Here is a 53889-nt window from a genome sequence, read left to right as displayed (position 1 = left end):
GAATGCAAGGGCATCATCTACTAGAGACCTTTATGCCTACAAATGGCAGGCATTTGAAAAGTGGTGCCAGGACCAAAATATTCTCTCATTTCAGTGTTCCATTGTGAATGTGTTCACATTCCTTTAGGAACTATTGGATAAGGGTATTTCCTTTTCTACAATTAAGGACTATTTGGCAGTAATTTCTGCCTGTCATGTCGGGTTTAATAGGGGTCATGCCAGGTGCTTACCCTCTGACCATGTGATTCTTAAAGGGAGTCCACAGGTTAAGACCTGTAATTAAGCCCAGTGTTCCCTCATGGGATTTGCCATTGGTGCTGGAGGCTCTTTGTGGTTCCCCTTTTGAGCCTGTTGAGTCTGTTGATATGAAATTTCTTTTTCTGAACTTCTGCACAAGACTGCACTTCTTCTTGCTCTGACTTCGGCAAAGTGAGTGGGCAATCTTCATGCTTTGTCCGTTCATCCGTCATGTAGCCAGTTCACTCCAGATGGTTCTAAGGTTATACTGCATCCCAATGCAGCTTATATACCTAAAGTTATCTCATCTAATAATTCTACGTAGTTCAAACTTTTGAGTTTCTCTCCTCAGCTCATTGCTTCTGAGGAGCAGAGGAGGTTGCGCTCCTTATGCCCTGTGTGTACTTTACGCATATATATGGAACGCACCCAAGCGCCTGTTACAATCAAAATTGTTTCTATGCGGTTTACAGAATCCCAGGGCCTGACCCCCAAGAAGCAACAGTGTTTGATATGCTAATCCGGCTAAGGGCAAAGCACTGTCAAACAGAGGCTTTCCCGCTGGATTGTGGAGGCTATCTCCCTGATGTACAACAGCAAAGGTCTTCCTTTGCCTCCTGATGTCAGAGCTAATTCAACCAGAAGCATGGCGGCCTCATGGGCTTTGTTTAAAGGAGTATCTTTGAGTGACATCTGCTCTGCGGTCAGTTGGTCATCACCACACACTTTTGTATGGTTTTATCGTTTGGATGTGACAACCCCTTCGGTGGCTCACACTGTCCTCTCTGCTGGGTCAACAACACACTAATGTGTTGAGGTTTTGACTCTTGTTTGGTAGCTGCTCTCTGGGCGTGTATACATGTCCCATACAAATGTGTTGTACCGAGTGAATTGACTGAAAGGGAACAAAATGTTATGGCTATAACTTCTGTTCCCTGAAGGAGAGGAACGAGGTACAACACTTGGTTGCCCCACTGTGCAGCCGGGCTCGGTGAAGAGCGGCTATCAAACTGAAAAATGACCATAGAAATGGGAATTTATATGTGAGGGTGGACCTCACATACATTACCACAAGTCATTTGCCTTAAAAGGCGTGAATAGAGGTTTCTTCAGCAGACCACACAAAGGCGTGATATTCCATACAAATGTGTTGTACCTTGTTCCTCTTCTTCAGGGAACAGAAGTTATAGCCATAACATTTCATTTTTCCTTGCCACTGTTGCTTGTTGGGGGTCAGGCCCTGGGACTCTATAAAGCACCTAGAAACCATTTTGATTGTAACAGACACTATATAAATAAAGTTTGATTTGATTCAAAATTATGACAGAGACCTGTAATTTTCATCATAGATACATTTAAACTGTGAGATAGAGAATGTGGAAAACAAATCCTAGAAATTGCATTGAAAGAATTTTAAATTATTTCTAAATTCCTGCATAAAATAAGTATTTGGTCAGTAACAAAAGTTAATCTCAATACTTTATAATATGACTTTTGTTGACAATGAGGGAGGTCAAACATTTCATGTAAGTCTTCACCAGGTTTGCAAACACTGTAGCTGGTATTTTGGTCCATTCTTTTATGCAAATCTCCTTTAGATCACTGATGTTTTGGGGCTATCACTGGGTAACAGGGGCTTTCCACTCTCTGCAGATTTTCTATTCGGTTGAGGTCTGGAGGCTGGTTAGAGCACTCCAAGACCTTGAAATGCTTTTTACAGAGCACTCCTTCATTGACTGGGTGGTGCGTTTGGGATCATCATCATGCTGGAATAACTTCTCATTGTCAATGCTTTGGCTGATGGAAGGAAGGTTTTGGTCAAAATCACACGATACATGGCCCCATTCATCCATCCCTTAACATGGATCAGTCGTCCTGTCGCCTTTGCAGAAAAACAGCCCCAAAGCATGATGTTTCCACCCCCACGCTTCACAGTGGGTATGTTGTTCTTGGGATGCAACTTGGCATTCTTCTTCCTCCAAACACAAGTTGGGCTTTCAGCAACAATTTTTATTTTGGTCTCATCTGACCACATGACATTCCCCAATCCTCCTTTAGACCATCCACAAGGTCACGGGCAAACTTAAGACGTTTCTAGACACGTCTGGGACTGCAGGATTTGATTCCCTGTGTTACTGATGGTAACCTTTGTTTCTTTGTCCCAGCTCTCTACAGGTCATTCCTTAGTACCCCTTGTGTAGTCCTGGGATTTTTCCTCACAGTTCTCATATGTTTGACCCCATGGGATGAGATCTTGTGTGGAGCCCCAAATCAAGGGAGATTATCAATGACCTTGTATGTCTTCCATTTTCTAAAAATTTCTCCCAGTTAATTTATTCACACCATTCTGCTTGCTTATTGTAGATTCACTCTTCCCAGCTATGAGCAGGTCTACAATTTTGTTCCTGTGTCCTTCTACCAGCCAGAAATCTTGCCTGTTTGTAGGTGAGAAAATATTAATTTTATGCAGGAATATACAAATTCTTTAAAAATCCTACATTGTGATTTCCTGGATTCTTTTTCCACAATCTGAAGAGTACCTATGATGAAAATTGCAGACCTGTGTCATTTAAAGTGGGAGAACTTGCACAATTGGTGGCTGACTAAATACTTTATCCACCCCATTGTGTTGGAAGAATGGCAAAGATCAAAATTGCCAGGCAGTAGATGTATAAGATACATAACCAGATATGTTTAAGATGCTGAAAATGTGGTCAAATGGAGAATCATTTGCTGTGGCAGCCCCCGAAGGGAAAAGCTGAGTTTACAGCATTGGATTCAGTTTTGGTAGCAAGACTGACACCATCCTGCAAAAGGTTTACATATATTAAGCATGCAGAGGTTATGTGAATGGGGGCTCCCAAGTCAGTGAACTCAAATCTCAGCTTTGAATGGTACTTCTCAAGCATGTTGTAGTTTCAAGATTTGCAGAGCACCTTACAGAGGCTGAAAGCAAGCAACAGTGGAGAGGAGTGGAAAGCTCAGGTTGCCACCTTCCTTCTGAAGATGGAATCAAAAGACTACTCAACTGGATGTACAGCCCTCATTTGCAGTGAATGAGTCAAGTTTAAACTAGGACTTGTATTCAGTCATTTTGCGGAGTTGATCTCAATTCAATAAGCTAGCACAACATTCTTAGAGCCCATTTATTTATCAACCATGAATACCAAAACATTCAAGAAACCACCATTACATTGCAACTATAAGCCTCCTTTCTTTGAAGGATCAGCAGGAGCAGTTTCTCCCCCACTCCTTTGGCTATAATGGTAGATGAGTGGCATGGATGGGTAGACAGGATCTCCTGGGATGTAGCGTGTTCGCGCGTATACAGCTCTTCCCCTTTGGTAACGTGAACGAGAGCTGGAAGCGTAGACTGGTGTCAGAGCAGACACGTCTGTGAAGACTGGCGCTTGAGCGTCATTATTGCCAGGTGCATGTGGATACTTGACACCATATTCTGGATTTCCAACAAAACTCTGACCCCAATAAGCAGACTGTGGGCTTTTATAGTGATCAGCTCTGGAGGCTGCATTTTGAGCCAAACGTTCAGCAGATTCATAGTTTGGCTTCAGGACACTTTGATGGTGTGGCTCACTGCCTTGGGAACTTGCCAGATTTCCTGAACTCCAGTAAGGTAGAACACCTGTAAACAAACAGTTTAATCTCATGGCAAAATTTGAAAAACACAAACCAACATCCCCTACCTTTCTGCACAGGAATGCTGCCAACACATCCAATCAGTAGAAATGAAAGCCATAGGACCCTGCAAACATTCTCTTTTAGTTGTAGGCTCAACAAAGCAGAAATGCATCAGTATCTACTTACATCATTTTGGCTCAAGCAGATAACAGACAGGTTCAGACTGAAGCGAGAAACTGGAGAGGACAATCAGAAAACAAAACTTCACAATAAATGAAAAATATGTGCAAGAAACACAACACTCACTTGCTACAGCACCAAGTCCAGAAGAACCTTCTTTTTTTCAACTCCAGCAAGTTCTCGAGCTTCTTTTAAGGGCTTCTCAGGCCATGCTGATTAATAGCTAATAAAGAGCAGGTGTGAGCAGGCCATTATTAGGAAAACACAGAAAACTCGTTTTTCATATGCAGGTGGCAAAGTGAGGAAAGACAATTATTGATGAATGGTCTGAGGAAATTGGGAATGGTGGGTAGGGATGAAAGAACATTTTGAGCTATGCATAGAGTTCAGGCAGGACAAAAGAAACATTTCTATTTTTGACTTGATAAATGAGAAAGAGGGCCAGAGGGTGGCAGTAATGCAACTACATGGCAACAGCTGCTGTTAAAAGAAGAAGCAGAAACAGAAGAAGAAGGGGGGAAGGAGGAGGAGGAACAGGTCTTCATTTACTCTGTTCATAGTCAAATGGTTTCTGCCACCAGTAAACAGGAAGATCTCTGCTTGATAACCTTGAAATTCTAAGCACAGTATTTTTCTGAAGTGAACAAACCTAAAATAGTAATTTTTGTGTCATTAAAGGGGCTGTGCAGGATTAGTCTAAAAATATATATTAGTATTAGGAAAAAATATTGTGTGATCACATTTTAGTCATGCTGATTGTAGTACATTCAATGACTACCATAGTTTAATCATGTAACATATAGTGTAGTATATTCCCTGACTAACAAAGTTTAATCATGTAATCATTAAACTACATTCATAATGTAGTAAATATATAGTTTCATTTTTTTGTTCACATCATTCTAGAATCGTATGATGCAATTAATTGTCACTTGTCTTAGTCTATGAGAAACTAGGAAATGTTGGGAAATTTGGACAGTTCAGCTTGACTTTTAGTTTTAGTTTCAAATTGAGATGATTGACCAATAGAGCTCCTTCTGTCCAAATTAACGATTTTGAAGAAGAAAACTTGGACATTCTCTCCTTTGTAGAAATGTATCTGAAACTGAGCATTTAAATTCACAAAAATAGAATTAAGACTTCACAATACAAGAATGTTTTCTTGTTTGTTTTATAAATGTCAGACATTTTTTTATTTAACTCTGTGACAGCCCCTAGGCTGTGGCATTGTCTTGCTGTGTGCTGTCTTTGGTTCGCAGGTTTCCAGCAGGGTGGTGCTAACCTAATTGGAGCACCTTGACAGTGATCTGCTGGTTATAAAGCACTGCCTGACACAGCATTCTGGTGGGATTTCGATATGAAGCCTCATGAGGCATCGAACCTCTTGAGCCGATTGGTTTGAGAAAGGATTAATTTCTCGAAGCTCCATGTGCACACAAAACCACCACCAAGTGTACAATCTTTACAAGCAGCTGTATCTGAACTACATAATTTTTGATGCTTTGATTTTTTTCATCTGTTATGTCTGTTGTAATTGACTATGAATTATAAAAAAATGTATGACTAAATACTTTTTATACATAAATGCTTACATTCTTTTGAATGTATTCTGCGTGTAATTTTTCCTCAAAATGATTAAATAAAAAGACTAGTGCAGGTGAATGTAGCCTGAGGGTTTTATATATCTGTAAAACCTCACTGCAAAATCTGAACCACTTCCCGAAGCAATCACGTGGTACAGCCAGGCAGCGAGGCTTCAGACGTCATTATTTTTGGCTCCTCCCCTCAATGAAGCAAGCCTTGATCTCTACTTTGCGGATTGTGTTGCATGTGCATACAGGGATGGAGCACATTCTGTTTTGTTTGTCTATTTTTGAATTGTGAATTGTCTATTTTTTAATTTTTGTACAGTGTGTAAAATGAATGAGTGGGTAAAAAAAAATTATTGGTGCCAGAAATTGTGAGTGAGAAATTTGCTGCATCGGAGCAGCTAACTAAGTTAGCTGAGCATTTTAAGGTCATTGTTAGTGACAAAAAGTCAAAGGATTCATAAAAAGCTAACGTGTTTAATCAGAGAAGGTTATGGCTATTGGAAAAAATGCGGTTGGAGCAGGCCAAGCTAGATTTAAAGAGGCAGAAGTTAGATTTAATTAAAGATGGTTAACTTCCTGGCAAAATGTTGCGTCCTCTTGGTTCCAACGGGGTTTTGGGAGCACAGAGTGATTTAGGTGATTTTAAAGCTCATTCCAAAATTTCATGAAAAAGATCCAACGTTTTTTCTCTGTATTTGAGCATTTAGTTGATGCTCGAGGGTGCCTTGAGTCCACTCCCTCTTTGATGCTACAGTGTGTACTAACTAGTAAAGCACAAGATGTCTATTTTCCTTTGTGTGCTACAGATTATTTATTATTTCTATGGTGAAGTCTGCTGTCCTTAAGGCCTATGAGTTAGTTCCTGAGACTTACAGGCAAGACCTTCGAACATGGAAACGGGGAGACAAGTCACACCTTGAGTTTGCCCATTCATAATCTACTCATTTTGATCGTTGGTACACAGTGGCTGATGTGGATTCTGAGAGCACGTGCAATTTAATAATTTTAGAGCAGTTCAAAAGTTCTGTGCCATATTGTGCCAAAGGATGCCTTGCTTAAAGGAGGAGGTGGTGAGGTAAGGTGAAAATCCTAAAACTTCTCCTGCCAGAGTGTTTTAAGGAGCAGATTCTTTACCAGCTTCATAAAAACCATGGGCACCAGGGCATGTAAGTGACTTCCGAACTGGTGAGGGAGTGGTGTAACTGGCCACTCAGAACATACAGCCTCAGGCCTGTGCTCCTATGGGCCACTCATTACCTGCAGAGCCCATTCAGATTCTTGCTACTGACTTCATTTTCCCGAAACTGGCCCAGGATGGACCAGAACTTGACATGGTGATGACCGATGTGTTTTCAAATTGCACCCAGGCTGTGCCAACCTGATACCAGAAGGCCTCTACTGTGGATGAGATACTGGTAAATGAGTGTTTTTTATCGCTGTGGTGTTTCAGCGAGCCTTCACTCTGACCACGAAAGAAGCTTTGAAAGTGCTCTAGTTCAACAGCAGTGCAAATTCTATAGGGACTATGCCTTACCATCCCCTAGGCAACAGGCAATATGAGAGCTTCAGTGGGACCCTGCATAAGCTACTGCGCACCCTTACACTGAGTAAAAATGGTATCGACCCAACCATCTCTCACAGTTGGGCAAGTCAAGGACCTCACTTACCTGTTGATTTCCCGCTGGACCAACAGCTGTCATTGGGGAAGGTGTGAGACTGGGTGATGGAGCACCAATGTTGGCTCCAACTGGCTTTTGACTATGCCAGGGAATGGCTTGAAACTGCAGCAAGGAGGAAGGAGCGGCATGAATGGGGAGCACACCCAAGTGGGACATTATAGGTATTCGAAACAAGGATTTTGGGCAATTTTGAGTACTTATGGCCAACTGTCCAGAGCAATGGTGATTGTGAAAAGAGGCTCAGAAGCATGCACAAACTGGTAATAGAAGAGAAGAAGCCATATGTTGATTGTCCTCAGGGCTAAACCAGTTGCCCTTTTTGGGACTGGTGTGGCGATCTTCAGCTCTGGAGGCTGAATTCTGAGAAGAATGTTTAGACCTTTCAATGTTCAGCTTCAGCACACGTTGTGGGCAAGACCAACTGCCTCGAGTTCTTGCCATATTCCCTGGATTCCAGTAAGGCAGAGGATCTTCAAACAAAAAAATAAAAACAAGCAAGCAGCATCTTACCTATTTGCATAAGAATCAATCAATCATATAGCATCTGTTACAATCAAAATTGTTTCTAGGTGCTTTCCAGAATCCCAGGGCCTGACCCCCAACAAGCAACAGTGGCAAGGAGAAACTCCCCTTTAACAGGAAGAAACCTTGAGCAGGACCAGGCTCATATAGGGGGGCCCTCCTGCTGATGGCCGGCTGGGTAGGGAGAGAGAGAGAGAGAGAGAGAGAGAGAGAGAGAGAGAGGAGAGGAGAGGAGAGGAGAGGAGAGGAGAGGTAGAGATCAGGGAAATACATTAATAGTACAAGCTGCCGGTATAAGAGTAGAGTGGGTCAGCAGGGTCAGAGGTCGGCAGGCCAGCATACAGCTATAAAGGCAGCTAGACCTGTTGATGGATACATCAATGATCTACTCAAAGAGGAGAGGAGAGGAGAGGAGAGGAGAGGAGGGGAGGGGAGGGGAGGGGAGGGGATGCTACTAACATCCAATTAAAAGAAATAAAAACAACAGGAGCCTGCAAACATGTAATCTTAGTTTAAGCTGTATGCCAAAGACAAGCAAAACTGAGCCAATCATCTATTTACAATTTTGGTATACATAGACATTCAAAATCAGGTTCACTCTGTTATAGGTAGTGATTTATCAGCCTTTTTTGTATTTGTACATTTTGCTGTCTAAAGAATTAGCTCAAAGTGTTATACAGATGCTACAATTTCACTGGACTTGAGCACTAAATTATTTAAAAAGACAAACAACAAAACAAAACAAAACAAAGAATTTAGCACTAAGCAATAAAGATTTCATCTGCAAAAAAATCCCCAAAAGAAGCAGAATCTGAAGCAGAAAATGAAGTTATATATAAAGAATTTTATCCATTTTATTGAAAACAGATTATCACATAACATCTCACAACTCATTGAGGGACGTATAAAGAGAGAGTAAAAAGAAACCACACTCAACAGCTGCTTGTAGAACACCATTTTTTGTAGTACACCTTTATGAGAAAAAATAATTTTAAGGTTAATATTTTATATGATATTCGGATATTAAATGTAACACAAAACACTGGGAATTGTTTTGACAGGCACTGGAGCCCTACTAGGATTTAGTCAAAGAACTTTTTGAAAGCAGCAAAACATGCTGAAATTAGCACCACTCTGCAGCATTTTGGTGTAACAGAAAACATCCACGACCTGTCTGAGTTTGTGACCCCAGGGAACAATGTTGCCATTGGACTCCGATTCATTGGATAGTGCTAGAGCAAGTTAGCTGTCAGAATGTTTGACCACACTGTATTTTCACTTCAGTCAATCCCAACACAAAAAAATTAAAATTAAACAAACACTGCCCTTATGATATCCCCTCATCTCAAAAGATCGCACAAACAAAACTATTTTTTTTGTTTCAATTTTCAATTCAATTTAAAAAATGTTTTAATATTTTTTTTAGTTTCAAAACAAAAGAGTGAAATGAAAGAATGAACCATACACAGACTCAAATCCTGTGTGCTGCATTTAACTGAGCAGTCCCTGCCTCTGTGCACTTGTAGGGAGTCTTTATTGGGCATATGGGCCACCAACTCATAGAGGTCCATTCCTATAATCTTGTAACTGCCTCTGTGGTGTCTGGACTCTTGTACTTCCCGGCACTCTGAGCTCTCTACCGTGGTTTCTATTGAATAACAGAGCAGTTATCACTCAATGTCCATGCAGGATTTCTGTCTTCTATTACTAAACATTTCTGTGATGAATGCAAAAAATGGACAGAACAATTATAGGCAACAATTAAATATACAGTGATCCCTCGCTATATCGCGTTTCATCTTTCACGGCTTCGCTGCTTCACAGATTTTTTTTGTGAGTCGTTCATTGCAGTTCTCAAATATAATCGAAGGTGGCATATCCGTTTATAAAAATCTTCTTGCTCAGAAAAAGAAAGAGCGCCAACAACTACCCATAACAATGTTCTTCTCTCGGAGAAAGACTCCTGCGCCTTCAGTAGAAACAGACGCTACAGCGGAGCGGAGTCAGGACGAAGAGGCACAGCTGGGACTGGAAACACGCGAGTGACAATGTTTCCAACCTTGTATTACTATATTAAAATTATTGTTTTAAACAAATTTTGGGCTTTAAAACAGGTTTTGATTTTTGGTTTCATTCTATAGTTCAGTATTGCATTGTAAAATAATAAAAAAAAAATAAAGCTGACTACTTCACGGATTTCACTTTTCGCGTGTTATTTTTGGAACGCAACTCCCGCGATGAACGAGGGATCACTGTATAGCTAGAAATTCAACTTTTCATTGCACTACTGTATAGTGAATAATCACCTCCTTGTTAGTTGTGCCAGAGTGATGTATCTGTAATTTGGTGGTTCCAGGCTCCTCATTAGGCCGTAGTAAAGGTCTTGACTTCTTTCTATGGATGTTCTTGTCATGGAAAGCTTGTACTTCAACAGTTCAATGACGGCCATCCCAGGTATCCCTGAAGAACAGGCATCATACAAACAATAAACAAAGAATGAGACCATATAATATTTGTTGCTTTACATCATCTTACATTTATCTGAGATCATTTTTATTTCATATTCCTTTGACGGAACTTCCATAAACATCACAACTGCAATACTAAGCCCTGCTAATTATTTGCAGCCTATTGCAACTGCAATGGAGAAGCAAAATACATTTTTGAATAATAATGGTCCCCTAATTGGGACAACAGTGAATGTAATTATATATACTTGCATTCAGCTATTGACACTTGTTTTGCCCAATTCAGTCTCCATTATGTTAATGTCTTCTGGGAGGAGTTTCTACTGATTTTTCTGCCATTCGGTGCAGATGAAAACACATGTGACCCCTGGAGCTGGGTCTGGGTAGGCCATGATCCCCACTGACTCTAAACCAGAAACATTTATGCCAACTGCATGTCTTCAGTGGAAGACACTAAAAACCAAATCAGAAAGTAATTCACTGCATTATCACATACTCTACATCAGGCCAGTATAGTCTACATTTGTTCTTAGTATTGCAGGGATATTTAATCCCTCTAATCAAATAAACATTTACAACTACAATGAAACATCTTTCCTTCTTCCCAGACAAAAATAGGTAAGGTTGAATACCTGATGTGTTATGTCGAAATGAGTAATGAATATACTAACCATCATTATGGGTGTCAGCAAGACAGTAAGGCTGAGTCTGAACCGCTGCTTCTTTTAAAATCTTTTCTAATACACTGGGTCTCCTGGAGGTACAACTGCTCTGTGACCTGCAGGGGGAGGTGCTTCTGCTGTTTGTTGGACATGTGTGATTGACGGTAGCGGAGGAAACGCTGTAGCAGTCATCTGAGAAATGTCTGGAGTAATTAGCATCATCTTTGCCCTCTGTTAAATCCTCTTTGTGTCCTTGTTGTTGGAGCTGCTCTGATATCTGACTGCTGTCTTGCTCCATGGTGCTTGCTTCCACAAAGTCACTTTGATAATTTGACCACTCCTCCTCCTCCTCCTCCTCCTCCGATGCTGCCTTCTTCACCACCTCCTTCGGGGTTGCAGGAATTTCTCTCTGAATAAAAAAAAAAAAATATAATCTGCATTTCAGAAATAAGAGGAATTGATTTTGGTTGTTAATGTTTGATTGTTTAGTTAATGGTGGCCAAAGATCACAGCAAACTACTGATCATGTACAAAGGTTGTATCTGATTTTTTTGCAAAAGAAAAATCACTTACAGGAGATTTTCCTCACAAATTGTTAGCAGCACAATGAAAAACTGTGGTCAAGGCAGGCCACCTACTGCCCATAATTAACTGTTGCTAACCCACCTGCTTCGCTGCAGCAAAACAATCAAAGGGCAGGATCGGGGTTCACACTCACACCAGTTACCAAGCTGGTGAATGCAATGAGTGAGGCACCTCTGATCTCTTTAAAGAATTTTGTGCTTTTGCTGAGAACTGCTGATACAATGTTTAATATTGTTTTCATACACACAGATGCCAACTGCATGTTGAGACTGTTGCTGCCAGGTGAATGAGGTTTTTTCAACAACCTTCTCTCTCCTCCCTGTTACACTGACAAAAATGGCATATTTGAGAGACACTTGTTGTTTGGACTAAACATTAAAAGGAATGTGTGCAATGGTCCATACGTGTAAGTAGGAGAGTACGTTAAATACGTGTCTTTCCATTGTGGTTAGCATATACAGTATATACACACACCGGTATTTACCTCTGAAGAAGTCCCCACCGCTGTCTGGGGCTTCATGGCAGCATCGGTATTTGTTCGCTCACCACCAGAGCTGACAGAGGAAAGGTCATCCAAACCATCGAGTTCGGCATCAAGACGAGCTTGTATAGGAATCTAAACAAACCAAAACCAAAATACACCTTGTAATTGTTTAAAAAATGCACAAGTATCACTTAAGTTGTAACTTACTGAATGTGGCCAAGTTTTGGAGCTGTTGGTTTGATTCTTGTAAGAAGTCAGCAGTGACTCAGCTCGTTCCAAAGCAGAGCTACGACTGCTTCTTTCCCACATCGTCAGCCCCGTTGTAGCTGATAACCTGCAATAAGGAGTTAGACAGGATCTGGTCAAATATCATCAAATATGTTATATTGTTGAAGCAAAACAAAAAAATAAAAATCTCTTCCTCGCCCTCCTGGGCGGTGCCTCCTTCCTTCAGACTCGGGTCCTCTACCAGAGGCCTGGGAGTCTGAGGGTTCTGCGCAGGATCTTAGCTGTTCCTAGGACTGCGCTCTTCTGGACAGAGATCTCTGATGTGGTTCCTGGTATCTGTTGGAGCCATCTACTCAGGTTGGGTGTTACTGCCCCTAGTGTCCCAATTATTACTGGGACCACTGTTGCCTTCATACCCCACATTCTCTCCATCTCCTCATTCAGCCCTTGATACTTCTCCAGCTTCTCGTGTTCCTTCTTCCTGATGTTGCTATCACGTGGGATTGCTACATCTATCACCACCACCACTGTCTTCTGGTGTTTATCAATCACCACTAAGTCAGGCTAGTTGGCCACCACCATCTTGTCAACCTGGATCTGGAAGTCCCACAGGATCTTGGCCTGCTTGTTTTATATCACTGTCGGGGGTGTCTTCCACCTGGACCCAGTCCATACTGAGTGCAGATGTTCCTGTACACTATGTCAGCCACCTGGCCAGATTAAGGGTCCTTTTTTATGAGGACTGTCCAGCCCTGGGTTAGCCACTCTGGGTTGTTTCTCCATGAACGCTGCCAGTCAGGTTCTTAAACCCAGAGGTGAGAATCCTGTGAGGCCCTGGTGCTGTCCAGCTCTTCATTTTGGACACTATTGTTTGGATGTCTGCTAAGGTTTCACTCCTTCCCCACATTAGCAAACTCGTGCTCCCCACATATTCCACACCTCTTTTTCCCTCTTGCAAAATTTGGCTATGTGCCCAAACTCCTGGCAGTTAAAGCCCGTCATCGGTTTTCCACCCATCACCATAAACCAAAAACAAACCTTTATAGTTTCAGTATCTTTTTTCTCAAACACTTTTGTCATTCTTCTAGCATTTTGATTCCTTTATTTCTCACTCTCACACATCAGTTCTGTAATGCTTACCCCTCGAGCCATCATCCTCACTAAAATCTACACAATAACAGTCCGTCTCTCCCCCTTTTCTTTCTGATCACAAGTCCAAATTTTAAAATCTATGTTATTGATAGTTACCCACCTAGCGTTCTCCTCCGTCTTACGTTACTCTTCTTCTTCTTCGGGTTTAACGGTAGTTTGCATCCATGTTGCTGCATTACTGCCCCCTCTGCTCGCCTGTCTCATTTAACCGTCCCTCATCCATTCAGAATTGATTGTTGTCAATTTCTTCTAGAGGAACCGAACTGTGCAACGAACGTGTAAATGAAAAGAGTTTCCTCAACAATTTGGTGACCAGAAAGAAGAAAATTGGAAACAAAGATAAAAACATCCACCAGTGGTTTCAGATAAGAGGTGAGCAGAATAATTTCAATAAAATTCTGCATATTGGACTTCAAAAGCCTTTTGTATTAATGTCAAATGATGGAACAAAGTTGAATAAATCTGATTCAAATGAATCACATAACTTGAATACTAAAATACTTAAATTAACGGTTAAAGTTTGTCAAAATGTGGTTAGAGTCCAATTAAAGCGATGGTTAGTTTGTCCATCAGTAACAGTGGTCAGACTCCACTGGAAATTAAGGGTTAAAGGCCCACCGTTTTCTGAGAAAACATATTGTCTAAATAAATACTTTGTGGGGCTGGTTCCCAATCAGCAGATATTAAAGAGGGGAACAATTGTCTCCTTGCCTGAGTGGTTCTGTGGGAATATTGGAGTTGTCCAGTTTTGGCATTGAGGTTATTGGACTAGTTTAAAAATTAGTTTTGTGTTGGGGAGGACCCTCAATGTATTGGTGCAGTACACATGGAGTGTCCTTTAGAATATTCCAAAAAACAACACTGGCTTGGGCATTGCGTTCACTCCAGTTCAAACCCTATGCCTGTATAATTAACTGTAAGAATGCTGAGTTTTGTTGAGAAATGAACATGGATCACGACTTAAAAATTGAAAAAGGAAACATCTTAAAGTGGAATATTTCCACCCGACAGAACCACTGCCCTCATAATGACCACATATAAAAGGAGTCTGAACATCTGGAATGTGAATACAAATTTAAATTTCACAGGAAAATGATGGAATAAACAAGATAAAATGATTCTCTGGTTAAAAATAATGGCCGGTGCAAAGGAATTACAGAAAACACGACACCAAGGGGAAGAGCGTGACATAATGATAAACACACAAGAGGAGGAACCTGATTTGATGCATCCTTCTCCATATGATGGAATGCCATCGGCACCCCAGACCCTTCTCAGTGTCCAATAGTGGAACTATCAGGATTAGTTGACATAAATACTGTTCAGCCAGCTGATGCTGAAGGAGCTAAATCCAAGTTACTGGTAAAAGCTGCTGATAATGTGTTAGAGTGAAAGACAGAATTGGAAACTCAGCTGAAATATTTAGAAGAAAAGCATTAATAGGACATACGACACACAACTGGGTGAGTCCACCTCGCGATTAGAGGACACATTAAGAAAAAGAAAAAGACACGAAGGAAGACATGAAAAGAAAGAAAACTAGAAATGAGACAGCAGACACAACTGACTGAACAAGAGGGAGTGAAACACACTCACAATCGTACTCCAGTTTCAACACCACAGATATAGGTGCAGAAAGTGTAGTTTATTAATGGCTCTGGAGGCGAGACTTAGCGAACTTGAGACAATTTTTCTGCAGCTTGGAGTTGTCTGGAGTTGCGTCAGTTAGCCAGACGGTAACTGCTGCAGAGTTGCCTAGCGTAGCTACAGCTAGCGGTCCCCCGGCAGAAGCCGAGCAGCCGGCTAGCCAGGGCGGCTGTTTGACGGTTCGCAGGAAGCATAGCCCAAACCAAAGGCCCACGGTGCACCACCAACCACTTCCCGTGGCTAACCGCTTTTCCCCACTCAGCGACACACCCGCTGAGAAACCGACCCTGGTAATTGGCAACTCTGTTTTGCGCTACGTGAAGCCGACTCCAGCAACCACAGTCAAGTGCATTCCGGGGGCCAGAGCGGGCGACATAGAAGCCAATTTATGGCTGCTGGTGAAACGTGAACGTAAATTCGGTAAAGTTATCATCCACGTCGGAGCAAACGACACCCGGCTTCGTCAGTCGGAGGTCACCAAAATTAACATAGAGTCGGTGTGCAGCTACGCAAAAACGATGTCGGACTCTGTAGCATTCTCTGGTCCCCTCCCCAATCTGGCCAGCGATGAGATGTTTAGCCGCATGTCATCGCTTCGTCGCTGGCTGTCACGGTGGTGCCCCGAAAACCAGGTGGCCTTTATAGAGAATTGGAGCACTTTTTGGGGAAAACCTGGTCTGATTAGGAGAGACGGTGCCCATCCCACACGGGAGCCTCTCTCATTTCTAGTAACTTGGCTAATTTTATTAGACCCAAAGTAACCTGACAATCCAGGGTCCAGACCAGCATGCAGAGTTGTAGTCTTACACACCTCTCTGCTGCTTCCACAGAACCCTCATCCACCAACAATAACATATTTAACACTATAGAGGTAGTCTCTGTTCCACGGTTAAAAGTTCACCAAGCACAGAGCAGGGGAGCGGTCAATCACCATAATCTTATTAAAATTAATACCAAAGCACAACTTGGAGAAACTAATATCACAATTAAATGTGGACTGTTAAATATTAGATCTCTTTTGTGTAAATCCCTGTTAGTGCACGACTTGATAGCGGATCATCACATTGATTTATTCTATCTTACTGAGACCTGGCTTCAGGAGGAGGAGTATGTTAGCTTAAATGAATCTACTCCTCCTACCCATCTTAATTATCATATTCCACGTGTTACTGGTCGAGGAGGGGGAGTGGCAGCAATCTATCACTCCAAGTTATTAATTAATCCTAGACCAAAATATGGTTCGAGTTCATTTAAAAGCCTGACTCTTGGCATCACCCATCTGAACTGGAGGACAGAAAAGCCACTTTTGTTTGGAGTTGTATATCGGCCCCCTGCTGGACCACATTCGGAGTTCCTATCTGAGTTCTCTGATTTCTTATCTGACTTGGTCCTTGGTCCCAAATGTGCCACAAAATGCAAAATGTTACGCGTAAATGTTGACTTTAACTGCAAATGTTAAATCTAATCTTAATGATAAACTGAAATGTCTGAAGTATACTGAGAAGTCAATAATATCTGGCTGGATAATTATCAGTAGCATCAGCGGCCTCTGCTGGCCCCGTGCAAAAAGCTTACTGCACCTGGTATTCCCAGGCGGTCTCCCATCCAAGTACTAACCAGGCCCGCTCCTGCTTAGCTTCCGAGATGAGACGAGATCGGGCTTTCTCAAGGTGGTATGGCCGTAAGTGAGGGAGGAACCTATTTGAGGCCTCTTCATATGCAACAGTCACCATTAAACACTGTCAAAAGTTCCAGCATAGACATTCTGCTGAGTTGCATTGATTCAACACTGTTCTTTTTGTGTGACACTCATTTCTTTGCTCATATTGAAGCACAAGCCTGTTTCAGAAAATGTCCTCACCACTGTCCTATGGACTACCTATAGAGCAGTGCAGCCTGGACAGCAAATATAAGTCAGCCGCGCTCTTTGTCTTGTTTTAAAATGATTCAATTGAGACAGAGGGTAAAAGGAAGTTTGAGTAGATTATCTTCAAAAGGCCATTTTCTTGGTCTCGCTCTCGCTTACGGCCATACCACCCTGAGAACACCTGATCTCGGATGCTAAGCAGGATTGCGCCTGGTTAGTACTTGGATGGGAGACTGCCTTGGAATACCAGGTGCTGTAAGGTTTTTGCACTTCTCCACTGGGCCAGCAGAGGCCACTGGTGCCACTTAAATCCAGACAACGTGTATAAGTGTCCACTCCAATCTGCATTGATGTCCAGTTGGCAACGTGTTCAATTCAATCAAATCCAAACACTGCGCTGTTGTGTAGTACCACACGTACTGTAAGGGAAAAGTGCTCGAGGCAGAACCCAGTGAGACCACTGAAGCAGAAACCATCATGTCCTTGAAGGGAAAATTCACAAAATCCAAAAAAGGAAATAGACTGTGAGCCCTCATAAAAAGAAATGATTGGGACCTTACCAGAAATAGACATTAATTTCTCAGAGGGGCTTCTGTAGTAAGGCCAAACATACAGAGTCCCAAGTAAGTTCTCACAGAAGGTAATCAGTGTGTTTTCACAAAAATATTTAAGTGATTTCTCAGAAGATAAATAACACAACACAAATGAAGAAAAGACACGCCCATTACAGATACTTCTTATGTAGATACCTCAGTTGAAAATGCTACCTCATTATCTGAGGAAGAAACAGTCTCCAGTAATGGAACATCTGAGGGTACATCCTCTGAAGCTGACAGCCAATCATCAGAGGGTGTCTCCAGTAGTGACTACTCTGATGACACCACTTCTGAAAACAGCAGCAAATTATCTTCTGAAAAGACAAGCCTGTTGTCTCTAAATGGTTTGACAAAGTCTGCAGGCGTATAAACTCGCAGTTCATGTTTAGCTTATGAGAACAATCATCCAGATGTATGTGTTGCTCTCACCAGTGTTTTCAGTGTAAATCACCATCGTAATTATACAGAAAATAATCAGCCACCTTCTCTCAGTGTTTCTTTTTTCGTCTGCTACTATAAACTAAAATCTGTACATTTTCCATCTCTGTGAGACAAGTTCCTATCACAAGAAATTTGCCATCAATCTTTATTTATATAGCCTCTCTTACAATCAAAATTGTTTCTAGCTGCTTTCCAGAATCCCAGGGCCTGACCCCCAACAAGCAACAATGGCCAGGAAAAACTCCCCTTTAACAGGAAGAAACTTTGAGCAGGACCAGGCGCATGTAGGGGGACCCTCCTGCTGATGGCCAGCGGGGTAGAGAGAGAGGAGAAGGGGGAAGACAAGTAGAGGAGAGAATAGGCAGAGATCAGGGAAATACATTAATAGCACAAGCTGCTGCTATACGATTAGAGTGGGTCAGCAGGATCGGAGGTCGGGTGCAGTTAGGACCCAAATGCAGCACTCTGAAAAGCTGGACCGTAGTAAAGACTTTTATTAACCCACGGGCAAACAGGAACTCAGGCAGACCAGGAAACACAGGAAAGAGTCCGTTCCTCCGGCTCTGGGCCCGCACAAAGTCTAGGAGTTGCAGGCTCGGGGAGTGGGGCAAGCAGCAGCGAAGTCGGGGCCGGGCGGAGAAGTCTAAACCAGGTGAGCAGACAGGAACCAGAGACGCTGAGGCAGAAGTCGTAGTCAGGGGCAGAAAGCAGGTAGGTTGTCCGGGGAACAGGCAAGGCAGGCAGAACGAAGACAGGCAGGGTCGGCAACGGGCAATCCGGCAGGGAAACAACGCTGGAAAGTCTTGCATGAACGCAGAGGAACAATCTGGCACTGAGTGAGTGTGAGGCTGGAGAATATATAAACTGGTAGGTGAGCTGATTGATGAGTGAGGGCAGGTGTGTGATCAGTGAGTGAGAGCAGGTGTGTGATCAGAGGGTGTGGTGTGACCAGGGCAGTGGAAAAGTACTGGGACAGGAGGGAACTGGAGAAAAGGGGCTGTGACAGAACCCCCTCTCAAGGGACGGCCCCTGACGTCCCAAAAACAAAGACCAAGCTGAGCCGGGTGGGTGGAGGGGCCCTGGAGGAGGGCTAAAATTCTTCCGAGGCCTCCGTCTCAGCTTCCTCCTCGTCGCTGGAAGCCTCGGATGACAGGGAGGACAGAGTCTCTAAATTGGCACCGCCACCAGCATTGGGGATCTTGGAGGGCTGGTCAGGGTGACAGTGATGGAACTCGCGGATGAGCTGCGCGGATGAGCTGCGCCCAGGATGTGACGGGCCGGGACCCACGACCTCTCCTCTGGGCCATATCCCTCCCAGTTGACGAGATACTGTAGACCCCTTCCACGGTGGTGGGAGCGCAGCAGGCGGCGAACTGTGAAGGCAGGACCCCCACCAATAATCCGTGGAGGTGGTGGCGGCTGAGAAGCCGGCATCAACGGACTCTCTCGAACCGGCTTGATCCTGGAGACATGGAAGGTTGGGTGGATCCGCATGGCCCGGGGCAGCTTGAGCCTGACAGCCGCAGGGTTGATGACCTTCTCGATAATAAACGGCCCGATGAATTTAGGAGCCAGCTTCTTTGACTCCACCCTTAAGGGAAGGTCTCGGGTCGAGAGCCATACCTTCTGCCCCACCAGGTAAGTGGGAGCCCGGGAGCGACGGCGGTTGGCTGCCGTCGAGTAACGGTCAGCTGCTCGTAGGAGAGCAGCCCTGGCCTGGGTCCAGGTCTGGCGGCAACGGCGGCGGGATGAAAGCCTCGACGGACGGACAGGAAGCTTCCCTCTCCAGGGCTGGGAACAGCGGCGGCTGGAAGCCATAGGCGCACTGGAAGGGAGACAGTCCAGTGGCGGAGCTGGTTAGGGTGTTGTGGGCATATTCCACCCACAGTAGCTGCTTGGACCAAGTGGAGGGGTGTCTGGACGCCATGCAGCGAAGCGGCGTCTCCATCTCCTGATTCACCCTCTCCGATTGGCCGTTGGATTGAGGATGGAACCCAGAGGACAGGCTTATGGTGGCCCCGATGAGGCTGCAGAACTCCCGCCAGAATACGGACGTGAACTGGGGACCCCGATCAGAGACTACGTCCGACGGAAGGCCGTGGAGCCGAAATATGTGCTGTAGCACCAGTTCAGCAGTCTCCTTGGCCGACGGAAGCTTGGGTAGGGGCACGAAGTGGGCCATCTTGCTGAAACCGGTCTACCACAGTCAGGATAGTGGTGAATCCACTCGACAGTGGCAGACCGGTAACAAAGTCCAGAGAATATGGGACCAGGGTCGATGTGGCACAGGCAGAGGTTGCAGGTAACCGGCAGGGGCCTGGCGGGAGGACTTGTGCAGACTGCAGATCGGGCAGGCGTTGACAAACTCTCTGGTGTCCGCCTCTAAAGTGGGCCACCAGAACCGCCGCTGCAGGACCTCTTTAGTGCGCTGAATCCCTGGGTGGCAAGTGAGCCGGGAGCCGTGGGCCCATTGTAGGACGTCAGACCTCAGACTGTCCGGGACAAACAGGCGGTCAGGAGCTGGGACCAGGTTGGTTCTCCAGGGCAGCCTTTACACGCTCCTCCACCTCCCAGGTGAGAGAACCCACAGGCAGGGAGCAGGAAGAATGGTGTCTGGGTTGAGGGCAGTGTCTGCTGTTCCCAGGAACTGGCGAGATAGCGCGTCAGGCTTGACGTTGCGGGAGCCCGGCCGATAGGAGAGGGAAAAGTTGAACCTGGTAAAGAACAGGGACCACCTGGCCTGACGGGAGTTCAGTCTCTTAGCCGACCGGATGTACTCCAGGTTCTGTGGTCCGTCCAAACCAGGAAGGGCAATTTAGTCCCCTCTAACCAGTGACGCCATTCCTCCAACACCAGTTTCACCACCAACAGTTCTCGGTTCCCAATGTCATAATTCCGTTCTGCCGGAGACAGACGTCAGGAGAAGAAGGCACAGGGGTGCATCTTCTGGTCATCAGCAGAGCGTTGAGAGAGAACGGCGCCGACCCCCACATCAGAAGCATCGACCTCTACTATGAAGTGCCTTTCAGGGTCAGGAACCAGGAGAATGGGAGTGAGGTGAAACGGGCCTTGAGGTTCTGGAATGCCTCCTCGGCAGCCTGCGACCAACGGAAGGGTACCTTGGAGGAGGTGAGAGAAGTGAGCGGAGCGGCCACGGTGCTGTATCCCCGGATGAACCTTCGGTAGAAGTTGGCGAATCCCAGGAACTGTTGCAGCTGTCTCCGGGACTCTGGGACGGGCCAGGAGGTGACGGCAGAGACCTTGGAGGGGTCCATCTCCACACTGCCTTGACCGATAATGTATCCCAGGAAAGAGACGGAGGTAGCATGGAACTCACACTTCTCGGCCTTGACAAACAGCGAGTTCTCCAGCAGGCGTTGGAGGATGGCCTGGACATGATGCACGTGTTCCTCCTTGGAACGGGAGAAGATCAGGATGTCGTCCAGGTAGACAAACACAGTCTTGTTGAGCATGTCTCTCAAAACGTCATTAATGAGTGCCTGGAATACGGCCGGGGCATTAGTAAGGCCGAAAGGCATGACCAGGTACTCATAGTGTCCAGTGGGTGTGTTGAAGGCGGTCTTCCACTCGTCCCCCTCCCGGATCCGGACTAGGTGGTAGGCGTTGCGGAGATCCAACTTGGTGAAGACCACGGCCCCCTGAAGCAGCTCAAAGGCTGAAGCGATGAGTGGGAGAGGGTATCGATTCTTGACCGTGATCTCATTGAGGCCCCTGTAGTCGATGCAGGGCCTCAGGGACCCGTCCTTCTCCACAAAGAAGAACCCTGCCCCAGCAGGCGATGAGGAGGGACGGATAATCCCGGCAGCCAGAGCATCATTAATGTAGACCTCCATGGCCTCTCTTTCTGGCGCAGACAGTGAGTAGAGACGACCCTTGGGAGGCGTGGTGCCGGGCTGAAGGTTTATGGCGCAGTCGTAGGGTCGATGAGGGGGCAGAGAGAGGTAGCCTTAGCCTTGCTGAACACCTCCCGGAAGTCATGGTACTCGGAGGGTACCGCAGACAGGTCGGGGGCCGGAATGGATTTGACTGATAATAGAGGCGCGGCAGCTTGAGGCAGACCTGGTGACAGGAGGAACTCCACCCCAGAATGGAACCCGTCGCCTAGTCAATGTGGGGGTTGTGACGACGACGGAGCCAGGGGTAACCAAGGATGAGTGGGAGGTGAGGTGACTTCAGGACGTGGAATTGTATGGTCTCGTGGTGGTTGCCCAACAGAAGCATGTGGATGGGCGTGGTCTGGTGAGTGACAGTCCCTAGGAGATGGCATCCAGGGCGCTGGCAGGAACTGAATGTGGTAACGGAACCCGGTCGATACCCAGCTGGACGGCGAGCTCCTCATCGATCAGGCTGACATCAGCCCCGGAGTCTATGAAGGTGGCGAGGGGTGTGAGCCCCCCGCCAACAGAAGCTGGACGTGAAACAATGGCCGTGGGCAGGGGGCCGAGTCTTGAGTCGGCTCAGCAGTCCACCCTGTCTACTGCTGAGCCCTCCCCTTTTACTGGGCAACGAGAGACAAAGTGCCCAGCCTGTCCGCAGTAGAGACAGAGGTTCCCCTGTCGTCGTCGCTCTCGCTCCGCCGGAGTCAGGCTGGTGTGTCCCACCTGCATGGGTTCGGCCCCCCCGGATGCGGGCCCTGTGAGAAGGTTGGAGGCGGCTGGAGATCCTTGCAGGCGGGCAGACGGCCGGTGCTCCGCCTCTCCCTGGCGTAGCTCTCTTCTCCTTGCCTGGACGCGCCTGTCCAGCCTTGAAGTCAGGTTGATGAGTCCATCAAGGGAGGGCGGAAGATCAAAAGGAACCAACGCATCCTTTATATATGGCGCTAGCCCATTGAGGAAGGCGTCGCACTGGGCTGCTGGGTTCCAGTCACTGAGCCGGGCCCGGGTACGGAAGTCGATAGCTTAGTCAGCAATGGACCGACTTCCCTGCTTCATGCTCATGAGTCCCCCGGTGGCATCCGGACCCAGAGAAAACAGGCCCAAAAACCTTCCGAAGCTCCGCAGAGAAGGCCTGGAAAGAGGAGCAGGAGCGGGTGTGCCCCTCTCCCACTCTGCCGTTCCCCACAGGCGTGCCCTGCCAGTCAGGTGATTGATGGTAAAGGCGACCTTCGCCGCCTCCAAGGCAAAGGTGTAGGGCTGCAGAGCGAACAGGATTGAACAGTTCGTGATGAACGGGTTGCAGCCCTCTGGGTCCCCAGAATAACGCTCTGGGGTTCCCACCCGGGGCTCTGGAGCAGTGCCTGGTGGGGGAGCAGGAACCGGAGGAGGAGGAGCTGGAGCAGGAACCGGAGCGGCCGGTTGCGACACAGAGACCACCAGCTGTTGGACCTGGGTGGCTACTGACCTTAATGCCTGCTCCAGGGCCGACGCTGTCTCCCGAGCCTCTGCAGCATTGGAGGCTAGCTGGGCCTCAAATTGTTGGAGCCTTCCCTCCACTTGGCCCAAACGAGACTGAGGTGGTGACGAGTGTGCTGGGTCCATGTTTGGCCAGATTGTACTGTGACGGGTGCAGTTAGGACCCAAATGCAGCACTCTGAAAAGCTGGACCGTAGTAAAGACTTTTATTAACCCACGGGCAAACAGGAACTCAGGCAGACCAAGAAACACAGGAAATAGTCCGTTCCTCTGGCTCTGGGCCCGCACAAAGTCTAGGAGTTGCAGGCTCGGGGAGTGGGGTGAGCAGCAGCGAAGTCGGGGCCGAGCGGAGAAGTCTAAACCAGGTGAGCAGACAGGAACCAGAGACGCTGAGGCAGAAGTCGTAGTCAGGGGCAGAAAGCAGGTAGGTTGTCCGGGGAACAGGCAAGGCAGGCAGAACGAAGACAGGCAGGGTCAGCAACGGGCAATCCGGCAGGGAAACAACGCTGGAAAGTCTTGCATGAACGCAGAGGAACAATCTGGCACTGAGTGAGTGTGAGGCTGGAGAATATATAAACTGGTAGGTGAGCTGATTGATGAGTGAGGGCAGGTGTGTGATCAGTGAGTGAGAGCAGGTGTGTGATCAGAGGGTGTGGTGTGACCAGGGCAGTGGAAAAGTACTGGGACAGGAGGGAACTGGAGAAAAGGGGCTGTGACAACAGCTATATAGTTGGCCAGACCTGTTGATGAATACAGAAAGATGGGGGAGGGGGAGAAGCAGAGAAACTATACAAGAAAAAACAACATAATCAATGATGGGTTAGGGTTAGAGGAGAGGAAGCCAAGACCCAGTGGGGTGACAGAGGCCTGTCAGGTGATCAAGTTTCTGGACCCCGCCAGCCTTTTTTCTGTTCCGTGTCTCCTGGAGGACTGCTCCTGCTCCCCTTGCAGTCTAGGAGGACTGCCTCTGCCTTCAGTGTCTCGGGGCATGTTCGTGTGGTGAGCGTGTCGCGCCGGACTCCCGAGTCCTCGCGGTCCTGGGGGACTGCTGCGGGTTGAGGACTCACCGGTGTTCCCGGTTCCCAGCAGTCCAGGGGGACTGCGTCTGGTGTGGGGACTCGCCGATGGATGCTGCCTCCCGATCCCCCTGCGGTCCAGGAGGACTGTTTCTGTCATCAATGTGTGCTCCCCTTCCCTGTAAATAAAGCTTTTGACCACTCCACCACTGTGTCCTGGCCTGCGTTCGGGTAATGTATTACAACCCGTTTCGTAACACCTAGAGACTCTGGGTACCACAGGTAAACCAGCATTCTGAGAATGGAGCGGTCTATTGGAATGATAAGGTGTCATTAGCTCATCCAGGTAGGATGGAACTAGGCCTCTGAGGAACTTATGGGTCAGAAGAAGAATTTTAAATATTATAATAAAATTTAATGGGCATAGGTCAAAAGATCAAAGTCCCAATTTAAATACAGGGTTTTTTCATTGTAGTAAACATGAAAGACCTCACAGAAAAGACCTGATTTCCCATATTGCTGCATCCCACTGAAGGTTTCTAAAACCTGATCCAAAAAAAGTACCTGCTAAAATATTACCAGTTAATGTTAATCCTAACATTTAAAAAGGAACAACCAGCAAAACTCTGGTCAGAATACTGACTTTCTACTGCAAGTAAGTGAACTCTCCCCTTTCGCGTAATCTTGGCATTACGGTAATCAATGGCGAGAAGGTGGAGACGCCAGCATAAAGAACTGATCCAAAGCAGAAAGATGACAAAAGCTTTTAGACGTAAACATTGCAGGTGGACCGAGCTTGAAAACGTTCTGGAATACTGGGTCAACACACAGAGAGCAGGCGGCCACGGTGTTTCCGCTGTACAAATCAGACGGAAGGCAAAAGCAATCGCCACCGCGATGAAGATTTTAGAGGTGGGCCATAGGGGAGTTTTAGCTTGTTCATTGTTTTAGTAAAAAAGCATAAACAATGTAATTTATGTGTAGCTGATACAAACGTATATTTCAAGGTAGCTGCATTACAGACACCGTTAGAGAAAAAAAGCATTTACCGATAGAATATATTTGTTTATGTTGCTAAACGGATTAAATTAAAAGAAAAGTTAAAAAATCCTGAGGTGATAAAAATTGGATTTAGGATCTCTGTATAAACATACAAGTGAAAAGAGTGGCTATTGTTTCTTACCTGTCTGTTTGTCACTTGTCAGTGACTCATCTCTTATGGTAATAAAAACATATACTGGTACTGAATGTTTTTGATCTAATTTTTCATATTACTACGTGGGATACCTGCGGCTTATAATCCGGTGCGGCTTGTATAAGTACAAAATTGATTTTCTTTCTAAAATTAGATTATGCGTCTTATAATCAGGTGCGCTCTATAGTCCGGAAATTACGGTAAATGTAACCTTAACAGTGTTTCACCTAAATAAATACATGCAAATCTGCCCTCAAAGGAAGGCGATCGGCAACAGTTAAAGGTGGACCTGGAGCAGACCTGACACAAGGCCCGTGTGTTTGGTGGGAACCGTGAGATTTATCAGTAAGGTTTTTAAGCTGAAAATGATCTCGGAGGCCATAATAAACATGTGCGTGGTTAAACTCCTCAAGGACGAGTCCGAGGAGTCTCTCGGGTGTCTGTGCAAGCTCCTGACCACAGTGGGGAAAGACTTGACACCAAGACTGAAATCGTAAGTAGAGCTGTGTGCAACACACACACACACACCACACACACACACTGTCTACGCATAAACTGAATGAGTGGACTCTTTTCTTCCTTTTATTTTCTTCCTTTTAGCCAAAACTCAACAGCTACTGTGGCCTCATATGCAACCTAATGAAGAAGAAGTTGTCATCAAGAATCAAATTCATGTTGCAGGATGTTTTGGCCCTAAGAGAGGTGAGACTCTTTGAAAGTTAAATCATGAATATATCATGAATATATCTGCAATTTGAATTCTCATCACATCTCATGTGTGGCCTTCAGAACGATTGGGTTCCCCGAAGGACAGATGAAGGACCCAAAACCATTCAGCAGCTTCACCAAGAGGTGAAGCAGGCTGAAGAGAGGGAGCAGCTCCAATTGAAGAAAGCAATTCCAGGGAAGTTCAACCAGGACTTCAGACACAACTGTGATGGAGACCGGAAGCTGCGGTACCATAGGGGCAGCAGCTCAACTTTTGGGTCACCAGAAAAATATGAATGCAGGAGCATGAGAAACACCTGGGGACCGAAACAAAGAGAAACTGTTGTGTACCTGGATGAACAGCTAAACAGAGGAGCACAGATTAAAGATGTCAACAAAATTCCAGGCAAATAACTGAAAAAGCCAAAAGATCGGGTGCATTTTTAAAGCAAGACATCTGGATGGGGTTTTTCATTACTTGTTGCTCTTTGCAGTTGAGCACAAGACCACCCCAAAAGGTGGATCATCAAAGCCCTTATCAGAGTTGATTGCAAAGGAGGTGGAACAAGTGCAGGACCGTGATGAAGAAGAAGTGTATCAAGCACTGAGAAGACTCCTGCAGAACAACTCTGTCAATGATAAAATAGAAGAGTGGATCCAGGTAACTCCTGATGAGAATGACTTTTAAACTGGATTTTTCTAGAGATTGTGATTGTAGGCATGAAACTAACAAATGTTCCTCTCCCCCCTCCCAGAACACCCTCAACAACAGGCAGCGTTCATCAGACGGGTTTCTGAGGGTATGGATGAGAGCAGTGTGCCAGTCAGTCATTGTTGACTGTAAGTGTTCTATAGTGTCATATAGAGGCAGAAAGCTCAGCCTGTTTCTGTCCAAAAACATGATTCATTAGTTTTACTCCACATAGATGTCTGTTTTACATTATGTGAGCACATACACAAAACCAGTCTGTGACACTTTATGGTCCATCATTAGATGTGTTCAGTTCCTTTACAGTGGTGTGAAGAGAGTGTTTGTGTTGTCAGGTGGGGCTTATACGCTGAACACATATGAGCTGCTCCAGAGAGTGAGCCTCTTAAAGAAGTTCATCAAGGATGACCAGAAGCAGCTGGTGGTCCTGAACGTTCTGCAGCAGCTGGTGGTCCACATAGACCAACCTGATGGTAAGTGTCCATCCATCCACCTCAACGGTCATGGCTTTGTTCATTTGAAATTTGAACTACAAATTCAGAAGCCAGTGGTGTTTTTCTATTGACTTATTCCTGTGATTTCTGCTGGTGTGTGTCTGTGTAGGTTTGCTGCGGATGTTTTTTGATGTGCTGTTGGATGAAGAAGTCATCCAGGATGAGACATTTAAGTCCTTTAAGTGGAGGTCATCCACAGTTAATATGACATCCGTGAGCAACTTCTTCACCTGGCTCCAAGAGGCTAACAGACTGTTCAACTGAAGTTGGGGAGCAAAAAAATAATCTTTTTTTTTTTTCAATCTGCATTATTTCATTATCAGTAATATCATCTGTCTGAATAAAATTCAATTCATTTCCAAATACAAGTCCTTAAATATCATTTATGTTTTAGTGAAGTTGGGTAATATAGTCCCGACTGGCACCATTTATCCTAATGTGATAATCATGTTTTACTTTCTAAAGGAGTTTTGGTTTACTGAGGTTGAATGTTCAAGAGAGTTATAAAGATTTACACTAAAACTACCTAAAGAGCACAATCTCTAACAAGTAATAATCATTTATAATGGTTAATGATGATCAAAAGAAAGGCGGAGGGAGACGGAGATAATGAGACAAACAAAAGTCTCCCGAAAGCTAAGACGAGGAAATATGATGAAGCATATATAGCGCTTGGCTTCACTGTGACTACGGTGGGAGACGAGGAAAGACCGGTGTGTTTACGGTGTCTAAAAATGTTGGCAGCGGACAGCATGAAGCCAAATAAATTAAGGCATCACTTAAAGACATTACACCCCAGTCACGTTGATAACCCTAACCCTGGTTAACCTTAACCCTCACTTAAAGACATTACACCCCAGTCACGCTGATAAGCCGCTTGAGTTTTTTCAGCGAAAACGTGTTGAATATTGGCAACAATCATCCCGCTTTGTGAATGCTACTTCAGTAAACCAGCGAGCACAGTTGGCATCATATAGCGTAATTGATGCACTTTAAATCTTTTCTGTTACAGACTAAAAAACAATGTTAATAAAGCTATTCTTTGTTGTACGTTGGTCTATATTTCTTTCTTTTTCTTTGTTTTCCTTAATGTTAATAAGGATACAATGTTATGCAGAGGTGTACTTATAACAATTTCATAGACAAATTATACTAATTATAGTCACGGTGGAGAGTGGGGGCGCGCAAAATGTTTTCTTCTTCCTAGGGGGGGCGTAACAGAAAATAATTGAGAAGCACTGATCTAAGGGCTGTATGACTACTGTAATTACACAGTAAGCTAGTTTAAGGAGGCTATGCAATTACACGCGTTACATATTACACAGGGGGTCAAATTCAATAAGTCAACTAGACAATTCAGCAGAAATTGTGTGGGTTTGCCTCACCCTCTGGCCGCTCCCTGCCCTCCTGTTGCCCCCCCAAGCCAATTAAGTGCATTTTGTGCAGTGCCATGTTGTGCAGAGCCTGCCCAATGTCTGCTCGCAGCCCCTCCCATACCCACTGCCTGTGAGCTGCTCCACCCCTCCCCACCACACGCAGATTCGCGGTCAGAACCACCTGTTTTCAAACGCCGATTTGGAACGTTTAACGCCATCCAATTCTATCGAGGTAGGTTTCGTTAGAACCACAAGACTTTGAAATACATGTGATGTTTATACCGTGTGAAGTTTATACCGTGTGAAGTTTCATAATTTTAGCTAAACCGGTGACTAAGAAACGACGAGTTAAACTCGAAACCTTCGTCAGTTCTGAGCCCTTTTCTCCCGCTCAGTTCTGCATAAAGTTAAGAGGAGATTTGAGCGGACCAGTCGGCGCTTTAGGTCATTTTAAGGGGCGCTGGTTAATTTAACGTTCTCAAACCAACGATTGTGAATTAGTCGATGATTATATCTACAAAATGGTGTTTTATTTAATCAATCTTTGAGCTTTCGGGACAGTGTTATGGCGAATTGTTAGGAAGACTATCGATCTGAATTGTTCTGCTCCGCTCTAGGAGCCCCTCCTATACCCACTGCGGACTCCTCTCTCCCATACACAGCCTTCCGGACCGGTCAAAACCACCCGTATTCAAACGCCGATTTGGACCGCTTCATCCAGTTCTATCGAGGTAGGTCTCGTCAGAACCACAAGACTTTACATACATTCGAGCGACGTTTCATTTTACCCGCTCACGGAGAAAATAGTTAAACACGAAGTTCTGAGCCGCTTTTCCCGCTCAATGTTCTGCATCGAGTTAATTGGAGATTTGAGCGTACCAGTCGGCGCTTTAGCTCGTTTTACGGGGCGCTGGTTAATTTATGGTCGTTGAAGTGACATTTGCGAGTTAGACGAACTTTGTGTCTACAAAATGATGTATTTTCTATGCTAATATGAGCGTCCGGGAGAAAGTTCTAGCTATTTGTTTGGGAGATTTTCAATCTTAAATTTTCTGCTGCTCCGCTCTCGGTCACATCGTCTCCCGCTCTAACAACGGTCGCGAGGACATTTCCAGGGCTTTGATATTTTATATCAGGGCTAATAAATTAATTCGGACTTGGGGCCGGCAAAATAAAGGGCCAGAGAATGACTAAGCACGTTAATAAAGCATTTGTTATCAACCATATGATGCCAAGAAAGCAATCTTTGATGGAAGTTAACTTGATTTAACCTCTTAAGGCCCAAGCTCTTGTTTTGATATGCAATTTTTATTTCTCTTTGCTATTTGGACTTATTGGAACCCAATAAGTATAAAAACTAAGCATCATCTTTTTACATGATGTAGTTTTAGAGAATGAACCTCAAATGATGGCCACATATGTGGACACTCGGTCTGAATTACCATAAAGCACAATAAAATCAATAATACAGTTTTTGTGTAATAGATTGAAAAACTCTTTATTTACATAGTTTTGAACATGTTTTGAACAAGTTATACTGTAATTACAATAATAACACATTATTAATAACACATACAAACATAGTTTTGAACATTTTTTGAACAGGTTAGACTATAATGACAGTAATAATACATTATTAATAACACATACAAACATTGTTTTGAACAAGTTATACTGTAATTACAATAATAACACATTATTAATAACACATACAAACATAGTTTTGAACATTTTTTGAACAGGGTAAACTACAGTGATCCCTCGTTTATCGCGGGAGTTGCGTTCCAAAAATAACACGCGAAAAGTGAAATCCGTGAAGTAGTCAGCTTAATTTTTTTTTTATTATTTTACAATGCAATACTGAACTATAGAATGAAACCAAAAATCAAAACTGTTTTAAAGCCCAAAATTTGTTTAAAACAATAATTTTAATATAGTAATACAAGGTTGGAAACATTGTCACTCGCGTATTTCCCAGTCCCAGCTGTGCCTCTTCGTCCTGACTCCGCTCCGCTGTAGCGTCTGTTTCTACTGAAGGCGCAGGAGTCTTTCTCCGAGAGAAGAACATTGTTATGGGTAGTTGTTGGTGCTCGTTCTTTTTCTGAGCAAGAAGATTTTTATAAACGGATATGCCACCTTCGATTATATTTGAGAACTGCAACGAACGACTCGCAAAAAAAAATCTGTGAAGCAGCGAAGCCGTGAAAGATGAAACGCGATATAGCGAGGGATCACTGTATAATGACAATAATAACACATTATTAATAACACATACAAACATAGCTACTTATGAAATTCTAAGAAACAGTTGCGCTCAGTTTGTACGCACAAGAACACCTTGCAGGTCACGCAACGCACTCGGGTTCTCCCTGTGCAGCCTGCTGCTCTGCATCGTGCGGCATTCTTCATATTTACCATCTCTAGGAGATGTGCATTAGCCCTCCTGCGGAGAGATACATGGGGCACTGCCATCACTGGACGTTTTTTACTTTCTAAAGAGTCATCATCTCCCTCTGACAGCTCTGGAAAGTCTGCATCATCTTCTTGCTACTGGGCCAAGATCCTGGCCACGTCCATGCGAAACTCCAGGAACTGCTGATGCTTCCTTGGTGCCCCACACGTTGCACTTTGCGATAGAGTAGCCTTTTTGCTAAAGCCAATCTGTACGTGCATGAACTCCAATTGTCCCTTCTTGTACGGCTGCTCATTCGAATAACTATCATTCCCAACCAGTCACTCCACCCATTTTGATGTTCTCCCGAACAATGCAGGTCGGGAGACAGACACTAGTTCTTGTCCAGCGCTGGCTTATCTTCAGGCTGTGTCCCATGAACAACAGATCATTAGATGGTTTGTGTCAAAGCACTTCACGACACACAACTGTCCATCTTGCTAGAACTCTTTTGAAGTATTCCGGAAGTTCATAATATCTGTTGGTAACTTCTGCACTGCTGCAGTGACCCGTTCTTCATTACGTACCAGTAATGTACAGCTCCTTTTTCAACATTTGCTCTGAACTTGGTGCTTGTGAAGAGCCGGTCGCGTACACTTTTGTGCCACGATGCAGGGTTTTACACAGACGAGCCATTACCAAACTTCCAAACCAGACCTCTGGTTCTCGACCTGCTCATGCAATGCAGCTGAACCTTGATAGAGATCAAAGTCCAGCACAATGCCATCTGTTGTGGCACAAACAAAGTTCTTTATGGCTTCATGGGCAAATACTGCCTACATGGACAGGCTCCTGTGAAAGGAATCATTTGTTCATCTATGGATACGCATTCAGGCCGAGTCTGAGACCTGCAGCCTTGCAAAATCCTATCTAGGAAAGGTCGCACCTTCCAGAATTTGTCCCGCTTCCTCAGGTCTTCTGGCACATTGTCATCAATTAGGACTTTTAAGGATTGCCTCAGTCTGAAGAATCTGTCCCAAGTGAATCTTTCCGTGATAGGAGTGACACTGAGGGATCTGGACCAGTACATCCTTATTTTGGGGTATGGGAGACAGGACATTAGAATACAGGCACCAAAAAAATGGTAGACCTCATCTACTGATGTTCTGAGTAGGTCCCCACTCCTACTCAGTGACACAGCGTTTGTGCAATCTGCTATGTTTTTTATCAAATCGTGATCTATATACTGTTCCACATAGTTCAGTGGGGTCCAGCTATTCCGGTCATGCTCCGTTTCATCCTCATTCGTAAACTCCACTAGGATTGGCATAAATGGAGCTGCCCTCCAGCGCATTCCCTAACCCTAAGAATCAAAATACAAATTGTGCTTATTGCGAAGTGACTCACACAAGCAATTCACTGAGGTGTATTAGTGCATAACATAGTTGAATCTGAGTGAACATTTATATGAAATTTTATGATTTGCCTTCAAGGCATGCCAAAATAAGAACCATTATTATTATTACCTTTATAAGATTGTCCCTGAGGGCTTGGTCCTGTTGTTGGCTCTTCTGGGCCATCATTTGAGCCATCAGCCTCATGCCGAGTTCGGCAGCTACTCCTGGGAGTGTGGGATCTGGCCGTGCCAGAGCCTGAACCTGAAAATTGGCATTTTGCTAGAAACATTGAATGGTGCTGTACCTTTATGTACTCCTCTAAAACATTTACTTAGCCCTAAAGCCCTAAAATAAACAAATATCCACTAAGTCTTGGCTAACCATTATCTTCGCCATGGAGACGTTTACGTTCCCTGCTCTGTTCAGTGGGATGTGGAATGGGGTACTCATCACCACTGCTCTCATCTTCAGTGCTGCTTTGCTCCTGAGTTTGGGGTTGATAACTGGCATCCAGGATGTCATCATCATTGTCAGACAAATCTAAATCTGACGTGTCCCCATCCATTGCACTGAGTAATTCAAGTGCTCTTTGAAGAGAAAATCGCTCTGGAAATAAAATTGTTGGTTTGTGAGGAGATAGAGATTTGAAGAGTGAGAGTATTTTGGCAAGTTTCATGGCAAGTACCACCAATAAGCGACGTTCTAGAGTTTGTGAGGACAAATAACTGTTCTGCTTCTGGGAAAAATCATTCCAAATCAAACATAAGGCAAATGACAAACCATCATCTTTATCTTTAGAGTAAGGGGGGAGTATCTGCATATTTTATCGTAATGGAAATATAATCATTATTTGGTATGAATGAACAAAACACCTGGATGACCACACAATGAACTTTTATTAGCGTCATGGGATTGAAACAGTGCCGGTGCTTCAGTCGTGCTTTCTATGGCTTCGGTTGTCCACCAGATGTCCCCATCACTGAAGTCTCGAAGCTTTGAATCTTTTTCGACACAATTGTTAGGAAAGTGGTGAAGCCTCAGTGCTTCGTGAGGCTTCACTTCTTTTTTTTTCACAAGTGAAAAAAATAGGGGTTCGGTCCCTCTGTGCTCCCATCGTGTTTAGCAGCATATTACATCGTTACTTTTACTAAGCTTTGTCAAATTTGCATGCCATAGCAAACTTACAATGCTTATATGCAAATCTAAACAAGAATAAGCCATTAAATTTGACTGGACTTCTTACCTGGTCGATATTTTTGTTTGGAGTGGCTACCGGAATTTTCGAACGTGTTCTCCGCCATTTTGAGTTTTCACGGTATAGTGTAGTACTCTTCTAACACCACATAAGTGTAAGTGTCCACATATGTGGCCATCAGGCCCCAGTTAAGCAGAATTAATTACTGTGGGAAATCTAGCCCAAAATGTCTTTAATATTTTGCCACCACCCACTCCCATCCTGCTGCAGCAGAAAACCTCTTCCCGGAGAAGAGGTGGTCCTTCTCCATCCGGCATCTGATCATCTTATTTATATCATCGTCACTCCCTTAAGAAATCAATTCAAGCCATCAGTCTGCGTTATATTAATACCACTCCTACAGTACCTTAAATTTGCATTTGAAATGCACCGACTCTAGTAAGGTAGAATTAAAGCGGTACGTAATCTAATACGATGCTTATAGTCGCGTATAAATAAATAAAGGCAAAAAACATATTTAAAAAGGAGGCACCAATGTTCCGCTAAAGTGAAAGTATTTTACGCTCTAGTAAGATATGTGAAAGAAATAGCATATAATAACAATAACATAATATTACATACATTTGTACGTCATGTCTCCTCGTTTACCCCGCCATTGACAGATTATCACGTGATACCGTAAAGGCTGATGGGATATATTACCGAGTTCGGGTGCATCGGTTGTACACTACTTTTCGCAGTGCATTGTGGGATACATTGAGTGCACTCGCGATGCTCACTAAGAATTCGGACACTATTTCAAAATGGCGTCCACACCATTGAGTGCACTATGTAGGGTAAATTAGATTCAACGTTATTGTTATTGCACATGTACAGGTACAGAGCAACAAAATGCAGTTTAGCATCTAACCAGAAGTGCAAAAGAAGCAGCAAGTGAGGATAATAACTTAATAAATACAGTATGTGCGGTTATTTTTACAGTCGTTTACCAGGTTGTGCTATAAACATATTTTACAGATGGTGTTTACATTAAATGCCTTAGACTATAAGTGCAGGAGCTATTTAGCTATTTACATAAGATAGAGGAGATGTGCAAATCATAAATTACGTGTATACAGATGATAGAGTGCTTGAGTGCACAGGACAGGTTTAAACAGTAGCTACGTTGGTTACTAAGCTAGTGAGTTGTTGTGTAAACTGCTGTAGTGTAGTGAGGTGTGGAGTGTGTAAGGGTCAGCAGGAGTTCAACAGGGACACCGCTCTGGGGAAGAAGCTGTTCCTCAGTCTACTGGTCCGAGTCCTGAGGGTTCTGTAGCGCCTCCCGGAGGGCAGGAGGGAAAATAGTCTGTGGGCGGGGTGGGAGGAGTCCTTGAGTATGCTGCGTGTTCGATGCAGGCAGCGCTTCCTCTGGACATCTCCGATGGCAGGGAGTGTAGTCCTTGTGATGCGTTGGGCAGTTTTCAATGGGTATAGGGGGTGGTTTCGGACACAGCCTAAGAATTCGGACACTATTTCAAAATGGCGTCCACACTATTGAGTGCACTATAGGGTATAGGGGGCGGTTTCGGCACAGCCCATAAAAACCAGTCCCGCTCAGCCATATCACAGATACTTAGGATGGCACTATCTCCATCAACATAAATAAAAGCAAAGTGCATATAACAATATAACAGTAAATGGTCAATTGTTAAGACAATGTATTTCAAATTGCACCCAGTTTAGATGAGCCATATCGGGGTTTTTTTGTTTTTTACATTTTCACAAAACATAACTGCATACTATGCCTCAAATAACAAGGGGGATTGGGGGATTGCTCGGGTGCCATTGCAGTTACGGTCTTGATTTCCGCTGCACACATTTCAGTGTTTGGTTCATGACAGTGCGACCTACAGTTCCTGAATGATTCACTTTTTGTCTTCAAGACCTTGAAATACATCTGTGTGACGTTTCATCATTTTAGCTTACCTGGTCACGCAGAAATGACGAGTTAAACACGAAGATCTGAGCCCTTTTCTCCTGCTCTGTTCTGCATTAAGAGATTTGAGTGTACCAGTCGGCGATTTAGCTCATATTATGGGACGACACTGGTTAATTTAACGTCCTTGAAGTGACATTTGCGAGTTAGTGTAGGATTATATCTACAAGATAATGATTTTTTGATTAATTTTTGATAATTTTTTATAAATCAATCTAGGAGCTTCCTGGACAGAGTTATGGCGATTTGGACCGCTTAACATGTTACCACAAGATATTTCTTACGGACTCTAATTGTTTCCCAAATTAATAGGTAGGATGTTTATTTTGTTGTCCTTAACTCATTTTCTGTTATCTGTTTAGACAGGCTACAGAAGAACAAGGCATGCGCTTCTGGATTCTCTGGATGACATTTTAAGCGTATGTTTTCCCAGTTTTAATTTGTTATTCACATCAATATAACAAAGCTTTCTCTATAGCCTAAAGAATATATTTACAGGGTAATTAGCAACTTTAAATCAATTTTTATTGTTCCAGGCCTTCCCTACTACCGGTAAAGGCAATGAAAATCCAGAACTTGGTCTATTTGTTGACATGTTAAAGAAAATGCTTGACCTTGATCCTGCTATGTGCTATGTCCCAGCTCAACTGTTGCAACATGGTTTTCTGACAAACGCTGAGTAAGTCTACACAAAGATCATTCATTTCAGTCCTAAAACCCTTGATTTATCCATTTGAAAAAAATGCAGGATCTCAGATAATTATTTAAGTCAAGTATTTGGTGTCTTGAAGGGTGGGGACTACCTCTAAAGTGGCAAATGTATTTTTCTTGTGGTTTCAGACTCCATCAATGAGCACTAACCTCTACCGGGCAGGACAGGTTCCCGGAAGGATGAGAAGTTTCAGAGCCTCATGAACCAGGTGGATGAGCTCAACATCAACAGTGGGGAGAGGCCGAACGCGGTCATTGAGTTCGTTGTGAACAAAGCTTTGTCTGAGCAGGCCTACAGCGCAGCTTACGCTAAAATGTGTCACCACCGGAAGGGGGTAAACTCTGCATTCTTTGTCTGTTTGATTGGTTGAATTTGGACCGGATTATTGTTAATGATATGCCAAACCTTTCCCACATCAGCTGATGGTCTCGTCCCAGAGCAGCAATGGCTTCGTCTAAACTTCTGCTCAAAAGATGTCAGATGGAGTCCAGAACAGACATTGTAATGGTGAACTTCTGAAAAGGAAAACGATCTGTCTGCTGCTCAAGAGGTGAGTACTGGCCCGCCTACAGCGGAACAAATTATGCAAGCGCAATTATTGGACTGAAGCTCAGCTTTATAAGTGCACCTTTGGTGAGAACTTTTGGTTTTTCCTACAAAATTGTGCTTGCTCCACTGGCAAGAAGGGTAGAATAGTTATATTTTGAACTCAAACTGAAATGTAACTTTTACAGTGTTTCACCTCAGTAAATACATGCAAATCTGCCCTCAAAGGAAGGTAAGCGGCAACAGTTAAAGGTGGACCTGGAGCAGACCAAACACAAGGCCCGTGTTTGTTCGGTGGGAACTGTGAGATTTATCGGTGAGCTGAAAATGATCATGGTGGCCATAATGCACACCTGCGTGGTTAAACTCATCAAGGACGAGAGCGAAGAGTCTCTGGAGTGTCTGTGCAAGCTACTGTCCATAGTGGGGAAAGACTTGGACACTGAGGCTGAGAGGGTAAGGAGAGCTGTGTGCAACAAACACACACGCCCATGCACATGCCCTATAATGTGTGTAAGTCACACTGTAGGGAAATAAGCAACTCAGTGGAGGACTATGCTAACACATGCCACTACCTTGATACTTTTTGGCCTTTATCTCTGCTTCTTTTCCTCCATTTTGCTTTGGATACCAATTTTCACATTGATCAAAAGCAACAGAAGCAGTGCCATTAAAGGACAACAGTACAAAGGAATGATCAAAGACTGAAATTGTGCCCTGATTTGTGACTGAAATATTCATGTGACAAATGAAGGATTCTTCATCATGCAGATCTTCTGTTTTCTTGGTTTTTGCATTATTTTTCACACCATCAGTTGGAGTGACGGCAGGGAGAAGCAGTCTAAAGAGCCCTTGGTCCGTCGGCCAGGCTCACCTTTAGGTGTTGCAGTTCACCGGGTACATTTTTCTCTTTTGATAGAGAAAAATTAACACCGGTTCCTGATTTTTCACATGGACCCTGTCTCTTCTTCCAACAAACAGAGCCCAAAGTGTCCTTCTTCCAACAAACAGAGCCCAAGTGTCCTGCATTGGCCAGAGGAGTGGACATGTGTCCATTAGACAGCCCCTGTTCCTCCACCTCCAGCAGTGATGTCGAAGAAGCTGTAAAAATGCTCCTTCTAAACTTAACATTGGTGAATTTTTTTACTTTGTTTTACGAGATTGAGCTTATGTTGCTTTGCCTTTAACTAACAGAGCCCGGAGAAAAGGGATGAATAAGACTCAGAAACGCTTTCTTCACAGCAAAGCAGTTTATTTATAAGATCCTTAGAAGCTGCAGAAGCTGCAGCTGAGCAACCTGTAACCTGCACAATGGAAATATGGACATTAGTGTGCTGTCATGACCACTTTACTGCTATTTTTACAACAGATTGCAACAAGTTCCAGTGATGAGGAAGAAGACGACACACCCGCATTAAGGAAAAGGGTTTCAAAACTCCTGGCTGTAAGAATCAGCTAAATTCTGACTGTTTACACTCTTATAAAGGTCTATCCATCCGGTCCATTGGACTTGACAGTCTTTCCTTCACTGTTTGTTTCATATTTTCCCTTTACTTTTACCTAACAGCATGCTCTTCTTTGAAGATCAGAGATATCTTCATGTGTAAGTCTTTTATTTTGTAATTCCTTTTCCTGCAGAAGCTCTGGCTGAAGAACCTCAGCACAATATGGATGTTATGTGCAAATATGGACATTAGTTTGCTGTAATTACCATTTTTTCCCCCAATTTCCAACAGAGCACAACATGTACTAGTAAGGAAGAAGAGGAAAACTTATCTGCATCAAATAAGTGTTTCAGATGTCCCGATTGTAAGGATCAAGCACATTCTTACTGTTACATTGTTATAAGAACTACCCATCATATTTATACCAATGGGTTATTTATCCTCTAATGGTGGCTTTACTAGATTGAGCTGATTTTGCTTTGCCTTTAACTAACAGACCTTTGAGAACAAGGATGAGGAAGACTCAGAAAAGCTTTCTTCACATCTTTATTTCTAAGATCCTTTTGGGCAGAAGCTGCAGCTGAGCAACCTGTACGAGGAAAGCACAATGGAAATATGGACATTAGTTGATGTTTGACATGAACCCTGTCTCCTCTTCCAACAAACAGAGCCCAGCATGTCCTGCAGGGGAAGGAATGGACACGTGTCTGTTAGAAAGCCCCTCTTCCCCCAAAACCAGCATTGATGTCGAACAAGCTGTAAAAATGCTCCTTCTAAACTTAACATTGATGTATTTTTGACTTTGTTTTACTAGATTGAGCTGATGTTGCTTTATTCTTAACAGAAACTGGGGTCCACAGATGAAGAAGACACAGAGATATATTCTTTCTGTGTCAGTGACACCTAACAAGAGGAACAGGCTGAAGAGCCCTTGGCAAGAGTCTGCCGGCCAGGCTCACCTTTAGGTGTCGCAGGTCACCAGGTACATTTTTAATAGATGGAGCCGATTTTGCTTTGCCTTCAACTAACAGAGCCTGGAGAACAAGGATGAGCAAGACTCAGAAAAGCTTTCTTCATATCTAAGCAGTTTATTTGTAACCACCTTGCAGGCAGAAGTTGCAGCTGAGCAACCTGTAAGAGGAAAGCACAATGGAAATATGGACATTAGTGTACTTTACTGCTATTTTTACAACAGGGTGTAACAAGTTCCTGTGATAACAAGAGAACTCATCCTCATTAAGCAAAAGGTTTTCAGACATCCTGGATGGAAGAATCAGCAAAATTCTGATTGTTACACTGTCCATCCGGGGGTTATTTTTTTATTTTTATTTTTAGATTTAACCTTAACAGAGACTCAAATCTGACACAGGCTGTGACGTGACGGCTGTGACGTCACAGCCCAGTGCCCCAAAGGATAGCTTACCGAAGGCCTTAAACTATGTGGTCTCCAGAAGCAGATTAGAAAGTGGGAGAATCCTTACGCCTGATGAACTGGCCTGTAATGGGTAAAGATTTTAGCATATCATCATCAATAATGCTTTGCTCTGTTGTTCTTGTGTTTCAGGCTCGCCAACCTGTCTCAGACCTGCTATATGAACTCTGTTCTCCAGAGCCTCCTGACCCTCGTGCCTTATGTGAAGGAACTCAACAGAGTCAACAGTGGCGTTCGCACCCAAAAGCTCTGCTTTTCAAGTACAGCACAAGCTCACGTGCCCCCATTCTATGGCATTAATAAAATGAATGAAAAACATCTGCTTTCTCCTTTTTTCAGTTTGCTCTCAGATATTAACAAAGGCTTCACTACAGAATGCAGAAGGAATCCACCCTCGTCATGTTCCTGATCTTTTCTGGACTAGACACTTTGGTCTGTCTGTAGGATGACCACGAATCTTTGAACACTGTCCTGCAACAGCTGAGCTCCATCTCTACAGAGCTCAGGTTATTAGCAACTGAGAAAGAGCAGAGCTACACCTGCCCGATGGAGGCTTACATCAGCTTCCAGATGTTAAGCACCATGCTGTGCCACAGGTGGGAATATACCTGGAAACTTTCTGCTCCTGCGTAGGTGTTGAACTTGTTTAGTTGAATCCTGTGGCCATAAATCTGAAAAGATGGAGTTTCTGAACCTGTCCGTGGTGCCCAAGGACACTGTCACGCAAGGCATACAGCTGTACCTGAAAGCAAGGTGTTCATGTGTGAACGATGGAGGAGCTGTTGAACCTCACGACTGTTGTTAATTCTGCAGGAGGAGCTGCTGGATTATAAATGTTACTGTGGTGCCTCCCAGACGAGGAGCAAATATCCTTCACACTGCCAAAGTGAGAACCAGCCATCTCAGCATCCTCACATCTGCTGCCTTCTGAAGGCCCTAACTGTCTCTACAACTCCTCTTCCCTCCCCTTTTCCTCTCTGATAACGTGCTGATCGTTTACCTAATGAGATTTAAGTGGAGGTCCTACTTTACTGTGCAAAAAATACAGAGCCATCTGTTTATCCAGGGAGCTGCTGCTCAATACAAATCAGCAGTGAGAAGGTAAACCCTTGATAAACCTTTAAGCAATCATCAGTCTGAAATGGCTCAGAGTTGAGCTAATGGCTTCTTTTTATTTTCTGTAGATAAAATATTCATTAAAGAGCATCGTCAACCATTTGGGGAATTGCACTACCAGCCGTCAGTGTTTAGCTGTCAGTACTGCGTTGAAAACCAACCACCTCCTCGTTGGATGGGGTTTACCGCAACACAAGCCAAGGGGATGGGAATGCCTGCTGGGTAACGTATGACGACATTGTCAAAGAAACGACTTTTAACCACGTGTGCCAACAGCGGCAGAAAACAGCATATTTGCTGTATTATGAGAAGATGCAGAAAGATGAAAATCGGGACTAGAAATAGGGATAATTAAGTTTGTTAGAACTGGTCATCTCAGGACCTGAAAGCAGGCAACACGCAGTGGGGAATAATGAATTAAAAGTGCCTTTATTCAAAACACAAGGTTCTGCTGGGTTGTTTGGAGAATCTCTTGGGCTTGTCTGGGTGGGTGTGGTAGAAGTCGCGGAGGAGGGGATGAGGAGGGGAGTCAAGGATGAATCAGCAGGGAACTCATGATTGCTCCTCCGGACTGTACCCCTCCCAGTCGACCAAGAATTGGAACCCTCGCCCTCGTCGGAGGACGTCCAGGATACTCCGGACTGTGTAGGCGGGCCCCCCATTCACAACACAGGGAGGAGGCGGAGGTTCAGACGGGGGGACCAGATCCGACTCCGCAACTGGCTTTACCTCTGAGATGTGAAAGGTGGGGTGTATTTTAAATGCCGGAGGCGGACGGCTGCGGGGTTCACCATCCGCTCCACCTCAAAGGACCCCATGAAGCGAGGAGCCAGCTTCTGAGACTCAACCTGGAGCGGGAGATCCTTGGTTGACAGCCAGACCTTCTGACCCAGCTGATAGGAAGGGGCTGGCATCTGGTGCCGATTAGTCTTTGAAAACACTGAGAGGCCCGCAGGAGTGCAGCACGGACCTGCTTCCACACCCTCCTGCAACGGCGCCTGTTGGCCTGTACCGAGGGTACCGTTACTTTGTCCTCCTGGACCTCAAATAACGGAGGCTGGTACCCCAGTGATGCCATGAAGGGGAACAGTCCGGTGGATGCTGAGACCAAGGAACTCCACCCACGGCAGGACGGTACTCCAGGCGGACGGGTTCTGAGCCGGCGCACACCTGGAGGGCCACCAAAACTGCTGTTGGAGGCACTGAAGTGAGCGATTGACCCCCGGGTGGCAGGTCGGCTTTGAAGCGTGGGCCCATTGTAGGACTTCAGACCGCACCGCCTCCGGGACAAACAGACGATTCGGTGGACCTCCACCAGGATCCGGGGCGTCCACCTCCACCACGAACTGCCGACTGGAGTCGGGGTGCGCGAGGATGGGCGACGACGAGAACGGGCTCTTCAGCCTACTGAAAGCGGCTTCGGCCTCAAGAGTTCAGCTGAAAACCTGTAAAGTGGAGGTGAGTCTGGTGAGCGGGGCAGCCACCTTGAATCGGCGGGGATCCTATTTAGATTGTCAATTTTGTCTCGACACAACACCCTGGGTGGGGTTAACAAGCATCTCGATTACTGATCAGAAGAGAGAGACTGGACCTATACGATGGAAATCTTTACATGAAGCTAAGATTCGTATACTTACAGTGTCCCAGGCTGAACTGCAAGCCTGTGCGGCTAGCCAAGAGCAAGCCACTAGCGATTTTGTCACACATATGCAAGCTCTGAGGGCTAAATGCACTCAGCTGGAAAGTCACAACGCTCAGCTTTACACCAAGGTACTTGGACTGGAGGCCCACAAAATGGGGACACAAGAAGGTGAAGGAAAAAAGGAACCCATTGAATTTGTCCCAGGACGAATCACCTGCTTGGGAGTATACATTTTCTGCACCCACTAAAATTGATTGGGCGCAATGTTTACTCCAGCCGGAGACCCGCTGGAGCTGAGCCAGGAGCCAGCATGGCCCTCATCCACCACATTCAGAGCGGATTCTTTGATGTGCCGAGCAACAGCACCTAGAATACGAAGGACTCAAGGCCTTGATCTTTCCCACATTATTCCACAGAGAAGTGATTGCTCAGCCAAGTGCATTTCCATGATGTGATGTGGGCTCTACATGGTGATGGATTCATCATCATTTGCATTTCAGAATGGTGACACACAGCTGCTTGATCCCTTAGATAGGCTACTGTTAGGGAAGGGGAGTAGGCCCACACACTGACACTCATTGTAAGGGATGTTTGCATTGATGGAGAGGTTAGGATTTGCTCGGGATGGAAAGTCATCCATTTGCATCAGCAGGTCCTTTGTAATAATTTGTCTGTGGATATTTGTCTTAATAAGACGACTCAGAATAGCCTGAAAGAAAGACGCTATTTAATTTTTCTCTCATTGTACTTGTGGCGGTTACAATTTTTCTTGTTTTTTGGTTTATATGTGGCTCTGAGATGTTGCTGTTATTTGTTTACGTGCACCGGCCAATCTAGGGCACTTTACAGGCTTGTATCCAGTTTACATCTCAAGTTTTTGCGGATGTGATATTTCTGTACATCAAAGCAACAGTAGGGAGACTATTCCATTAACTTACCTCCTTTACCACATACTATAGCGGAAGGTATGTTATTGTCTCTAGAGCTATTAATAGATTCAAAGAACTCAGGACGAAATTTGGATTGCCCCATGATTTCTGTCACCTGAAAATTTGGTATTATGTTTCCTCTAAAATTCCCGATTTTAAAACTTCGCTGACGGAGGATGTGTTCTTTGATGTTCTGCTGAAATCACCCCAACTCCATAAATCAGGCTGTTCACAGGCCACTGCAGGCCTGCCTCCAACATAACATTCTCTAATGCTAGGATGAACTGGACATCTACCCCCTCTCCCTCCCCAGAAATGGCTGGTTGATATGGGAGAGGATAAATGGACCCAGGGTCCATTCATAACCATCACACATGATTAGGGCAAAGTAACAGCCTGATCTGGTCACTCAACCTCTAGGGACCTATTGAGTGCCCTGGTTAACGCCTTGTATTGGTGCATCAGGTGCCTTTATTTCATTCTTTGCTGCATGATTCTTTCCCCCGCATGTCTAAGCCAAGTCATTGTTATGACTGTTGATGTGCCTCTTTTTATGTCTTCCCTTTAAAACTTGAAAATAAATGATTTTTAAAAGCTAAAGGGCTTGATCACTCTCTGTTATGTAACCTTGTATCACTACTGCTGATACACACACACTGACCACACATAAACTGAATGAGTGGGACTCTTATTTTCTTCCTTTAATTTTCCCCCTTTTAGCCAAAGCTCAATAGCTACATATGCCGCCTACTGAGGAAGCAGAAGATGTCCACAAGAATAAAATTCATGTTGCTGGATGTTTGATGGTTAAATCATGAATATAGTCTGCAAGTTGAATTCTCATTACATCTCATTTGTGGCCTTCAGAACAATTGGGTGCCCTGCAGAAAAGATGAAGGACCAAAAACCCTAAAGCAGCTTCACCAAGAGGTGAAGCAGGCTGGAGAGAGGGAGCAGCAGATCGTGGCCAATCCTTGAATGTGGAAGCGATTCCTGGGAAGGTCAATCGGGACTCCAGCCGCGACTATGATGGAGGATGAAAGCAGCGGTACCATTTGGGCAGCAGCTCATGTGGTGTCAGCAAAATTCCAGGTAAATAACTGAAAAAGCCAAAAGATTGGGTGTATTTTTAAAACAGACATCTGGATGGGGTTTTTCTCTACTTGTTGCTCTTTGCAGTTGAACACAAGACCACCCCAAAACAGGCTGGATCCTTATCAGAGCCCTCTTATTTGGAGTTGATAGCGAAGGAGGAGGCACAAGCGCAGGACTGCGATGAAGAACAAGTATACATAGCACTGAAAAAACTCCTGCAGGAGAACCCCGTTAATGATAAAATTGAAGAGTGGATCCAGGTAACTCCCGATAAGAATGACCTTTAAACTGGATTTTTCTAGAGATTGTGATTGTAGGCATGAAACTAACAAAGGTTCCTCTCCCCCCTCCCAGAACACCCTCAACAACAGGCAGCGTTCATCATGACCAGAAGCATAGACCAACCTGATGGTGAGTGTCCATCCATCCACCTCAACGGTCATGGCTTTGTTCATTTTAACTTTGAACTACAAATTCAGAAGCCAGTGGTGTTTTTCTATTGACTTATTCCTGTGATTTCTGCTGGTGTGTGTCTGTGTAGGTTTGCTGCGGATGTTTTTTGATGTGCTGTTGGATGAAGAAGTCATCCAGGATGAGACATTCTTTAAGTGGAGGTCATCCACAGTTATGTGACATCCGTGAGCAACTTCTTCACCTGGCTCCAAGAGGCTAACAGACTGTTCAACTGAAGTTGGGGACCAAAAAAATATATATATTTTTTTTCAATCTGCATTATTTCATTATCAGTAATATCATCTGTCTGAATAAAATTCAATTTATTTCCAAATACAAGTCCTTAAATATCATTTATGTTTTAGTGTAGTTGGGTAATATAGTCCCGATTGGCACCATTTATCCTGATGTGGTAATCATGTTTTACTTTCTAAAGGAGTTTTGGTTTACTGAGGTTGAATGTTCAAGAGAGTTATAAAGATTTACACTAAAACTACCTAAAGAGCACAAGTAATCATTTATAATGGTTAATGATAAAATAAATTGCTATATAAGTAAAATAGATTCTGATATTTTGAGCGTATTTCTTATATTTGTTCTTTTAGTGATACTAGAACATTATACTCAAGCTTGATATGATGGGATGGAATTGGGGGGGATTCAATTTCTTCACTTCTGCCACTATGTGGCATTGATCATACATAATATTAGAAATGTTAACTCAAAACACCTTTCTGAATTGTTCAAGTAAAACATAAATGGACGCGCATGGAAGCTCACGGAAAGACGGTGATTTACTTCTGCTGCTTTGTTTCCGATTGATCTCTACAATGAGAATGTCAGTGTGGTGGCAGAGAGATAAGAATGGAACTCGGAGAATTCACATGAGCAGAATTGTGCATTTCTGAAGATATGCAAGTGGTAAAAGTACCATCAAAAATAGAGGTGACACTTGCATCTCAGATGGTCCTCGTCTGCTTTTGGAAGACCTGTCTGTGCCAATAATGGATGATGAATTCAGATTAATAGATGGTCTCATCTGTACTAAATGCGGCAGTGCGCAACAACAATGCACACAGGTCAAACAGTTGCCTCTCAAAGAATGAAAAAATGACCACAAAAGTGTTTCTTTTTTTATAATTTTATAGAAAAAGAATGTCAAATATGTTGATCTAAGGGCTGTATGACTACTGTAATTACACAGCTAGTTTAAGGAGGCTATGCAGTTACACGTGTTACATGTTACACAGGGGGTCAAATTCAATAAGTCAACTAGACAATTCAGCAGAAATTGTGTGGGTTTGCCTCACCCTCTGGCCGCTCCCTGCCCTCCTGTTGCCCCCCCAAGCCAATTAAGTGCATTTTGTGCAGCGCCATGTTGTGCAGAGCCTGCCCAATGTCTGCTCGCAGCCCCCCCCCCCCCCCATACCCACTGCCTGTGAGCTGCTCCACCCCTCCCCACCACACGCAGATTCGCGGTCAGAACCACCTGTTTTCAAACGCCGATTTGGAACGTTTAACGCCATCCAATTCTATCGAGGTAGGTTTCGTTAGAACCACAAGACCTTGACATACATTCGAGGGAAGTCTCGTAATTTCAGGTTACCCGGTCACGGAGAAACGAGTTAAACACGTAGCTTTTGTCAGTTCCAAGCCACTTTTCCCGCTCAATGTTCTGCGGGGCGCTGGTTGATTTAACGTCATTGAAGTGATATTTGCGAGTTAGACGAGGCTTGTGGCTACAAAATGATGTCTTTTTATGCTAATATGAGCTTCTGGGAGAAAATTATGGCGAGAAAGAAAATTATGTTTGGGAGATTTTGAATCTTAATTTTTCTGCTGCTCCGCTCTCGGTCACATGATTGCTGTGTCCGAAACCACCCCCTATATCCTAAATAGTGCAATCAAGTTTGGACGCCATTTTGAAATAGTGTCCAAATTCTAAGTGAACATCGCTGTACCCTATGTAGTGCACTCAATGTATCCCACAATGCACTGCGAAAAGTAGTGTACAACCGATGCACCCTAACTCAGAAATGTATCAGATGGGCTGAATTTTTTTTTTTAACTTAATTTCCACTGTGGTTTGATACATGAAATTTTTGGAAAATGAGAACTCAAGGTGCCACTTTTACCGGCGACCGGTTCGTAATTGTTATGCGACACCATGACGTCATTTTACATGTGCCGTAGTGTCCGAACGCAAACTTTAAATTTAGTGCACTACGTAGTTCACTCAATCAATGTCCCCCAAGTAGGGAGGAGTGAATAGGGGACGAGTGTGTGGTTTCGGACACAGCATTAGTGATTTAGAACCCGAGTTAGTCTAAATTAAACATCGTCTCATACAATTTGACAGTGTCTTTTTTCAAGACCAAAAATATGTGTTTCCATCACAGGAAACTTGGGGTAATTTTATGGGCTGGAGCTGATGGTGCAAAGCTCACTGCAGGAACCTCCTCCGACCGGCTATTTACAGGAACTTAGATTGGCCAGAAGAAATCCTAGGTGGGGGTAGTGGGTTACTCAGCGATACTGTCACACAATTGAAACTCGTCACATCACCAAGGGGCGCTACCCCAGTGGAGAAGGGACCGATGAGAGGGCCCAGTGAGATGAAAGAGTTCCTGTAAAGTTTCTGCCCCCAGTAGTTACCTGATACTCTTGCAATGCAAACACACCTATTATCAGTGAAAATGCTAGCGTCCTCCGCACACTTACTGCAGTGACTTATGGTGGACTAAACAATTTTGTCCAAATAAATATCAAAGACTTTGGGCATAATTTCCTCAAAGGGATTTCAGAGCATCAAAGCCACAAAGCCAATAATGGGCTAAAGTGTATATATACAGTATATTAAGTATATAAATGTTATATAGTTATATTATCATTTTGAAATTAATAGAATTGAGGAGTGATTATATATTACATTTATTTACTCGAAGATAGATTAAAAGACCTCAAAATGTTCTCAACATTCACCACAGCACTGTCAGGACAAAAGCAAACCAAGCTTTCTCCAAATGTGAAAGCGTTTACTCAAGACTGGGAAAGTGATGTTAAGAATCAGCTATTAGTCACCAAAACTGCACTCTTACGCTGTAGCCGGGAAGAGCGGCCCTTTTTAAAAGAGAAGGCAAAAACGCTGAACGACGTTCTGAATCTCCTGCAGGGAAAGACGTCTGTGAAAAGTACCAACCTGAGAGAAGAGATGGAAACGCTAAAGACACAGCTGCAACATATGAAAAGTGATTACGAGAAGACAGGGGCAAGTTATGCACTTCATAAACGCCTAAACAATGACCTGGAAATCGAGCTCAACCGGCAATTTAAATTGACAAATGACGCCATGAGAGAAAAAGAGGTCCTCCTTCGCAAAATTCAAAGAATGAAGGAGTTGTACAAGCAAAGGTTGGACAATTCTCTTGCTGCCAAAGGCGGCAAGATCAAGACAACCAGCGTACCGTCCATGCAACAAGCTGCTTATCAAACTCTTGCAGCCACACTGAGCGACCAGGAGAAGATCATCCACACTTTAAGGGAGGATCTGTGCGAGGCTGAGGCGAAACTGAGTGCCAGCCATCATACGATTCAAAGCATGAAGGAGTTGCACTCTCACAGGTTGGAAACTTCTGTTAACATCGGGACGAAGACGGCCGGAGTCCCGTCCATGCAAAAAGCTGCTTTTGAAACACTCACAAAGACGCTGAACAATCAGAGGCAGATTATCACAAAGTTGATGGATGATCAGATTGAGGCTGAGATGAAACTTCATCAGGACAGAGTGAGTTTTCAAACAAAGGAGGAAGAGCTGCAAAAACAGGTGCAGACCTTGAAGCAAAAGCTGGAAAGCCAAAAGATCATGGCCACTAGAAGGCCGAACATTTTCGTCCAGGTTTTCCAGAGACTCTCCAGGTGGTTCTTTTCCTCCCAGAGCATCGGGAGCATGTGCAGATGGATCCTAACAATATGACCCTTTCTTTGAAAGTGACAAAGGAGATTTATGGATGAAGTTAAAGACGTGAAGTTAGATGTAATGAGGAGGATGCAGAAGAAAGGGTTGAATGAAGACAGTGGGGAATCTTTAGGGAACAGCCAAAAAAAAGAAGCTGATCCTCAAGAAGGGGTTCCGTTGGAGCACAGTGTCATCTCAGACATGTGTCCACTTTTTTACATTTCATCTTGGAACAGTGTAAAGGTTCCCTGGAGCGCAATGGTCCCCAGAGAAGGACGTTTAGACAGAACTAGAGCTGGCCGCCCAACCAAAATGAGCAACCTGGGGGGTCTTAAGTGATGTGATCTCGTGGATCCAGTGTGCAGGTGTGAAAAAGAGTTTGAGACGGTCTGATGGAACTCCAGTAACCACCCTTGACTGTATTAAAATTCCTTCCCAGGTAAGAAGGGTGACAACATTCATGTCTGAGCTTTTATTATTTTATTACTTTTCTTGAGTACTAGTTAGTTCCATTGACATCCAGAATTTACACTGTCCGAAACCACCCCCTATACCCTAAATAGTGCACTCAATAGTGTGGACGCCATTTTGAAATAGTGTCCGAATTCGTAGTGAGCAAGGACTCTGTGTTGACTGCTAGAGAAGAGGTGCTGTTAATTTTGACTTTGTTAAATGCACAATATGTACGTTTTGTCTTAAAGTAACTCTTTCTATGAAGTGGGTCCGCCACCTACTTGTTTCAAAAGTTGTCCTTGTTATCCAATAATGTTCCACAGCATTGTAAAAATCTTGTCTTATCTTGAATTATTCAAAAAGAACAGCAAAAAAAATGCTGTGAGGAGGGCTTATCTGTCCACAGATAAAGTATGACCTGTAACTGTAACTGTTTAGCAGTTAAAAAGAGCCAATTTTTGAAAGTTCTTTGCATGCTCTATATTTTAAAAAAGTGAATCTAATTGTTTGCAATTAATGACAATGGCTGTTCAATAAATTTCCTAAGTGATATTCTCTTGTCTTTTCTCATGATGTATTTTTGCATTTTTTTGGTGTAGTACTAATCATTTTAAACTGATTATTGAAACATATAACTACAGCATATATTGACTAGCTTCTATGTATAATATGCAGAACAGCTCCATTTAAAATGCAGTTTTACTGTTATTCTACCAGTTTAAATAGTTTTTTGCCTGATGGTTCCACGTTAATTTTACAATTTATTGATGTACAATAAGTAGTTATATGTAAAAAGTACAAGAAATGATCTATGTATATTAAAAATGATCCATGAAATTATTTTCTTTTGTAGAATTAACAGTTCTGTGTACGAAACCACCCCTTATACCCTACATAGTGCACTCAATAGTGTGGACGCCATTTTGAAATAGTGTCCGAATTCTTAGTGAGCATCGCTGGACCCTATGTAGTGCACTCAATGTATCCCACAATGCACTGCGTAAAGTAGTGTACAACCGATGCACCCTAACTCGGAAACATATCCCATCAGTGTTTGCGGTCTCACGTGATGATCTGTCAGTGGCGGGTAAATGAGAGATGACTTACAAATCTATGTATTGTCTGCTATTTGTTTCACATATCTTTCTAAAGCGTAAAATTCTTTCACTTTAGGGGAACATTGCTGCCTCCATTTTAAATATGTTTTTGCCTTTATGCACGATTATAAGCATCGTATTAGATTATGTACCGCTTTAATTCTACTTTGCTAGAGTTGGTGCATTTCAAATGGAAATTTAAGGTACTGTGGGAGTGATATTAATATAACGCAGACTTATGGCTTAAATTGATTTCTTAAGGGAGTGATGATGATATTAGCAAGTTGATCCGATGCTGGATGGAGAAGGACCACCTCTTCTCCGGGAAGAGGTTTTCCTGGTTCCGACCCTGCCTGTTCCTGACGACTCTGTTCTCCGGTATATCCTGTCTGCCATCGGTTCCTGTTAATAAAGCTGTGTTCAACCGAACTCTGGTGTCGCTCTTGGGTTCTCTTCTGCTGCCTGACAGCTGCAGCAGGATGGGAGTGGGTGGTGGCAAAATGTTATTAAGGACTGTATCTTATTGCTGTAGCTTGGAATCTGGTGTGATCACAATCAGAAATTACACTATCATCAGAAACTACACTGATGGACTTCTGCAATTGGCCTCACTGAAATGCTGACTCTGGCACAAGCAGCAAAAAAGTGGGAGAACCTTAAAAAACCTACAAGGTTTGTCATGAGTGTTTTAAATTTGGTCTAAATAATAATTATAGCAAATGTTGCGTTACTGTTTGAATTATTCGCCTATTCCCTATTTGTAGGAGCTTCAGAGACCACCATCAGGATCTGGCACTGAATCTGGGGAGGTCACTGCTGACAAGTGGAAATAGTTCCCTCTCATGGATGAGGCAATAGGTGGCAGGCCCTAGATTCGGCCCCCATGCCTCATTGCTTCAGCCTGGGGGGAGAGCCATTCCTTTTCTAAGTCAGGCTCCCCAGATTGAGTCCTAGACAGACCTGATGGAGAGTCAGGGGCAGAGGAGGAGGAACCAGGGCCAACACGACACAAGCGCCAGCGGCGCGATAGGGTCCTGGAGCTGCTGGAGAGGGCCGAGGAAAGGGCGACACGAGAGGAAGCCAGGGAGGAGAGACTTTTAAGTCTGTTAGAGAAACTGATAGATAAAATCTAAAAAAGAATATATTATTTAAATCAAGATAACTTCCATCAAAGATTGCTTTCTTGGCATCATATGTTTGATAGCAAATGCTTTATTCAAAGTTTAAATTTAATTGATACAGTTTTTGATTTTGAAAAGAAAACTTTGCATAAACACACACACATATAAAGAAGTTGCATTTATCCTATTTTTGGGATTTTTTAATAACTATTTACAAAAATGGAACCTAAAAATGATTCAAATTAAAAGGAACCTGCCAGAAAAAAAGACTTTAGGATGGCAGCCAGGTTGAACAGACGTCATGCTCCAAAACTCTGGATTATGAAGATCAGTCCTAAATGTAATCATGGTCATGTAGAGCTGGTGGGAGGTGGGTTGGTGCTGACAGGGCTATAGCCAGTCTGTTCCTAATTTGCTCTCCACATTGTAGGTCTGGCTGCATTTGACCAATGTCTTCTGAATTAAGTGCCTCTTCTGAGGGTTCCATGCTGTGACCATTCCGCAAGCACACACTGTGCAGAATGGTGCAGCATGCAATGACTTTGGTGGCAAATGCAGGCTTCACTTCTAGAGCTTTAAGAAATATTCCCTGCCATCTGGTCTTCATAATCCCAAAAGCCCGTTCTGTGATAGAACGGGCTTTTGCATGATGTCTGCTGAACCTCGCCACCATCATATTCGTCACAGGCTCTCTGTATGGTGTAACCAGGGTTATAGGCCTGGACGTACAGGGATAGCCACCATCCCCAACTATACAATATCCCTCAGGTGGGCACAGTCCTTTAAATCAAATGTTTATCCCCCTCCCTCACTTACAGTTTGACATTTGGATCTTAGAGCCAAAATTGTCCTTCGGAGTCGTCTGTTCCTCACCAGATGACAGGATCTCAGTAAAAGGAAGGCTAGGGTTCTAGGTTGCGGAAGAACTCAGACGCAGACTTCTGCCCGCTTATTCTACTGCTTATTTGTGCGTTTCAGTTCCATCAAGAAGTCCTTTTCTATCGCCATCAAAGCTAATGCTGAAAGTCGAGCCTGCCCTGTCATTTCTGGCGCACGTTTAATTCGCTTTAGGGCTGAGAATGTCCGTTCAACAGAAGCAGTAGACACGGGGATGGTCACCACCAAACACAGTCTATCAGTCTTTTTAAGATTTCCCTCTTTTCTTCACCTTTTCGTTGTGGAGCTCCGTTCCCTGCGCACTTGCTCGCTCAGCTGTAGATCCACTCTGGTTTCCCCAAAAGTTTTGGAAAGCACCGTTGCTTGTAAGTGTCCGGCAGTGCTTTGATGCCTTGTTGCTGCCTTGGTTAGGCAAGCCAAATTTACAAATCCAGTGTGGCTCCAAACACCATGTCGATCAGTGGCAAATAACAAGCACTCCCAGCAATACAATTTGCAGCATTCCTCGGACCCTGTGAGCCAGGAGTACCGCTCGTAGTTAGTGGACTGAAAGTGGCGGACAAATCCTTTTCCCGGTTTTGACAAGCTTGCTAGCTTCGGAGTCGCCCGACCTTGCTTAACAATGTCCAGCTTTTCTTGAAAAGTCCGTCTTGAAAATGGCTTTGACAGTAAATCTGCAACCAAATCCATTTCTTCTCCTACTTCAGCCATTGTGGGTTGACAAAACAGCTATTAAATCAACACAACAATATCTTTGCTTGTGCAGCTCGCTACAGATGCAGTTGGCTATCTCTGGCTAGTATGCTCTCTGACTATCCAATCAAAGCGTGTGAATACGCTGACGTTTCCGTACGCCTGCTAGAGGGCCTTGGTGTCGCCAACTCAAAATCGGATTGGTTGAAGCAACAATCCCCCAACATGTCCCCCAAGTAGGGAGGAGTGAATAGGGGACGAGTGTGTGGTTTCAGACACAGCGTTAGTGATTTAGAACCCGAGTTAGTCTAAATTAAACATCATCTCATACAATTTGACAGTGTCTTTTTTCAAGACCAAAAATATGTGTTTCCATCACAGGAAACTTGGGGTAATTTTATGGGCTGGAGCTGATGGTGTAAAGCTCACTGCAGGAACCTCCTCCGACCGGCTATTTACAGGAACTTAGATTGGCCAGAAGAAATCCTAGGTGGG

General features: G+C 44.2%; 1 protein-coding gene, 2 long non-coding RNA genes and 2 pseudogenes across 20 annotated transcripts; 3 read left to right on the top strand and 2 right to left on the bottom strand.

The window, feature by feature from the left end:
* Positions 1-8673: 8673 nt before the first annotated feature.
* LOC130528921 (uncharacterized) lies at positions 8674-13630 on the bottom strand. 5 transcript variants are annotated; one of them, XR_008951438.1, is made up of 7 exons: positions 13525-13630; positions 12256-12382; positions 12049-12180; positions 10989-11388; positions 10570-10723; positions 10156-10309; positions 8674-9497 (listed from the first exon to the last, which is right to left on the bottom strand). XR_008951438.1 is itself a non-coding variant. In XM_057038748.1 (6 exons), the coding sequence occupies exons 1-6, from the start codon at positions 13602-13604 to the stop codon at positions 9407-9409; spliced, it is 984 nt and encodes a 327-aa protein (XP_056894728.1). In that variant the 5' UTR covers positions 13605-13629; the 3' UTR covers positions 8674-9406. The 5 variants fall into 5 exon arrangements, 4 of the variants coding, with proteins under 4 accessions (XP_056894728.1, XP_056894729.1, XP_056894730.1 ...); XM_057038748.1 differs by lacking the exon at positions 10570-10723 and having other exon boundaries at positions 13525-13629; XM_057038749.1 differs by lacking the exon at positions 10570-10723 and having other exon boundaries at positions 10989-11364; positions 13525-13629.
* A 3013-nt stretch (positions 13631-16643) lies between these two features.
* Positions 16644-16762, bottom strand: LOC130529370 (5S ribosomal RNA; annotated as a pseudogene).
* Positions 16763-17095: 333 nt separating this feature from the next.
* LOC130529377 (5S ribosomal RNA) lies at positions 17096-17204 on the top strand (annotated as a pseudogene).
* Positions 17205-27388: 10184 nt separating this feature from the next.
* On the top strand, positions 27389-28523 carry LOC130528927 (uncharacterized). The gene is made up of 2 exons (XR_008951453.1): positions 27389-27452; positions 27583-28523. It is a non-coding gene; the product is annotated as an uncharacterized LOC130528927 (long non-coding RNA).
* A 311-nt stretch (positions 28524-28834) lies between these two features.
* Positions 28835-45451, top strand: LOC130528926 (uncharacterized). 14 transcript variants are annotated; one of them, XR_008951450.1, is made up of 22 exons: positions 28878-29081; positions 29467-29580; positions 36171-36227; positions 36345-36487; positions 36649-36854; positions 36940-37070; positions 37295-37963; positions 38048-38199; positions 38436-38510; positions 38634-38669; positions 38803-39102; positions 39180-39269; positions 39356-39493; positions 40076-40203; positions 40283-40539; positions 40757-40829; positions 40992-41044; positions 41128-41281; positions 44498-44722; positions 44810-44985; positions 45080-45136; positions 45267-45451. It is a non-coding gene; the product is annotated as an uncharacterized LOC130528926 (long non-coding RNA). The 14 variants fall into 14 exon arrangements; XR_008951447.1 differs by having other exon boundaries at positions 28883-29081; positions 40952-41044; XR_008951452.1 differs by having other exon boundaries at positions 28837-29081; positions 36175-36227; positions 36345-36360; positions 36451-36487; positions 40283-41044.
* The last annotated feature ends 8438 nt before the right edge of the window (positions 45452-53889 follow it).

The sequence above is a fragment of the Takifugu flavidus genome, chromosome 7 (genome assembly GCF_003711565.1).
Source record: "Takifugu flavidus isolate HTHZ2018 chromosome 7, ASM371156v2, whole genome shotgun sequence".
Classification (NCBI taxonomy): Eukaryota; Metazoa; Chordata; class Actinopteri; order Tetraodontiformes; family Tetraodontidae; genus Takifugu; species Takifugu flavidus.
The sequence above is the reverse complement of the archived record's forward strand: the minus strand, read 5'-3'. Positions and strand labels throughout refer to the sequence as shown.

Excerpts from the sequence above, each read along its gene's own strand:
- LOC130528921 (XM_057038748.1), bottom strand. The coding sequence starts at position 13,604 with ATGCAGCAACATGGATGCAAACTACCGTTAAACCCGAAGAAGAAGAAG. Across the intron at positions 12,383-13,524 it reads CGGAGGAGAACGCTAGGTGG|GTTATCAGCTACAACGGGGC; the intron begins GTAACTATCAAT and ends TCCTTATTGCAG. Across the intron at positions 12,181-12,255 it reads CCAAAACTTGGCCACATTCA|ATTCCTATACAAGCTCGTCT; the intron begins GTAAGTTACAAC and ends TGGTTTGTTTAG.